General features: G+C 33.4%; 1 protein-coding gene across 1 annotated transcript; it reads right to left on the reverse strand.

Annotated features, from left to right (window-relative positions):
* Positions 1-25,035: 25,035 nt before the first annotated feature.
* Positions 25,036-26,772, reverse strand: LOC126004027 (14-3-3 protein zeta/delta-like). The gene is given in 2 exon segments (XM_049770415.1): positions 25,036-26,579; positions 26,582-26,772. Coding segments are annotated over 2 exon segments (726 nt in total). The 5' UTR covers positions 26,739-26,772; the 3' UTR covers positions 25,036-26,010.
* Positions 26,773-72,089: the final 45,317 nt, after the last annotated feature.

Here is a 72,089-nt window from a genome sequence, read left to right on the forward strand (position 1 = left end):
AAAATTAAGAAAAACTTACTTTAATGTATAATGTTAGAATTCTGTAATTTATGTTGCAAGGATATATGTATTTCTCTTTATAAATGAAGGAAAACTTCTTTGAAATGAGTATAATCTTAGAAGTGGTAGATAAACTATAATATGAAAAAAAATTAATGGTTTACATTACACATAAATGATGTTAAAATAAAGCACACAATTCATAGAATAGACCATTCATAATATGCCTCTCTCAAGTAAAAACATTGTCATAAATTTAGAGATATAAATTGAGGGAAAAAAAGAAATAATGTCTGTGACTGTTATAATAGAGTCCAATTTTATCCTATCATCTGGATGATGGTTTAAGCAGAACAAAATGACAGTGATTTGAAAATGAAAAAATAAATCTTAGAAAAAGTGTGTGTAAGAAAAATAACCAGACACCAATAGTACTTTACATAAAACTTGTTTATACAAGTGATGAATAAATGCAATTCTTAGACACCAGTGTATTATTTCCCTAAAATTAGGTAGAAAGAAGAAAATTACAGGCTATACTTGTTTTAAAATTGGAGGAACTTCTAAATCAATTGGATATCTAGATAAATTAACAGACTAATTAGTATGTATATGCAGACCTTCAACTTCCATTTTTGTGTATGATTTATTAAACAATATTGTCCAATGAAATGGGATAGCAAACTTTGCCTCAGAATCTTAATATATGAAAACCTTCAATTACATTTTATGAGAGAAATTTATATTCTTAAATCTTTCTTGCAAAATCCTTCCAATAGAGAGATCAGAGGAGCATGTTAAACCAATTATTCGTTGGTTACAGTTATGTGAGTGCCACCTGCTGTCAGAAATAAAAATAATTGCAAACATACCCTTTTTCGTATGGACTTATCAGTTAAAAACAGTAACAAGAGTCTTTTTTGTTGTTGTTGTTTTGTTTTGTGGGGACCACACACGGGGACGCTCAGAAGTTACTCCTGGTTATGCGCTTAGATATCGCTCCTGCCTTGGGGGACCATATGGGACACCAGGGGATGGAACGTTGTCTGCCCTAGGCTAGCGCCTGTCCTAGGCTAGCGCGGGGAAGGCAGATGCCTTACTTCTCTGCACCACTGCTCCAGCCCCACCGGTCATTTTTTACATTGAATCACTTTATAGATAACATTACCATTTGGCTTATACCTTTGTGCACAACACTTAAAAAGTTTAGTTGTTGAATAATGAGTTTCCAGTGACTCATTTAATTATTTCATAAAAGATTTTCATGTTTTAACTTAAGAATCAAGTCAGCTTTCTAGTCTATTCTGCTTAAATAAAGCTTTTCCCAAATATTAAAATTGGGGCTGAGCAATAGCACAACAGATATGGGATTTGCCTTGCACTTGGCTGACCCAGGTTGATCTCTGGTGTCTCATATGGTCCCCCAAGACTTCCAGGAGCAATTTCTGAGGGCAGAGCCTGGAGTAAACCCTGAACAGCACTGGGTGTGGACTCTTAACAACAACAACAACAAAAAAATAGTAAAAGTATCTCTATACCTTAATTGCAAAGTTTCTTTAAAAACATAGAAGTAGATGGTGTATATTTTCTTTTATTGTAATCACCTTAATTTATAATTTTACAATACCATAGATACTAGAGTCTTATAACACATTCCAACTCTATACTCCCACCAGAGTGTCCATTTCCTTCCAACACTGTCTCAAAATGTAACCTTTGCCCCTCTCAATAGACCTCATACTTATATCCCTCTATTACGCTAATGTCCATCTCTTTTTTTTGTTTGTTTTGTTTTGTTTTGATTTTTTTTTTTGCGGGGGGAAGCTCAGAGGTTACTCCTGACTAAGAGCTCAGAAATCACCCCTGGCTTGGGGGGACCATATGGGACACCGGGAGATCACGGTACTTCCTTGGCTAGCGCTTGCAAGGCAGACACCTTACTTCTAGTACCACCTCACCGGCCCCACTAATGTCCATCTCTATACCTTTATTGCAAAGTTTCTTTAGAAACATAGGAGAAGCAGATGGAGAGCTTATCTTTAAGTAATAAACTTTGAAATGTATAATGTTAATGTGCTAACTTTAGCTACATATTTTTAGAAAACATACATTGTGGTATTTAACTGCTGAATTTTTACTCAGATCTATTATATAGAGTTTGAAAAATGCACCAGTTTCATTTTTTTCCGATTGATTTTTACTATACCTCTACTTCATATGACAATGCATCCTGGTCCTGATATTTGTCATATACTCTGAACTAAAGAAGTTTTCTGTCAAAATCAAATAACAGCTTTATCCTAACAATACATGCTACCTGAAAATTTTAGGCCCTAGACATCCAGTCTCTCATTATGCTGCTACTTAGCTGCATTAATTAATGATTGATAAATAATATCTATGTTTTTAGTAATGTGTTGAATAAAATTTTATTTATGTTCTTTCTCTACTTCTGGCTAAATATAAATCATAAGTTATAAAGTAAAAGAAAATATCTCTTATCAAGTAGAATAAAGACCTCCAAAATATAATTTCTCGATATATTAAAATGTGGATATTACTTAAAAGATAGAAGTATTTAAGTGATGAAGCAACTGAGTCACTAAAATCACCTGTTTTTGTTATTTTATAACATAACATATCTTTGCTTCCACATAAAATTCACAAGACTTGAACTATATGCTGGCACCTAATTTTTAAGCTATGGTGAATTTTATGTTTTTCACCTACAGCCCCAAGCAATTATCTAATCCAAAAAGAGTAAAACCAAGAGACACTAGAAGAGCTAGCCATGCATGATTTTCTCGTTTCCCACAGGAGAACTGATGGATGAGGCCAAGGAGAGGAATGACTGCTGAAACTGGAGAGTCTTTGCACTTGGCAAGGTAATCTGACCTCAGGGCTATGACTGGCTGGAAGCAGCTAAAAGTAGGAGAAGGCCTGACTATGATACAGGCATCCAAATATCAAAGAAATTTCTCTACTGATACAATGTTATAAAGTTCAAAAGTTGCTTGCAGGATTTTGACTTGAAATCAGAGCAATAATTCAGTACTACTTTTCCTAGGATCTTGAGAACAATTTTATATATATATATATATATATATATATATATAATATGCACTAAATGTCTACTGAGATTGAGGAAGTGCTCAGAATGAAAAAAAAATGTTGCTTGCATAGAATCTAAAATCACTTCATTCAAGATTAATTTACTCATTGTCTTAACCATATAAGTAGGATAAATATCTTCTTGGAGCATATAAATTTGCAAGAAGTGTTTATTTTGTATTGAAACATAGTTATTGCACAATAAAATTTTATATACATGTTTTGCTTTTTATTTTCCCATGCTATAAAAATTCTTTATGCTCTAATACAAAAAATTAGATGGCTCAGAGACACTTCATGACAACATTAATTTCACACTCATATATAAAACAATTTTTTCATTTCTTTAGGCCTATCTCTCTGTGATCTGTGCTTTATTATAGGTTGAAATTTCAAACTTATAGGTATGAGCTTTATACCTCTTTTACTTTGTTCTTTTTAAAATTTTTCTAGCATTTTGCTAACATTCAAGAAAATCTTTTGTCTTAACAAATGTTTAATACTTAGCATTTAAGAAGAATATCATAACATTGATATTTTGACTTATGCTAATTTGGTATTTATCTAAATATATTTTTCTTTAATTTCTAAATACATTTTATCCATCCCAAAATACTAACAATAGATCATTTTGACAGCACCAATAAAAATTCTTTTGTGATTCATGAATATCTGATGGAAAGTCTATCAAGAGACTATTCACCTTCAGATGAAAGCTGAAACAAAACAAATGGAGATTTCTCATGTCTTCTCTGCTATGTGGTTTATTAGCCTTTCTCCTTAAACTATTCTTTCTCTTTCTGTCCTTGATCTTAAAAATTGGTCTGTATGTACAGATTTGAAAAAATTTATGGTTAAGAATATCTATGCTGCATGTATGCTTAAGCCTTGCTAAAACTGCAGGATTCAATTTTAGGTGGCACTGAAGCCACCTAGTATTTAGGTGGTTTTGCAGAAGCACAAGATGAATCTTATAAATATGTACACTATTCATTAAACTTATATCTAAATTTTTTTTTGGTTTTTGGGTCACACCCGGCGGTGCTCAGAGGTCACTCCTGGCTGTCTGCTCAGAGCTAGCTCCTGGCAAGCACGGGGGACCATATGGGACACCGGGATTCGAACCAACCACTTTGGTCCTGGATCAGCTGCTTGTAAGGCAAACGCCACTGTGCTACCTCTCCGGGCCCAAAATCTTAAGTGTTTTGCTTATTGCCTTTACTCAGCATTAATGTATGAAAGCCACGTTCAAATTACACCTAGAAAGCTCTCAAGTTAACAACTCAATTATCTGGATCTGTTTAATTAGTTGTTAATTTAGTTTTGGGGGCCACACCTGGTGATGTTCGGGAGTTGTTCCTGGCTCTGCATTTGGGAGTTATTACTGACAGGCTCTGGGGACTATAGCTATGTCTGGGGATGAACCATACATACAAGATTGGCAAGGCACTAATCATTGAGCTTATTCTTATTTGATGGATTAGTAAACTAAAACTCAATGTTTAAATGGTACCTGCAAGTTAAATAAATAGTTGATAACTGACAGATCTGAAGCCAAAGTGATAGTCCATTGAGTATGGTATTTTGCCTTGCACTCTGCTGACCCAAATTAGATCCTGCCATCCTATATAGTTTCCCAAGTCAATCAGGAGTGATCTTGCGCTCGTAGTCAAGAGTAAACACTGAGCACTGCCAGGTATGGCCCAAAATAAATTACTAATATATCTGGCATTCCAGAATTAATTCTAACATCCTATATTATTTCTCTATATTTATTACTTTACAATGCTTTTTATTTATTTACTTATTCATTTATATATAAATTTGGAGCAACATTTGTCAGTGTCGATGCTTTTTCCTGGCTTTACACTTAAAAATTATAGTAGAGCTATAGCATAGCAGTCGGGCATTTACCTTGCATGCAGCTGAACCATGTCAGGCCCATATGGTCCCCCAAGTCAGGAGCGATTTCTGAGCTCATAGTCCTGACCATCACTGGGTATAACCCAAAAACCAAAATAAAAAAAAAAAATCACTCCTAGTAGAGTTCGGCCAATCAAAGAATAGTGGAGATTAAACTGAGTGGGCCATGTGCAGGGAAAGCAGGTATTCACTGTACTATATCCTCAGCTCTAACACTGATTTTAAACCTATTTTAGACCATTCTTAGTATGATTTATTTAAGTCTAAGCTATTTATTATCAAAGAAATAATATAAGCATCAGAAAAGCTTATAAATACACAAAAACAAAATTTAGTTTTGAATATGAAATATTTTAATAAAAAGATGATGTCAACTAATAGAAGTTAATCTGTTAAAGATTCCCTTATACCTGTATAATGAAAAACAACTTAAATTTACTTTATGATGCATAGAAATAAATGATTTATTATTATTTTATGTAAGGTTATATAGAAGTACCAAATACACAATCAATTTAGTGTTGAGTTTGGGATACTTTTTTTAAAAGTCCCAAATTAAAATATTTGTGAAAAAATACTTAGACAGCCAAGAAGAAATTGTGCAGGTGAAGAGAACAGGGTATTAAAATCACTTAAACAGAATAAATAATATAAGAATTTTGTAATGAAAAAGCAGAGGTTCAGTAGTTTAAATGAAATTTAGTCCATGATAACTGCTCTTGAATATATATTAAGTGTTATAAGAAATGAAACAAAAGATAGAAGCAGGTAGAAGTCATGTAAGTTATGAATATATAGAAGTATGACATGTTTTAAACCTGTAACTGATAAAAATTTGTCAGAAATGTAGAAACAGATCAGAGAGCTTCCCTATCAAACTCTAAATAAAAATAAAGCTACCCACTCTTCCCAAGTAATCTATTCCAAGCTAATATATCTGGGACAGTCTCAGAATGGATATGGGTAGATCCCATTTTGTCCCCCAAAGTCCAATATTATTTTGAAGTCTTTTTTCTCTATTTTCATCAAAACAAACAGTAGATAAACACCACAGTTTACTTATGCAAATTTTTAAGGTTGAAAGAAAAGGCTGAGGTCAAACAGAAAATTAATTTTTCAAAGGCTATGTTTTAGTTTTACAACATTGCACCTTTTTTAGTCATATACCCATAAAAAGAGCACAATATTATCTTATAATGTTTTTGAACTGACTAAAAGAAACATAATTTGTAAAGTTCTGGAAAAATATCTCGCACTGTTATGTAATGTAAATAGTATCTACAGTTACACAATGAAGTCTATTAGATTAAAGATATGAAGATAGTGTAGGGATAGTGGCTAGCAAAATGCCTGACTTATAATGGATTTGAATATTACTTATTATCTTGTTTATATATTAGTATATGTATGTTTAAATTTAAAAAAATCTAAATAAATATTTTGTTCAGTTCACTTTAAAATTGTTAAAACTTTGCCAAAGCAGATACCATAATAGACTCTAACTGATTTAAGTTAATCTTTCTGTAAAAGACTGAATTACCATCTTCATTGATTGTGCTGATGTTGCAGTCATTATGCCTTCATAAATGAGAACATAAAAAAAAAAACTCAATGACTAGTACCTAATGAGAGCACTAAAGTAGAATACTAAAATAGTATTAGCAATTTGAACAAATTCTGTCCTTTGAATAAGTGATCATTGTAAAACAGTGCCATATTGCCAAGGGCAATTACCATCCTTGAAGACCTTCGCTTTGTTTTGCTGAAGATAGTTTTATACTACAACATTGTTCAATCATTCAATAAACCTGCCAACTTAGTAGAACTCTAAAACTTATACATACCCAAAAAATGTTCATTGACTTGTATTTTCATGTGCATATTTTCAAACTTCACTATAACTACCAAAAGAAAAACAAACATTGGTAATAATAGGTATATACTTTTATATCAAAAGCTATTAGAGAAATCAGTGTTCTTGTACTTTGCAAAGAATAAAATACTCCTATATGAAAATGTAATTTCAATATATTTTTGACCATTCAGATAGTAATCTTGGACCTTAGTTTGTATATGCTAGGCTTTTATATAACATATAATGCTAGCACTTCAAAAGTATGAGATTTGGGAGGGGCACAATGGCTATACTCCTGCCTATGTGACTGTACTGAAGGGTCACATATGAAGGTACTTCTTTTAGAGTACCTTATGTGATACTGGTAATAGAACCTTAGTTGGCTACATAAAAGGAAAACATCTTACCTACTATTTTTATCATTCTAGCCCCAAAGTGTGTCATTTTAAAACTTAGTGCATATTACTGCCTCATATCAATTCTAATTTGTAAGTAGAAGCTGTATTTCAGATTTGATAGAATTATGTATTCTTAATATTTTCTGTTTATTAAACATTTTGTCTTTAATAAGGAGAATGTAATGTATTTTTAGAAACTCCCAATTATCTGCACAAACATATTGATTGAACAATTTTTAACTTCTGGCAAATATGAGTAACTTTATTGCATTGTGGAAAAACAGAATAAAGTTGACTTCTTTTCCTCCTTTTTTTAGTATTAACACAGTCCATATAAGAATATAGTCCAATATTATCCTAAAAACTATCTTTCAAAATAAGAAGATTAATGGTCTCACAAGTAATCTGTAATTTTTACCCATTTCTCAATTACAAATACTAATTTTATATTTCAAAACTTTCTGGTATTTTTAAAATGTTAAATATTTTAAAACACACTGTTACATTTTTTGTGTTTTTTTCTATTAATACTAATGCAGACCACTTTTACTGTGCATTCACATTGCAGGTGACAGGAACAGTTACATAAATTACCTTATGAAGAAATTTAGGGGCCAGAGCGATAGCACAGCTGTAGGGCTTCTGCCTAGTTTGCTTCCAACCCCAAACAGATGACAGTTTGATTCCCAGCATCCCATATGATTCCCCAAGTCTTCAGGAATGATTTCTGAGCACAGATCCAGGAGTAACCTCTGAACACAGCTGGGTGTGACTCCCAAACTAAGAAAAAATTAAATGTTTAATAATGGTTTAAAATAAGTAATTAGAGGGAGATTTGGGACATTGGTGGTGTGAATGTTGCACTGGTGAAAGGGGGTGTTTTTTACATGACTGAAACCTAATCACAATCATATTTGTAATCAAGATGCTTAAAGATATATATAAAAAAGAAATATTTTAATTCATCATTAATAAATTGAGGTGAACAGCCACTGAATACCAAAAAAATAAGTAATAACTCTAAAGTCCAGTGAGTTTATATATACATATAAATAACAAAGTGGTTTTAACAAGTTGTTAACAAAAGTATTTACATATGTAATTGTTTCAATTGAGATACAAATATAGATGTAAAAATAAGATTTGCTTGTATGTTTTTGCAAACCAGATCTAGCAGTACACATTATCACTTGGGATTTGCAAAAAAATTAAAAGGTTGTTCAAGATAATGTAATATCCCACATCATTTCAAAACAGGATGTTATCAAAGCTTGAGGCATCATAAGGGTTAAGTTACAGGTAAATGGATGATACGATAAGCAAATGGGACTATGTTAAATTAAAAAGCTTCTAAACAACACAAAAAATTGAAGAGAATACAAACACAATCCCCACTATTTTTCCCATCACTTATTTGATCAAGTGTTAAAAATCAAATATATAAAGCAATGGTTAAATTCTATAAGGAAAAATATCTAATCGTATCAAAGAATGGGGAGATGAGCAGAAACTTTGTAAAAGAAGATAGTATACAGGTCATAGGATGGAGCCTAGGATTGGGTCTTTCTTTATGGTTCTATAAATACTGTTCCAATACTGTTGTTTTAATCAGTCTTCTGTAATTGGTGGTCTTACCATTTGTACCAATACTAGGATGAAGCCTAGGATAGAGTCTTTAATTATGTTTCCAGAATTTCTGCTCAATTACAGTTGTCTCAGTCAGACCTCTGGAATTTGAGATCTTCGTTGTTGTACAGATCTTAGGCCATAGCCTAGGATAGGGTCTTTCTTATTGGTCCCAGGATAAGTTCTGCCTAAACATGGTTGTCACAGTCAGTCTTCTATAGTCAGAAATCCTGGTTTTTGCACAGATCAAAGGATTATGTGTCTTCTGATTTCATCTTATCATTAGGTGATAAGATAAGACAACCTGCTCTTAGATCAAGTTGTAGCCATTTTCTCATTGTCAGGATGTCATATCAAAGATGGCTCATGTTGGTGTCAGAGCAGTGTTAAGAATGTCCCTGAGGGAGTTTGTTTCCTGGAGTTGTTGAGGCGAACTGAGTCGGTTCTATGTCTGAGATCTAGGGATTGGGGTTGGTCGGTCGCAGTCTAAGTTGGGTCCACATGATATATGTTCAAGGTGGGAGGCAACCTCTATTGTAAAATGTATGTGTTCTTATCCCTAGTAGATAAAAGCTTGTTTCTATACATAAAATGTCCCCTTATAGTATGCCTTTGCAGAAATAAATGGTGTCATATTATATTGCTGGTGCATTTGGGGGTGAGAGTGAACAGAACAGAACTTCTAGAACCGTAAAGAAAGACTCTATACTGGACCTGTGAAAATAGCAAGATCTTTAGTTATAAAGGCCAGATTTTATGATCCACGACTAAGCAGAAAATTTCTAGACACATCAAAAAAGACCTAAAGGAAAGTAAAAGAGCATGTATTAAGCCTGTAGTTATTCCCATGACAACATGCTTCAAAGGAAAAGAAAACCTCTTAGGCCAAGGGAATTTCCTTTCTAATCTTCCCAATATTTACTGTGCCTTTGCAAAAGAAGGAGAAAAAAAGGAAGCAGAATTATTTTTCTTTTTCTTTTATCCTTTTAATTTTGGGCTCATGATTACTGCTTGGTTGTTGTCTGTATTGTGGTGTTCTTTTTGTTTTTTATTTTTTTTTAATTTTTATTTATCTTTTGGCTTTTTGTGATGGTTTTCTTCCTTTTTCTCTTTCTTCTCGTAAATTGATATTTATAACCCTCTAGATGAACTCCTCCCGGTTCTTTTTGTTTGTTTTTTGCTTTTTTTTTTGGTTTTGTTGTTTATTGTTGTTTATCTTTTTCTTTCCTTTCAAACAGAACCACATAATATGAATCATCTTGTTCTGCCTCATAAATTTAATGGAAAAAATGGATGGTACCAAGACCAAACAGTTGTATGAGCATTAAGTAGAAATAAAAAAAAATGATAAGTCTTAAACATCAAATCCAAAACCAACAATCAGAGAATCGATACCCATTCTACAACAAGCCAGATACAGAGGGGACCAATTTTACTAGAGCACCTAGGGCTAAGGAGGGGGATATGTGATGCATGCTGGGAACTAGGTTGGAGGGAGGACAACACTGGTGGTGGGAATGCTTTGGGTTCAATACCGCTATGTACCTAAAATATTACTGTGAGAGATCTGTAATCCATTTTGGTAACAACAAATATTATTAATAAAAAGAAGATATAAAAATGGTTAAAAGGCATATGAATAAATATTCTATATCAATAATTACCAGGAAAATGGAAACCAAAACACCACCTCAAAAAGACTGGGATTCATCAAAAATAATAACAATAATGTGTGTTGGCAAAGATGTGGGGGGTTACTCTCATTCACTCGGCATGAATGTCAACTGAACTAGTCTTTTTGGAGGTCAATATGGTTACTCAACAACTAGAAACTGAACTTCCATATAACCCAGCAATTTCACTACTTAGAGTATAATATAGGGTCCACATCACAACCCAGAAAATATAACTACACTTTTACATTCATTAGAGCACCATTCGCAAAAGTCAAAATCTGGAAACATGTGCTGAAGTATACAGATGACTGGATAAGAAACCATGTTACCTACACACAATGAAATACAACTTGACAGTAATTAAAGATAGAGTCATGAAGTCTAGAGCAATAAATAGTACAGCAGGTAGGACGTTTGCCTTACATGCAGTGAAGGTTTAATCTTCTGCAGCCCTTATGATCCCAAGAGGCTGCTATAAATGTTTCCTGAGTAGTATCTGGTAGTATCCCTTGAGCACCACAGGTAATAGCCCTAAACAAAAAATAAATAAACAAAAATAAATTTATGTAATTGCAAGTTTGTGGATAGAACTGGAAATTACCATATTAAATAAAGTTAGTCAGAGTGAGAGGGAGAGGGATAGACACAAACTAATCTCTCATATAGGGAATATAAAGAATTTTTGTAAGGGAATCAAATCTCCAAAGGAAGTAGAAAAGAAGAGTAATGAAACTGTTCTTCAGTAGAAAAATTACCTCTGAATTGGAGGTGGGAGGGATAAATTAGAGAAGGGAACACTAGAATAATCGTGGAGGCAAAAAGTTCCTGCTTTAGATGTAGGTTGGGTGAGGGAAGAAAACCTGGGGCCATTTATAGTGGGAAGTGGACACTAGTGAAGGGATTGGTGTGGAGCATTGTATGCCTTATAATGAACAACTTTGTAACTCTGGACTTCAGTGATTAAAGTATATATTTAAAAAAATGAAAAAAGCAAGTTGAAAATTAAATGGTCATGTAAATATCTGCAAATATATTTTTGCTATCTATTAATAATAAAGATTAATACATAGGAAACAACATATATACATGATAAATATATGACAAAGTTAATACAGAACAAACCCATAGCTAAAATAAATTATGGCAAAAAATGAATATTTTTCACTTCAGATGTGAACAAAAATATTACTACATCATTTATTAAACATTTATTTATTTATGTATGTATTATCTATTTATTTATTTAGATTTTTGATCCACATCTGGCTGAAGTTCAAGGGTTGCTCCTGTCTCTGTGCTCAGAAATCTCTCTTGGCAGGCTCCTGGCAGGGGATCACATGGGATGCTGGGAATAGAACCTGGATCTATCCCATGTCGGTCACATGCAAGGCAGACACCCTATTGCTGTGCTATAGCTTCGGTCCCTGAATTATAATTATAAATATTACTATTTATTTTAGCTGAATTTTGAGAGCATAAACAGATTAATTAGGCCAAAAGCGATAATCCAAATTGTATTACACATAAAACTATTATTATTTGTGTGATAATATACACTAAAAATCTAAAAATAAAGAAAAATCTACCATAAATAATAAGTTTACTAATGTTTCAGAATACAAAATAAATCTAAAAAAATATGTTGTATTTTTTTCAAAATAAATTTGAGAAAATAATTTCATTTACAATTATATCAAAAGGATAAAATATCTTTAACTAAAAGCCTAACACAAAAGGTAAAAGCCATATATACAAAAAGCTGTAAAATTACTAAAATAAATAGAATACAAAAGAAATGGAAAGTTATTGGTTGAATAAAATGAACATTTAAAAATAACACTTTACATAAAATAATTTACAGTGCAATGAAATTATTATCAAAATATAAAAAAACAGAGTGAAAGTACATTGTATAGGGCACTTGCCTTGCATACAACTGGCATCGTTTTGATTCCCAGCATCCATTTATTCCTAAACCCCACAAGAAGTAATTCTTGAATTCAGAGCATGAAGTAACCCCTGAATACCTCTAGATGTTGCCCATAGTACAAAATAATAATAATAGAATCAACTATCAATAACAGAGGTTACCAATAACATCCATTTAAGGAAATAGGGGAGAAAAATGACAATCTTTTTTTTATCTTTTAATTTAATTTTATTATTATTTTTAATTTAATTTTTATTTTGATCATAGTGGCTTACATATTGTTGACAATAATATTTTAGGTACATATTTACATAAAATCAGGGGGGATTTCCATCACTAATTTGTCCTCCCTACAGCTCCATTTTTGTCCTACCTCCCATATGCTCTTCCCTCACCCCTAGGGCTGCCAGAATATGTTGTTCCCTCTGTATCTAGCCTAATACTTAGTAGTCTTGCACCTGTTTGGTCCTGGTGCCTCCCTTATTTTCCCCCTCTAACTGGGGGACAGGACTAGCTAGTTCAAGTTACGTGGTTTTGTTTGAAGAAGGGAATAGTAGTAAACTGGGGTAAAGGTCTAATACACAGAAAATAAGCGGAATTTTCTAGAGGGTCTCATCCTCAGTTAGAGAGACGAAGGAGAAAACGGTGAAACACTCCACCAGTACAAAAAGAAGTGTCAAATATCCAGTGAGGACTCCAACAATAACACTAAGCACCACCACCACCATCACCACCACTACCACCACCACCACAACAACAATAAAAAACACCATGGTCTTGAGATAAGAAACATGGCAGAGCATATAAAGAAAGAAAAGAAAAGAAAAAAAAAGTGTAAATGGGGGCAACAGCTTCAATAACCACACCAAAACAAAGAAATCAACCAAAAATAGATAGGTAAATATAATAATAATGATAATAAATGAAGATAAAAATATATATATATAAAAAGATAAACAATATTTTGTGTTTTGTTTCTTTCCCTCCTGCCCTGGCACAATAAATATTGGGGTCATTCCAAAAGGAATTCACTTGGCCTAAGAGATATGGGGTTTCTCCGCCCTTGAAGTATATTGTCACGGGATCAACTATAGACTCTGTTCAGGATCCTTTACTCTCACGGTGGTGCTTTTGTGAAAAATGACAATCTTAAAAGTAAAGAGGAAAATTAGAGGCATAATACTACCAACTATATTGCAAAGCAATAGTAATTTAAATTATAGGGAATTAGAACAAAGCAGATTAACAAGGATTCAAGAAATAAACCATATGAATATTAATAACTTACCAGTGACAAAGGATACAAAGCATATAATGGAAAAAAAGTTTCCTTAACAAAAGTTGCTGGAAAAACTGGACAGCAACACTGTAAAAGTAAATACATAAGTAAATATGTAGATAAATATTCTATAGCACTATTAACACAAAAAATTAAGACAGAATCTATTTAATATCTGAAAATTAGAATCAAACTATCAAAGGTATATATTAGAAGAATAGAAGCCAGGGAGAAAACACCAAAGGCTAGTATACATGTTTTGCACATGGGAGGAATCCAACTGAGAGGATTTTATTCCAGTCCTTCACAATGCTCAGGGCACTGAGCCCAGAGTATCTCAAAAAAATATAATGTGTGTGCCCCAAAGCTTTTCCCATAAAAAAAGAAAGTGACAGAATGTATGTGTTCTGATTCAGACCCTCAACATCAGGTGTCTTTGAAGATCAATACTTCTCTGTTCTGTTTTTTATAATGGAGAGTATAAACAAAATTTTTTTGAGTTTCCTAGACATTTGGTGGATGCTGAGAACTATGTTAAAGGACTAAAGAAGCCCTTGATACTTAAAGTCATCAGGGACATGGGAGTATTTGGGAGAATTAATGTAGCAGAATAAAGATAGGTTAGCAGGGTTTCTGCCATTTAAAAGTTATAAGGCAGAATAAAACCTAATTTCTTTACTCCCTTAAGAGATCTGAGTGAGCAAAGCAAACTATAATCATCTGTCCATAAGAAACCATCATACTGTTCATTCTTTAAAACATGAACTTCAAGCATGTAATCAGTTTGTAGAGTTTTTCTTTTCCTTCAGTCATTTAATTGCCATGCACATTGAAGGAAATCCTATCTTAAGCTAGGCTCTTTAGTTTGAGACTAAAATGCTGACCTTGCATTCTCACAAGAAAAATAATCAAAACATAATATAAAAAGAAACATCAAATATCCTGCAAAATATTAGAATTCAAAATTATATAAGTGATAGGAAAATGAACTAGTAAATATCTGAATTCTATTCTCAATTTTACGTTACTTTGAGGTTTTTATGGAGGAAACAAATTCAACATTTCTATGTGAGTGTGAACACCATTTCACTGGGCAGTTTCAGAATTTGTTAATGATTACCAGCATTGACTAATGTTGAAATTCTCTACTCTCTCTCTTTGTTATAATAACTGATGTGACTACTACTATGCAATGTAAACAGTGAGGTTAGCTATCAGGAAGTCAGATAAGCAAATCTTTCTGAATGAAGCATCTGAGGAAAGACAGGCAATACACATGTACAAAAAGATTTCAATACATCACAGGAATAAAATAATAGGCACTTTGCCATGAATTACTTGATGCGTAGAAAAATATGAAAAGAATACAATTCAATATTTACTTACATTAAAAACTGAGGATCGGAGAGAGAGAGAAAACAGCAACTAAGACACTTATATTGCATATGGCAAACCAAAGTTCATCCCTGGCAACACATAGGATATCCTGAACCCACCAGGCGTAATCCCTGAGCAGAGCTAGGAATCAGCCCTGAGAATAGCTGGATGTGGCCAAAAAGGTAATAAATTAGCATAATATTTTACTAATGGTGATATAATTATATTAATATGATGATTAAAATATATGTGTTATTAAAATATTAAATTATTTTTGTTGACTACAGGCAGTGTTCCTTAAATATTTTATCTTTACATTTTATATTATGGAATGACAATCATTACTCATTAATTAATGAAAGAAAAAATAGATTTCAGAAGCCTTACATAATCCAAATGAAATATTTGGGAGAGCTATGTGATATTGAATTTGATAATATTTTATACAGTATTATATTTAAAGTCCTTATGTCCTTGAGAAGGAATAAGTGATAAAATGAGTTTCTTCTAAACAAGAAATTATATCCTTTAAATGATCTGTATCCAGGTTAAGGGTGAATTTTTAGATGAGTTTTTGGAATATGTAGGTACCTATAAGGAATGAGAAATAAAGGTGAGAAAAACAGCCTAATGAAAAAATTGAGAAATAAAACTTAGGTACCTTTATAGAAGAAATTATTAAAAATTGAACTTTAATCCAATAACAAGAAAAATAGAGAAATTTATCAGAAATTCAAAGTTAAATTCTAGAAGATATATTTAGGTTGTAAGATGTATTATACATGTAAAGAAGGCAAATTTTAAAATGAAATAGAATAAAATATCAATGTCTTTAAAAGAAATGTAGTGCTTCATTCTTAGATTCTTGGAATATTTAATATAAGGTATTTTTTCAATGGAATATTTGAACAACTCTACCTTATGAGTTAAATTAATCAAGAATAATAATATAACATTCAAGAATTTCTTTACATCAGTTTATTCTGTGACAGTACTTTTTTAAACATTGGTATGTGTAAATATGTTTTATATCCCAAGGTTATTTACCCTAACAGATCCCAGTTTTCAATGTATTTAATCATTCTTAAAATTTTACTTTCTATTTTGCCAAATGATTTAATTAATTTCCCACTTAATTCTACTATAGGACATTTACTTATGTATTATAGTGAAAAAATATGCCACAAACATATATATCAATATATTCATACTAAGTACACACACTATATATGTATATCATATGTGAAATATATAGCAATTAAATAACTTAAGACTACTATAAGCAAACTATACCCTCCAGCATCATTCTTTTTCACACTGCAGATTCAATCATATGTTCACTTAACTTGCTTCTCATATTAGTAAAGGCTGTTTTATAAGAAGCCTGTCAACTAGAAATATCTATTTATAGCTCCTATTGCTCATTTGCAGTGCTCAGTCACTCTCTAAGTTACAAAATGTGAATATCCTATCTATACAAATAACCATTTTCACAGTGCTTGCTCCTCTTCCCACTCATATAAGATTGCTCCATCACAGCCAAAACTCATAAACCATCCCAATGTGAAAACAACTCTGAGAGAATTCACTGCCTTGTACTGCTGCATCAATCTAAAATGCCAATATCCACTGAGCATATGTTAAATGCCAGACTCTATTTTTGTATAATGAAGCATTACTAATTTCAAAATGCACAAAAGAATATGAGGTATATACATACTATTTTTAGTGAACCAAAACAAAGTGAGAGAAAAAAATGTAAATAGTCCCAGGTCATATATCTGTAGGTGTGTCTCTTAAATAGGAGAATATGAGTTGTACTTGCTTAATATTCAAAGGCGTTTTTACTGATTAGACTGTAAAAATAAGAGATCTCAAAAAATTCATGTAAAAATAGAACCTCTATTGACTAATACTGTCATTTTTTGAAAATAATATATTCTAATCAATGGGTTAAATGTGTAAGATTCCCAGAAAAGTATTTAGTTACATGAAAATATTTTATATATATAATTTTATATAATCAATATTATTTTCTATAATTTATTCTCTTTTTTCTTCAAGAAATTTTCATTTCACATATGTATGCACTTAATATTTTAATTTTATGTCTCTAACTGGAAAGTTCTATCAAAATCAAAATCTTCTGTGAACATGGTTTATTGTTATTCAGATGTCACTGATAATCAGATTATCTGGTGTTCTCATTGGTCTTGCTTAAATATTTGTCATAAATCTATAAGAAAAACTAAAATAAGTTTTCAAATAAATTTACGTCATTTTATATTTATTAAGGTTATTGAGAAGCATATTTTGCCAAAGAGTTATGAAAATAAATTAAGTGAACAAATAAGCACTGTTTATAAGGCTTTGAGGCATTTTTCATCAAAGAAATGACTGTCATAATTTATTCATTAAAAGTTTCCTTTAGCAAGGAATATTTAAAAGTAGCTCTTCGGTGACTCTTAAGATTCAAATGCAGAAACAAAAGTCTGTAAGAATGTGAAGTAAATTATAACAAAAAATCTTGGAAAGTGAGTGCACAAAAAAATTACATCTTGTTTAATAGCAATGAAAGTTGTATTTTATATTTAGTTTACAAAATTGCATTTCTTCCAAACACCTTAAAATTTAATTTATATTTTGGGGAAAGTTGATTGAAAAACTTCTCTTCTCAAGGTATGAAATAGAAAAAAAACTGTGGAAATGGTGGAGAGATCTTGAAACACTAGTGTAATGGATTGATCTAGTACCTCGGCAACTGCAAAATAACTTCAAAATATGTAACCTGTAATTCCCACATAAAAGTATTGAATACAAATATATATACAATATACATTGTATATATATTCTTCCTTTCTGACTTTTATGTTGATCAATATAGCATTTCTTTTTTTAACCACATGGGGATCTTTTAGGTGATTTTTTTTTATTTAAACAACTTTATTACATACATGATTGTGTTTGGGTTTCAGTCATGTAAGTGGTGGTGCCTAAATACAAACTGAAAAAATGAATATTGTTAGAGGATTCTTCATTTTTCCTCTTCATTTTCTGAAATATAACATAGTGTTAATAATAGTTTCAAGTTTACTCTATTCTAAATTTACTAAGTTTACTCTATTTAAAATTACTAGCATAATATTCCATTGTGTATATGTACCACAGTTTCTTTAGCCATTTATCTGTTGAAGGGCATCTTGGTTGTTTCCAGAGTCTTGCTATGGTAAATAGTGCTGCAATAAATATAGGTGTAAGGAAGGGATTTTTGTATTCCTAGGGTATATTCTTAGGAGTGGTATAGCTGGATCATATGGGAGCTCAATTTTCAGTTTTTGGAGGAATCTCCATATCACTCTCCAGAAATGTTGAACTAGTTGGCATTCCCACCAGCAGTGGATAAGAGTTTCTTTTTCTTTGCATCCCCGCCAACACTGCTTGTTCTCATTCTTTGTGGTGTGTGCCAATCTCTGTGGTGTGAGGTGGTACCTCATAGTTGTTTTGATTTGCATCTCCCTGATGATTAGTGATGTGGAGCATTTTTTCATGTGTCTTTTAGCCATTCGTATTTCTTCTTTATCAAAGTGTTTGTCCGTTTTTTCTCCCCATTTTTTGATGGGATTAGATGTTTTTTTTCTTGTAGAGTTCTGTCAGTGCCCTGTGGAATATTATGCAGCCATCAGTGGAGATGAAGTCATGAAATTTTTCTATACATGGATGTACATGGAATCTATTATGCTGAGTGAAATAAGTCAGAGAGAGAGCGAGAGAGAGAGAGAGAGAGCGAGAGAGAGAGAGCGAGAGAGAGAGAGAGGGAGAGAGAGAGAAAGATGCAGAATGTTCTCACTCATCTATGGGTTTTAAGAAAAATGAAAGACATTTTTCAATGATTTTCAGAGACAAAAGAGAGGAGGGCTAGACATTACAGTTACCACATGAACCTCACCACAAAGAGTGATGAGTTTATTTAGAGAAATAACTACATTGCGAACTATCCTAACAATGAAAATGTATGGAGGAAATAGAAAGCCTGTCTAGAATACAGGTTGGGGAGGGGAGGAGGAATATTTGGGACATTGGTGGTGGGTATATTGCACTGGTGATGGGGGGTGTCATCTTATATGACTGAAACCCAACCACAATCATGTTTGTAACCAAGGTGTTTAAATAAAAAATATAAAAAAAAATTACTAGCAGTGTCAGCATCCCTCCACCAGTTTCAAGATTCTCTTCCTACTCCACATTCTGTGTGCTTAGATACACATAAAAAAAACTTTAATTACTACAATGTTTAAAATACTCAACCAAGATCCTTATGTATTTTCCAGTCTTTCTCCATAATCTCCATTTTCTTGACTATAATCTATGACTAAGTATCGTCATCATTGGTACCTTACATTCCCATCTCATTTTTCTATAGGCCACAAATGTATAAACCTTCTATTACTTTCCTTCTATCTCAGGTGATTTTGATTAATATGAAATCTTCTATATCAATCCAAATTTCCGTGAATTTCGCGATTTAGTCTTATCAATAGCAGCACAGAACTTCATTTTTTACACATTGTAACTCTTTTATATGCTCCTCTGTGGTTGAACATGGTTGCTTCTTTATCCCTAGATTTATACTCAGTTTAAAATAAACATTGGAATCAATGGCCAATCTACAACAAGCTATACACAGAGGGGACCAGTTACACTAGCAGTCCAGAGGGCTACGGGGGGAGATATGGGATGTATGCTGGGAATAGGGGTGAAGGGAGGACAATACTGGTGGTGGGAATGACCCTGATTCATTGTCATTATGTACCTTATATATTGCTATGAAAGATTTGTAATTCACTTTGGTCACAATAAAATTATAAAATGTTACTTTTATAAATTTATAAACATAAGTATGGAAATAAATTTTGGAATTTGGGAAGGGAGGATAGATAAGTAGAAATATGGTTTTTGGGTTGAATGGAAACTCCATTAAAATTTTGCTTTTAAGAAATATCTATACTAATTTTCACAAAAACTGAATCAATTGACATTCTCAACAGTGAATGAGAGTCCCTTTTTCCCCACATCCCTGCAGACATAGTTTGTTTCAATCTTTTTAATATATGCCATTCAGTGGAATGAAATGATCTAATTTTTTACCTAAATGCCTCCAATAATGAGTGATGCTTGCCTTTTTATATATGCAGTGGCTGCCCACAAATATGGATATGATTTCATCTCCCCTTTTATAATGAAGTCTTCTATATCCTCTTTATGTGTCTCTAATCTCATCTTCCTTTTATTAATCAATTTTTATTGCTGAACTTTTTATCTATATATTTAGATATTAGTTCTTTATCTGTTGTATTATATACAAGTGATTTGTCCCACTTTTAAATTATGTCTATTTATTTACAGAAAACCTCATATACTAAGTTTTTCTCTGCTACCCTTAAATGCAGTTTCTCTGATATGTGAAACAGTTTCCAAGTGAAACTTTGTCCATTTGCTCTGCAATCAGCACAAACTGAGTCAAAAAACTCCTTTCCTCTCATTTCTCACTCTCTACCTCCATCCATTAATTTCTCCCTCTAAGGTGCTTTATAAACCCTCTCATTTGGACACATAATTTTGATGGTACTGAAGTATAGGTTATAGTGTGATGATGACACTTGAACAAAGGAAACTAATGTAGTAAATGAACCATGAAGGGTTTTGTAAAGTATCTTTGAAGTTCAAATGTGAATTCATTTTGAACTTAAATATGAGCTAAAAACTAACATTAAAGACAATGAAGAGGTAATAATGACTAGGGAGGGTGAGCTTGTTGTTGACTGATCACATTACACTTTTAAAAATATTTCTTTCATCACAATGACAAAAAACTAATTATGAAAACCTCGAGACATCCAGGTGAGAAATTACGGATCTGAACCAAATGAATGACAACACTAATATGTAAAAATATACTTGAAAGAAATAAAAAAACACATGTACTAGTTGTTATATGTGAAAGAATAGTCCATAAAGTGTGTATTATTAAGCTCATCTCCCAAATATGATAGCATTATAAAGTACTAAGGTCTTTGGGCAGCAATTTATTCACAAAGGTGGAGTAAACAAATTGTTTTCCTTTTGAAAGAGATCTCTGAGAAATTTTTGGTCCTTGCTATGATAAAAATACACAGAGAAAGAAATATTTGTCAAGCATGCATTTCCCACCAGAACCTGATCATGCAAGAGTCCTGATTAGGATTTCTCTTGCCAGCACATTGAGTTATGAATTCAGACTGTTTCACTTCCTTGTATTTGCTTAAGCTAGCCCAGACAACAGTAAAAAGGAAAATATTTCTTCTTAATCAAACATGAATAGTGGAACAATTAACTAAAATAAAGACCATAGAAAATTAGTGAAAGCAAATTAGTTTAATTAAGGCTAAAAAGAGTTCACATTTTTGTGTGAAACATATTTGGGAGGTTAATTTATTAATTGAATAAATTTAGTGAATTTAATAACTTGCTGAACCTCATTGAGATACATTTTTATAAATATAAATGACAACTTTTCTTTCATGCACCAAAATTAATAATAATCACTTTTTTCGTTTCCTTTACACTAATGAGATGCAATCAAGATGACAGACAGCCTAATGACTTCTTGATGAGACCTCGTGTTTCTGGGTATTTTCAATATTTTCCCCATTTGAGCTTCAGACTTCTCTGTATAATTAAATATCTGTCCTCAGTTTAGGTATGTATTTGAAGTATATTATAGTCCAACCTGATACTGCTCATATGCCATCTCTTTCCAAATCTGGTGGTTCTTTACCTGGCAATATAAAGAATATTTCTTAAACCTCAAAATATGAAACACATAATACATTTAGTTTCAGCTGTGAATTATCTTAATGGAAACCTTATACATAAAGGTCTTAGAAGGCATAACTGGCTTTTATTTAAAATTCTAAGATTAGAACCTGAGTAATAGCATAGTGGATAGAGTATTTGCCTTGCACACAGCTGACTCGGGTTTGATCCCTGGCATCCTAGATAGTCCCCAAACCTGCCAGGAGTAATTTCTGAGCACAGAACTAGGAGTAACCACTAAACTCCATTGATGTGATCCAAAAACCAATAAATAAATAAAATTATAAGATTAAGCAATAATATAGATAGGTAGTTAACAATCTCCAAAATGTGACTTAGCTATTTTTTTATTTAAACCATTATGATTTACAAAGTTATTCATAGTTGGGATTTTAGACATACGTTTCAGGACCAATAAGTATCATCACCAGTGAGTTAGCTATTTTTTAATTAAAAACATTGTGCTTTACAAAGTTATTCATAGTTGGAGTTTAGATATAAAATTTTTCAGGAACAATAAGTGTCATCAACTGTGTTCACCTCCCTCTACTAAAATTCTCAGAGTCCATCCCATGCCACCACCACTAATCCCAGCCTGCCATCATAACAGGTAACGCTTTCTAAATTCGGTTGTTGAAGTTTGAGCCTAATGACTTCATAGTTGTTGACTATGGCATAAATTCAATTTTCAATTTTTATCTTCTTTTTGATGTTTTGAGTCATATTCATCTCCTTTCATGGCATACTCATGGCTTAATCATGGTTCTACATTCAGAAATCTCTCGATGTTGTTGGGGACTATATGCAGTGCCAGGGATTAAACCAGGATTGTCTGAGTGCACAGCAAGTACTCTACTCACTGTACTACTGCTCTAGAGCAGATATTCCCATATTTAAAACACTTTTAAAGTAGTGTGCCATTTTATTTCCACAGCAGCCCACATAGACAATTCAGAAACACTATATCCTCACCTTAAAGGTATAAAAACATGAATGTATAGTCAAACCAATTTCTCTATACAAATGTGTAAAAATTTAGTGTGTATTTTATCACTTTTTGAAGGTTGAGTTACAATTGGCACAAAATTTGAATCACAGCTATTTCAAAGAAATATATTTAAAATGTTTGCATGTAAAAGACGTCTTGAGTGAACTTGTATCTTACCCACGAATAATATATGTATGTGTACATATATGTATATATATGTGTGTGTAATAGTTTAAGTTACTTGGTTCAATACTGTTGGTATTTAAATTTTGATGTGCAAAATTATTGTAATTCAGCATCACCAGAGTTCACAACATAGGCCACCATTGCCTTTATGCTATTTCTTTTTTTTTCCCATCATCAATATTTGTTGAGCATTTACAGTGTACTAGGGCACAAAAGAACATACAGAAAACAATGTCCCTGCTTGAGGAGCTTACATTCTAAACGAAAAAAAAAAATACACCTCTTTAAAATGTATTTTTGTTTGGTGTTTTCTGCAAGGTACTGAGGAAACAGTCAGTAGGGTGAGGTTTGGGAATAATTTAGCCCCATCATTATTTAAAGTGGAGGGGGGAGGGGGAGTTGAAGGCAGACAATGACAGACCATCCAGGATAGGGTGAGTTTACAGGGAGATAAACACGATCTCGTCAACTAAGGAGAGATCTGCTGCGGTAATAGGAAGAGGGAAATAGTTTGTGGGATGCAAGCAAAGGAAAGCAGGGTATCCTTAGAGACTGAGTGGAGCCAGAAAGATCATGCGGCCTTTTCTCCAAGTACATGGCCACCAAATAGGTATGGTTGGTGACAAGACAAAGGCTCAAAAAGGTAATCCTGTGCACCCCAAAACAGAGGGAATAAAGGATCAAGATTGAAGGCAGGCTTGGAAGAGTTATCAAGAAATTCTTAAGGGGCCGGGCGGTGGCGCTGGAGGTAAGGTGCCTGCCTTGCCTGCGCTAGCCTAGGACGGACCGCGGTTCGATCCCCCGGCGTCCCATATGGTCCCCCAAGAAGCCAGGAGCAACTTCTGAGCGCATAGCCAGGAGTAACCCTGAGCGTCACAGGTGTGGCCCAAAAAACAAAAAAAAAAAAAAAAAAAAAAAAAAAAAAGAAATTCTTAAAACAAAAGTGACCTGGAAGCACAAGACTTAGCTGATGCTACCCATTGTCATGATGGGCCAGAATATTGTGGCCTCCTAGGTTAGAAAATCTCACACCAAAAACTGTAAATGAAACACATTACTTTTTCCAATCAGTCCCCTCTGTCCCTGAAAACAAAACAAAACAAGTCTCTTTTTCCTCAAGAGGGGTAGAATTATTATGGGACGTGGTTGGGAACTGTTGAATTAAATAAATAACGATGGGGCTGGATGGTGAATGATGCCATCCAGCCCACGTGGCTCTGCAACCTCCATGCAGCCGGCGAGTTCCAGGCCCAGGTGAAATCACTCACTCACACGCAGCCTTCAGGAAGAATCATCTTTATTTATGCCCTAGCCACCACAGGTGTGTGGCCTATGTCAACCTTTTAAGCATTCAGCTATATTTTGCTAGCCCTGCATCTTATCTCCTGTTAGCCATCTTCCCTTTGGGCTCCATGCGGCCCAAAGATCCAAAAGCCAGGAAGCCAAGCCGGGCCAAGAGAGAAACGGCAAAAGGGCCGAATCCCCTGGCTCAGAGGTTTATCTATCCTTTTCCAGACCCCTCCCAGAAATGGGAGGTCTTGCAGGTAGTTACACCTATTATCCGGTTCCCAAGACCCCTCCCAGATATGGGTGGGTCTTAGGGTCTTTGCACCCAACTTCAGGGTTTTAGCTAGGTACACCAACAGGGAACAGTAGTAATATTAGTATTAGTAGTATTTTGTTATGATAAACTTTGTATTGAAACTTGGTAAAATCCCATTAGCTGCCAAAAGGGAATAGAAAATAATTTCCAAAAATGCACAATTTCCTTTAGAGAAGTTTCAGAACCGAGACTAATTTACATGAAAAGCTTGTAGAGAAAGTAGTTGAAAAGTCCATTCATAAAACTTTTATTCCACTTACATGAACTTAATACACGTGTTCTTAACAATTATGCTTGGATTGTTCATGAAAATTTCATAAGACATTAAACAAAGCTAGCCGTCATCTCAAGTTATTTCCCTGTTAACTATTTTTACAGCACATGCATGTTAGGCAAGTATCAAAAAAAAAAAAAATCACAAAAGCAAAAAAAAAAAAAAAAACCCTACAAAAGTTAAATACATTGAGTTTTGTTTGCTATGCTTGACATACATGAAGCCATGGATATCAAGCAATTCATTTTTACTGCATCTTTACTTGTACATTTGTTCTTAGGTTGCCTAAAACATTTAAATACAAATAAAATGTGTGTAGCAAAAATAATGAGAGCAAACAGCAGGTAACTTTACAAATAATGGAATGCGAACCGTTTCTGCCCTTATCCAGAGTAAATTGGGTCACAACTTTGTCTAGAGACACTTCTGCAGCTGGAGCAAGGGTGCGTGCGCACAGAGGTTCAGCCACCCATAGACACACATGGTCCCACATGCAATATCCATGAGAGAATCGCGTTTTACTGCAGCTCCAAACCTTAAAGTACCCATACGAACTACACTTGTGACTAGAACCAATTCTCCCTTTTAAACCAATATGAAGGCAGTTTTCTTTGCTTACACATGGAAGCAGTTTTAACTCTGGCTCCCGTGAAGCCACAATGTACCAAAAGTACTATGCCAAACATTTATAACTTGTATAAAAATTCCACATCCCCATATTGGCCACCTTAAGATGAAAAACAGAGAACTCCCTAAATGTTAACTGGCTCTACTCCCCTAATAATAAACATAAAAACCACATGTGAAATATAGAAATTCAAATAGAAGTAACATAAACCTGTCATAAATCGTAAACAAAAAACTATTTGTGGGACAGCATGGATGACAAATTGTAAATTTTAGAATGAGGCAGACAAAAGTTGGAAGGCCGGTTAATTTTCCCCTCCTTCTCCTGCTTCAGCTTCATCGCCTTGGGTATCCGATGTCCACAATGTCAAGTTGTCTCTCAGTAACTGCATTATTAGCGTGCTGTCTTTGTAGGATTCTTCACTTAATGTATCAAGCTCAGCAATGGCTTCATCAAAAGCTGTCTTTGCAAGAGAGCAGGCTTTCTCCGGGGAGTTCAGAATCTCGTAATAGAACACAGAGAAGTTAAGGGCCAGACCCAATCTGATGGGATGTGTTGGCTGCATTTCCTTTTTACTGATTTCAAAAGCTTCTTGGTACGCTTGTTGTGACTGATCCACAATCCCTTTCTTGTCGTCACCAGCAGCAACTTCCGCCAAGTAACGGTAGTAGTCTCCTTTCATTTTCAAATAGAAGACTTTGCTCTCAGGTTGTGAAGCATTGGGAATCAAAAACTTTTCCAAAAGAGACAGTACATCATTGCAGATATCTCTCAGCTCAGTCTCAATTTTCTCTCTGTATTCACGAGCCATCTGCTGCTTTTTCTCAGCACCTTCCGTCTTTTGCTCAATGCTTGAAACGACCCTCCAAGATGACCTACCACATTTTTATAAGCAACCGAGAGAAGATTCCTCTCCTCATTGGATAGCTCAGCTCCTTGTTCAGTTACAGACTTCATGCAAGATGCCATGTCATCATATCGCTCAGCCTACTCGGCCAGTTTGGCCTTCGGCACCAGCTCATTTTTATCCATGACTGGATGTTGTTCTGGGCGCGGGCGGGCGGCGGCAGAGGCGTGCGGTGCGGTGCGGTGCGGTGCGGTGCGGTGCGGTGCGGCGGCTCTGGCTGCGGCTCTCGCTCTCACTGTCGCTCTCACTCTCCCTTTATGCTATTTCTAATCCTCCTTATCACCCCAAATCTCTCCCCTATACTCTTTCATCCAAATGCTTAAATACAAGCTCAAGGTTTGTCTTTATTAAATACTGTTTTCTTATTTTGTTTTTCTCTATACTACAGACTAATGAGTTCACCTGTATTTGTCCTGATCCTTCTATTACGTCACGTTACATGGAATAAAAATTTCTTAATACTCTTCTTAATTCGTTTTAAACTCCTACTCTGTCGCAAACATCTATATATATATGATTTGTTCTTTCTCTACTTTAGTTTGCATTTCATAAAAGTTGTGCCTAAATTTTAATCTAGAGCATAGATGCTCTCTTGCCAGTATCTTCTCAGAATAAATATCACTTGATTCATGTGAGACTTTGTATAAATTAACCACTATTTTTAATTGAAGAATAGTTTCTTAATCAGAAAAATAAAGATACTGCAGCAAATGTATCTATTTGCCTGATTATGTACACCTGCATTGTTTTGTTATAGATTTATTACACAATTGTAGTGATTATTCATAAGAATTTTTCTATAAATATATATTTTTATCTTGATTATATACTTACAAACAGAATGTATTATTATAAATTATATAATGCTTAAATTTGTAAATATTGTTTTGGGAGCTAAAGTGATAGTACAACAGGTAGAACTATACCTTTCATAAGGTACACCACACACAATTTTATCCCTGGCACCCTACATGTCTTCCAAGACTCACTAGGTATGATCTCTGAGCACAGAGCCAGGAGCAAGACCTCCACACTGCTGGATGTCGAACAAAATAAAGAAAAAATTGCTTACTTTTCAAAGTATTATATCACTTGGGAGGGTGAGCCAAAAGTGATCACCTATTGATGAGTAGAGAATTATATGACTCAAGAAATAAAACCTGGTCTGCCATATGAAGGCTTACACCATATGTGCTATTGTATCTCTGCAGACCCTTTAACAGTTTTATGCATTACTTTTAGTGTCACTATTTTTACATATCCAAAATGTTGTATAATGAACCTTTAAAGTATTATGTGCCATTAAGTGTTCAGAAGAGTGCTGTTATAATTTAATAATCAGCAACTAATGTTGATGGGCAACTTTTCAGGGTTTATCTTCTATAGTATATATGAGGCTAAAGGTTTTTTGTGGTCTGTTTTCTATTAAAATTTAGTTTAATCAGGGACCAGAGAGATAGCATAGACATAGGGCACTAGCCTTGCATGCAAAAGGACAGTGGTTTGAATCCTGGCATCCTATATGGCCCCCGAGTCTGCCAGGAGCAATTTCTGAGTGTAGAGTCAGGAGTAACCACTGAACGCTGCCAGATATGACCCAAAATACCAAAAAATAATTTAGTTTCATCATAGATATATGAATAAATGTTGATCTATATTTTTATTGAAAACTAGCCATATGTTGTCAGAACTCTAATCATCTAAACATTTAAAAATAATTTTAAGTAATATAGAAGTATTAAAAATAAATAAACTAGAGTAGAAATACAGATTATAAAAATTATAAAAAACAAAATTTTGTAAAGTAAATAAAATTTAAAATAAGCTTTATAAAAATCATCTACTTTTCAAAATTTAAGTCTTACATTTATCAGGAAAATAAAAGAACAAAATTACTATTTTTAGAAGAAAAAAAAACAAAAGAAAAAAACACCAATAAAACAATAGAGATGGAATAAATAAGAAAATAAGAAAAAATGCATGTCAGTCAGGCTTATAAATTATTTAAATTAACATTTAAAAATAGACTAATCTTAATATTGATATTTTATAACACAAATAATATACAATTTAAAATTATGTTCTTAGTTAAATCTTTTCATAAAACATATTTAAATTCAGAAGGTTACATTGGTAATTTTGACTTAAAGAAATAGAAAAATATATCAGCTGTGCATAAACCCTTTCAGCCAAGAAAAATATGATTAAAAGCTTCTCAATTTATATCATGATGACCATTTTATTCTGATTCTAAAGCTACAAAATCTTTAAAATAGAAGATTCTTTTAGACTATATTGTTCCCTAGTAACAGACACCAATGATCAAAAAGTACATTATTTAAAGAGTACATCACATAGTTGACCAACAGCTGATTATAATACTTTTATTTCCAGGTTAGTGTAGAAGCAAAGTTATTAAAAATATATAAAAGAAACATAAAGAGAAGAAAAGTAAGAGTACAGCAAGGAAATTTGTGAATATAATTATATCTCTCAATGAGGTCATTTATTTATTGTCAGAAGATTTACCAAATTCTTGTTGCTAACTGATCACTGTTACCTCTTTTGTTTCTGAACATTAGGTCGCTCAGAAAGCATTGGCATCTAAACAATAGGTGTATCCTATAGAAATGATAATATTTATAAAAATATATGGAGTTTGTCCAGGAATTTCAAAGTATATTGCTGATGTGTTTGCTTTTGTGGGATTCCAGAGCTTTCATGGAATATTGCACCTACTTGACATAATAGGTCTTTATTTTTTATACATAATTACCTTATTTAAGCTGTATGGTTACGAAATTGTTCATGATTGAGTTTCAGTCATTGAATGTACTCTTGCCTCTCCAGTGCAGATTTCCCCTCACCAATGTTTCTAATTTCCTTCCTATCAACTCATTTCTGCCTGCCTCTTATGTAGGAATTTTACTTCTCTCTCTCCTCTTTTTCCTCTCTCCTCTCTCTCACCTCTCTCCTCTATCTCTCCTCTCTTTCACCTCCTCACTCCTCTTATCTCTCATCTCTCTCCAATCTCTCCTCTCTCCCCACTCTCCTCTCTCCACTGTCTCCTCTCCTCTCTTTCTTTTCTCTCTCCTCTCTCCTCTATCTCCTCTCTCGTCCATCTTTCCTCTCTCAACTTTCTCCTTTCTCTCTCCTCTCTTTATTTGTTTTACACTGTGGCTTGTATTATTACTAATGAAGGGGTAACATACATAATCACTTTATCCCCCTGTCAGCCCCTAGTTCTTGTCCAGAGTGATCATTTCCAATTATTGTCACATTGGACCATTTCACTTACCATATCTGCATTTACCACTCTTAGTGACAAGCTTCCTACTATGGACTCTGATCCTTACTTTATTGTCTCTGTACATTATCACCAAAATATTTTATTTTTTAATATTCCATAAATGAGTGATATTATTCTGTCTATCCCTCTGACTTATTTCACACAGCATAATGATATCCATATCACATTCATGTATAAGCAAATTTTATGACTTTATTTTTCCTAACAAATACAAAGTATTCCATTATATAAATTGCAGTTTCTTTAGCCACTCATCTGTTCTCCAGCACTTGGATTGTTACCAAATTCTGGCTATAGTAAGCAGTGCTGTAAAGAACATAGGGATGAGTGGATGTACATGAAATCTATTATGCTGAATGAAATATGTCAGAGGGAGAGATATAGACACAGAATAATATTACTCATCTATGGGTTTTAGAAAAAATTAAAGACATTATTGTAATAAGGCCGAGAAACAATAGAGTTAAGGGTTGGAAGGGCTGGAAGGACTGGACTGACTCAATTTGAAGCTCAACACGAAGAGTGGTGAAAGCTGTTAGGGAAAAAATTACAATAAACAACTAGGATGACAATGTTAAGAATGCGAGAAAAAGAATGCCTGTCTTGAACACAGGCAGGGAGAGGGGAGGATAGGGTAGGAATGTTGTACTGGTGAAGAGGGGTATTCTGCTTATGACTGAAAACCAACTACAATCATGCTTGAAATCATGGTGCTTAAAGATTTTATATATATTTAAAAAAGAACTAGGGATGCAGCATAAGTCTTTTTAACACAGGATAATATATTAAGTTCAGATCTGACTTATATTTTCATAGAATTTGCTATCTTGTAAATTCTTCATGAAATATTATTATATTTATATTTCTTTGCTAACTCATATACAGCATTTTGACTACTTGTCCAACTGGTAGGGATTTTTCTCCTATATGCCAACATGGGTAAACAGACTCATGATTTGTTTCTCTGAATATTTATGAATGTTACATATAAAAATCTTTTTGTCATTGTTATTTTTGAAGAAACAATAGGCTCTTATGTAGTTTCAACCTAGTGCAAATAGTTCTTAGTACAAAATCGCAGTGATTTCTTTCTTAAATTTCTAATGATCAAATAAGGACCACTTATATGTAAACATGCATTCAAACCTTTGAAAAATATCCCAGGAATCCATATAAAAGTTTAAAGTAACAATAAAAACAAAACTTCAAATAATGTAAATTAATTTGGTAAAACTGTTAAAAGTTGATTATTAGAAACAAGAAGCATTCTATTTTTACCATTGTCATTAATAGGAAAGTAAAAAATCATAACATAATGTTTGTGTACATAATCCAAATGTGATCAGAAACTTATTGAAGATTTATCAGTGATGCACTGCCACATGGATTAGAACATTTGTTTCTTATTATGCTATGGAAATTTTTTTTTAAAATTACTTATTTTCACTAACTTTTCTTTGTTATTTTTAAACAATAATGCTATCTATATATTTTTAGTGGTACAATGATACCAGGCCAAACTGACCACAAGTGCAATTTTCTTCACCACAGTTCATTGTATCATTTCACCCTTTTAACATACTCTCCCAATTTTCAAAACTTCTTTTTTTCATCAAGAGTCTAAATGGTTTATTTCCTTGGAATTTATTTATTGCCTAATATTTTTTAAAAGAAGCACAGGTGAGTCAGATCATCCAGAAACTGCCCTTATTCATATATTTCACTTTGTGTGACTCTACATTTCCATTCAATTTGTAGCAAACGACAAGATTTTATATTTCCTGCAGCAAAGTAGAATTTATATCTTTATCAAATCATCTGTTTTTGAACATGGGTTTCATCCAGATCTTAGCTATCATAAATATTATGACAATGACTTTTTGTGCATATATTTTCAAAGTGGTTTTCTTGTATTCTTGAAATAGGTACCTAGGAATATAACTTCAGTAAACAATTAAATGATTTTTATAAATTTTTAATTATTCATTATTTTTTCTATAAATCCTTGTATAATTTAGAATTATCAAATGTATGGGAGGATTCCTTTCCTTCACCCCTACCAGTATTTATCATTTCTAGCATCCTTTAGGCTATCCTCACCAGCATGAGGTAACAGCTCACTATCACTTTGACTTACTTTTCCATGGTTAGTAAGAATGAGCACTGTTTTTTATAAATTACTTTATTTAAACATCATATTTACAAAGTTGTTTATGAATGAGTGAGTATTTTCTTATATGTCTGTAGTACATCTCTACTTCTGCCTTGATAAAGTGTGCACAAAATACTTTTCTCCATTATCCCCATTTTTTGTTGTAGTTTGGTTTTTGGTTGCATAGTTTTATAAAAGTTTATATATATATATTAGCTATATGCCCTTTGTTAGATGCATGGTATGTGAATATTTTCTTCCATTTTTATTTAAAATTGTGCATCTTTACTTAAAGAATTATTTGGTTTAGATGAAAGAAAGATTAGGAGTCACAAAAGAAATCAAATCAATACTAAAATAGTTTTTTTAAGAGCTCAACAAAAAATATTATTTGTGGTGGACTTTGCTGATGTATTTATTGAGACAGAAATCTCAAAATGCTTTTGAAATTTCTTACTTTATAATTTTCTTAAAAGTCCAAAATCACAGAATAAAAAATTTGTCTTTTTAGGATTTAATTTGTATGTGTTTCTAGGGGGAATAAAAAGAGTTTTTGAAGGTTTCCTTTTCTCAAGGGGTAATCTAACGAAAGAAACTAACAATTTTTTATCCCACATATTTATCTAGATTCCTTTAGCTGAAAAGATTCCATCTTAATGCAGTAACATAAACAGAAACTCGTTTTTTGTACCCATTTGTGATCCAAACTCAGACTGACATTGGTACTCTTTATATAAAGACTAATCTGAAATTAGATTATAAAATTCTTAGAGAAATAATGTGAAATAGTTACAGCAAAATCTCTTCTGAAATACTCTAGGCTGTTTCTCTATAATAAATAGGAATTATTGAGTCAAGAGGTTGAACCTGATGACATTGCAACCAACAGTGAATATTGCTTTTCCATGGTCCAACCTGAATTGTTGTGAAGGAATTTTTTTCCTGTCCAACCTTAATTTTCCTAAAGGTCTTTTAGAAATATGTTCCTCACTGATGTGAGATTTGTTTTGATTTGTATTTCCCGGATATTTTTATCTTTATTTTGTTTCTTTATTTTTTATTTAAATTATTTATTAAAAAAATGTATCACTTTGTTGACATAACTGATCATAATAATTTGTTTCGGTATGACAGAAAGCAAAGTAATTAAGAAATAGAAAGAGAACAGAGAATTTAAAAAACTGGAAGAAGGGGAGAGAGTTCATTAGCAGTTATATTTGTGAAACGTATTGTATCAGCTATAAAGTCATTAATGCAATAGCCGAAGATTTTTATGTTCCCATTTTTTTCTACAGATATGGGAAATACAGAAAAAAATGTGTGTGGCAATTGTCATTTGTGTAGGCACAGCAAAATATGGAAGAAATTGGAAATAAATACCTTTGGCCTAAAAAACAGGGATATCTTACCCCAGAAGCACTTTGGCATGAGACCAACTCAAGACTTCAGGCATACTAGGTTGTCCAACTCCCTGGTCGTTTTCAGTGGTCAACTCTTCAGTCTAACAGTTGTTGCTATCAGGTTTCTAAAGTTATAGATTCTGATTTCTGTACAGGTTCTGTGTCAAAGACCAATTGGTGTGTTGTGTCTTCTGGTTCCGCCTCTCCATCAGTTAGCATTGCAAAGAATCCTGACTTAACTGCAGACTAGTGCTGTTGCCTATTGGTGTGTTGTGTCTTCTGGTTCCGCCTCTCCATCAGTTAGCATTGCAAAGAATCCTGACTTAACTGCAGACTAGTGCTGTTGCCTGGTTGTCAGGGTGATATAAGAACTGTTTTTAGAATAAGTCAGTGCCATGGCGATAGTAGGGTCTTCCTTGGTAGAATTTATATTCCTGGTCCTGGTGTGGGAAACCTGATATTAAATGATAATAAGTACTTTATATACCTAATAGTCCTCCGTGTGTTTCTTTCAAATCATAGCTTTTTATTTTTATTCTATGTATTCATTGGTTATTGGTTACACCTGGAAGTGCTCAGGTTCCACTGGCTATGCATTCAAAAATTGCATTGGTAGACTCAGTGAACCATATGGGATTTCAGGAATGAAAGGTCTGCTATGTGCAAGGCAATATTCTTACAAACTGTACTGCCACAGCCTGTTTGTATTTTTTTCTAAATTTCTTTTACCATGCAAAAACTTTTTAATATATGCAGTTACATTTGTTTGTTTTTGTTATGGTTGTCTTTGCCAATGGAATTTAAGCATTACAGATACTTCTGAGACCCTGAATAATTATGTTTACATCAATGTTCATTATGGATTCAGGTCTTAAATCTACTTTGAAGAAACATTTGTATTTTCTATGAAATATAGGTACAGTTTTACTTTTATCTATGTAGATATCAAGTTTTCTTAAGATATTTTTCTGAAATGACTTTCTGTGCTATCTTCATAAAATAACTGTCTTAGAAGTCATAAAAATATATTGGGCTCTCAATTCTGTACTAGTTGTCTATCTGTATTCTAGAATTATGTAATGTCAGTTGCTATAGTTATATATTATAATGTAACATAAGGAAATGTAATGTCTTTGATGTTTCCCCCATAATCTCTTAGGGTATTTAGGTATGATTAGAGCTTTTAAAATAAAGATACCAAGGAGGTTTTATGGTGGGATTATTAGGATAATGGTTATATTACTAGCCTTATTCTGAATTCAAAACATTAATACAAAGGGAAAAAGACCTAACAAAACTGCAACAGCTGAAAAAATATGATTAATTAAAAGTACTTGTTCTATGTGTCTAGAATTCCAATGGATTTGTATCGGTCCTATATAGCGCTTTGGAAGAAAGGTAATTTTAACTGTTTTTATCCTTCCAATCCATAAACAGAAAAAGTGTTTCTATTTTCTTGTGTATATTTTATGTATTTTATTAGTTATTAATGGCTTTCCTTTTGGAAATGTGGGAGGATTTAGGTCATACCTGATTTGCTTCTGCAGATTCCTGGAAGACTATAAGGTAATTGGAAGATCATAAGCAGTAAAATGATTAAACCAGGGGTGGCTTTGTGTAAGGTAAGGTCCCTATTCTTGTTCTCATCTTTCATATTAATGTTAAATTGTCTCACATCTATGTCTATTACAATGCTATTCAAAGATCTGAAAACAACCCAAGTCTTAAAGATTAGATAAAGAAATTGTTGGTTAAAAACCAAAATCGCTAACTACAGAAGATTGGCCTTGACATACTTGAACTGGGCAGAATTTAATGACCCAATTTACAACAGGCTGTACAAGTGAACAGTTACACTAGCATTATGGGGAGCAAATGAGGAAGATATGGGATCATGCTGGGAAGAGGGGTGGAGGAAAACAATACTAGTGGTGGGAATGCACCTCATTCATTGTCAATATGTGCTTTAAAGAAATCTGTGAAATAATTGTAATTGACTTTGAACACAATAAAAATTTAAAAAAAACCCAGAAATCAAAACAAAATAGTCAAATGAAAAAAATAAAAACACAATGTAACGCTATTAGCTTTAAGACAAAATGAAATATTCCATATTGTTACAATGTGGATAGAAGTAAAAGGCTATCATGCTAAGTAAAATATTTAGATAAAGAGAGACAGATTCAGAATGATCACTTGTGTGAAATATGAAGAATAATAACAGACACTGAGAAAAGAAGTTGGCAAAGATTATGAGGTGTAAGTGGATGTTAGAGGGAAGTTTCAGCCACTGAAAGAGGGATTCTGACACTACTGTGTTGGTAATGAAACTTGTTGGCAGTCCCAGGTAAAATGAAATTACTGATTAGAATAATTGGTCAATGATTCATCCAACACTTTTTGAAATCTATGATTAATTCCAGATACTGCTTCAATATTTTGTTTTGTAACGAGCCAATGATATGACAAAATAAACTAGAGTACTTTCACCTTAAGAGACTGGTAGGCAGATAGATAGGGAACCCTGTTAATGAACTTTAGGTAAAAATAGCATTGAAGAAGAGATTAGTTAGCTTTGAAGTGTCCTTAAGACTAAAGACCTTACCTCAAAGAAAAAATCTTGAGTTATTTGGAAACAAGAAGCATACTCCACCCCATGAAGAAATTCTAGGTATTGCTTAAAAACATATCAGTAAAAAAGAAGCTACAGAAAAATCCATGATATTATAGAAAGACAATCAACAGTACGAGGGAAGAAATTATGAGAACAGTGAAAGGCTTTCTTGTTGACAATACCAAGATTATTTTCTATGTAGGCAGAAAGGTTTTAACCAAATCCCATTTGGAGGTATTGTATAAAACCTCCTACCTAAAAAAAATCACGGGCTTGTTCTTTAAGCCTATGCTTTCCTTTGAACACTTAATGCTTGTCCATGTTTCTCTGCATTTTTTTCAGTTCTCTGTTGAATCCTTATTTTCCTCTTCTCTCCCATCCTATCTTTATAAATAAGTTCTGTTCAATAAAAACTATCTTGCTTTCAAAAGAGAGATTTTTCCCCTTTTCTTCTTTTAAACTGAAATTCATAGCTCCTAAATGGTTTCCTCGCAGAACTTGAATCATCTTGTCCACCTCATAAATTAAGGGGGAAGGAAAAAAGAAAGTGGATGGTACCAGGAGCAAACAGTCACATAAACATTGAGTGGAAATAAATAATGGTCAGGCCTAAATATGAAACCCAAAGTCAATGACAACATAATCATGATCTACACCAAGTTATATACAAAGGGGACCAGTTACACTAGAAGTCCAGGGGGCAACGGGGGGAGGGGGGGAGTAGTTTGTGATGCAGGCTGGGAACAGGGGCAAAGGAAGGTCAACACTGGTGGTGGGAATTACTCTAATTCACTGTCACTATGTACCTTAAATATAACTGTAAAAGACTTGTAATTCACAAGGGTTTCAATAAAAATTATTTAAAAAGATATATAGAGGGGCCGGAGAGATAGCTGGAGTAATGCAAGTTTGCCTTGCATGCAGAAGGACAGTGATTCGAATCCTGGCATCCCATATGGTCCCCCCGAGCCTGCCAGGGGCGATTTCTGAGCGTAGAGCCAGAAGTAACCCCTGAGCACTGTGAGTGTGACCCCCCCCAAAAAAAAAGATGTATAGAGAGAAAGATACAGAAATAGAGATGGAGAGACAGAAAAAGAGACAGAGACATTGCTGAAAATATTCCAAATGTAAACAGATATTCCAGTGTGGGAAACTTTCTATCAGGGGAAATAAATTCTTCTAGAAAGCATTGTGTCAGCTAAGATGAACTTGGGTATGGAACATAAGCAAATCAGAATTTTATTAGAGGATAATTTCAGAGAAAACAGAATAACATTTTTTTCTAGTATAATTCAGGACAAGTTCTTTATCATTTAATGGAAATTTCTAGTTAGGATTAAGGGAGATAGAATTGTTAATAAAATATCTATCTCAGCATTTTCCCAAGAAGGCAAAGTATTTTACCTGTGATTTTTTAGAAAGTATCCTGAATTAATTTGACATTAATTATTTATTTGGTAGTCCAAATTACACATTATTGTTGTATAAGAAGCAGGTGTGCTCCAATCACCCAAAGCATCTGCTATCTCTTGCACAAAAGTCAAAGGGGGATAACACTATAAACAAGAGCAGTGCAACAAGATGGCTCTAGTTTTACTTCTAGTGTATTTTAAAATGTGATAACTGGAAATGTATATAAATACACACAAAGTCTCTTTTTTTCTTTTGAAATGGGAAATGTACTCTTGGTACTGATACAAATCACACAAAATATAATTAAAAATGTATAAATAGTAAATTAATAAAAGAATATTCTTGGATTTATTCATGTACATATTCAAAAAATGCTAGGTTTAACTCTGTTTCCTTTCCATTGACTATTAAAAATGATATGTTCCTAAGTGTCTAAACCTCAAGAGGATTACTGTCCTTTTGGAAAGAAATACAAATTTATAACCATTAAAAGATGTAAGATCTAGGTATTATCTAAATTTGAATGATTAATCAGCAAAGTTATCCAAAATGTCAACTTTGCAGCAGAAAGCAGTATGGTTTTAAAGACTAATGTCTAGAACTATTTCTTTTAAGTAGGAACATCCATAAATAGCATGTATGCTCTATTGAAGAGCTTTTCCCATATATTTTTGCAAGGAAGAAAATTATATGTAATTGTTCTTCTATTATCACTAAAGGAATCACAAATTTTCTCCAATGTGGCTATTGAGTAGTGTATGTTCAACACTATTCTTCATACCAGATATTATAAACATCTTTTAAATTTCTATAAGATCAAGTTAATTATTATTATTGATTCTTTTTGAGGTAGCATTGATAAATAAAGCCATATGCTCTAGGGATACAATCTCACACCTCATTATTTTATATGTCACATTATAACCATCAGAAAAATAACATTATCCTTTTACCCTTTACCATAGTCTATTGGATTGTCTTTCATTTTTCTCCACCTTTCTGGTAATTTTACACTGATGTAGGAGTTGTTTTAGTTTGCTTTGTTTTTATTTTTGAATTTGTTGTTGCTGTTCTCTTGCTTTGCTTACCCCCCTCATATGAATGAGTGCATTAGAAATTTTTAAGATAAAAATTTCACTAAGAAAATTAAATAGTTAATTTATTTTCAAGACTGTTGAAGTCTTAGCATGACTCATGCCCAGCATTTAAACCATCTATCAGAATGCTATCAATAAAATGCAATGATGGGGGCCAAGTGATATCACAGTGGGTAGGGCTCTTGCCATGCATGTGGCCACTGATTCATGTTCAATCCTTGGCATCCCATGTGAACATCCCATCCTGAGCCCACCAGGAGTGATTCCTGTGGACAGAACCTAAAGTGACCCTTGGGCATTGTCAGGTGTGACTCCAAACCAACCAACCTAACAAAAAATAATAATAAATAATAATAAAATGACTTTAGAAACAGCTTGCCTGAAATAACATAGAGGCAAGCATACATACCCATATAGACCTTATCATCTCATTTATAATTGTTAAAACAATTAAACAATTAGATCAAGCTGTACACAAATACCTTTGGTTTTCTTTATTTTATTTTTTAGCTTTTCTATACAATTTCTTTTTTATTTGAATAATATCTTTATTTAAGCACCATGCTTACAGACATGATTGTATTTGGGTTTCAGTCATAAAACCTTTGTTTTTCTAGGACAGGAAAAATAGTACAGAGGTAGGGCGTTTGCCTTGCATGTGGCCACCCAAAGACGGATGGTGGTTAGAATCCTGACATCCCATATGCTCCCCTGAGCCTTTCTTCCAAGAGTGCTTTCTGAGCACAGAGCTAGGAGTAACCCCTGAAGGCCACTGTATATGACCAAAACAAATAAACAAAACCCTAAAAAATAAAATTAAAATTAAATGAAACCTTTGGTTTTCTTATGCAAGTATCTGTCATAGATCTGACTTTTCCATCTCTGTATAGCAAAAAAACACCCTTGTTTCCTTATACTAATATCTGACTTTAACACTTTACAGCAGGCAAATATCCTTAGCTTTGTTCCCATTCTTTTAGATTTGTTTCCCCATATTTTTAAGCCCTCATGATTAACTGCCTTCATTAATAGTCACCTGGACATAAACATATATATGGTTTTGGGGTCACACTTGGCAGTGCTCAGGAGTTACTCCTAACTCTATACTCAGAAATTGCTCCTGGCAGACTCGGGGACTATATGAAATGCCGGGATTAGAACCACCGTCCTTCTGCATGCAACACAAATGCCCTACCTCCATGCTCCGGCCCTGACATAAACATATTGATCAGAAAATAGGATAGAATATAAAAAGCAGGAGTACTTATAAAGGTGTTATTGGACATTAGTCATTAGTCTGTCTCATTTTCCGGCTCTGCACATCAGGCATCTCATATCTCTGGATGATATATACAAAGATAAACTCTTTCTGTTCAAACAGGAGTAGGAAAAATAATTGATCTTTCTTTCAAAATTAAAAAAAATTTAAATAATCAAGAAAAATATATTTGCCTGCCAAAAGAACTAAAAAAATATCTGGTAGAGGATATAGACATAGCTTTAGTGACAACATATTCTTAGCATATGGGAGACCATGAATTTGGTCCTCAGAATTTCATGGTCCTTGAGAACTTTTGGGGTTGCCCTGGTGGAACCTGAACTCTCCAGCAAAGCACTGAATTATTACAAAATGACTCTAGTTGAGATTAGTGACTAATGGACACAGGTTCTCAAGCTCTACTGGGTAAGACCATTATAAAATATAAATTAAATTATCATAGGCAACAGCTTCTTTTATATTTTAATGAACTATTAGACTCATCATAAATATATTTTGATGATAAATTTTGTCCATTTTATTTTATATATTTTTCATTTTTAAGCTTTGTGCAACAGAAAAAAATATGAACGTGATGTATGATTATGGACATCTAGAGAGAGGAAAACATTTTAAATTCACAATATTTTATTACTTATGTTATAAAACTAAATGAATGTTTCTTATACAGGCACATAAAATAGAAAAAAATTCTAAGTATAGGCCAATGATTGGCACTGAAGTGGTAGAGCACATGTCTAGCAAATGTGAAGGCTGAATATAATACTCACTATTGTATTCAATTTCCCACTCCACCTCACTCTCCCAGCAAATTCTTCCAATAAGAAGCCACATTTTAAAAAAAGACAGTTGCAGGGCCCGAGTAATAGTACAGCAAGAGGGTGTTTGCTTGCATGCAGCTGACCCAGGATAGATGCAGATTGAATTTCGGCATCTCATATGGTCCCCTAAACCAGGAGAGATTTCTGAGTACAGACCCAGAATTAACCAAAAAAATTAAAAAAAAGACAGTTCCATACATACTATAGTGTTAAGGTGCATGCCTTGCCTGTGACTGACACCATTTTAATCCACAACATCATATTAAAGTATTATTCTTACTTTGTTAGTGGATAAGGCACTTGCTTTTCACATTGTTGATTTTGGTTTGATCCCTGGCACCCACAAATATTTCCTGGTAGTACCTTCAAGAGGAATCCTCAAGTAGAGTAATATCTGATACACTGGACAAATATAAGTCAACTCATCCCCAAATGAATGCATTAAAAATAATTAACTGATTTATTCTGAATATTAAAAAAATTGATATCTGAATAAAAGTATGCCAACTCCTAATAGTTTATCTAACATTTCTTTCTACTTGTGAAATCTTTCCCCTTTTTTATACAACACGGGATTTCATGTTTTGGTTGTTTCTACTCATTTGTTTGTTTGAGGTTACTCTTGTTTTTGCATTTAGGAATCACTCCTAGAGTTACCAGAATAGATTCTGAGTTGACCTTTTACAAAGCAGTTGCCATAGTAAGGATTTTATTTTTATTTTTTTCAGACTTTTCTTATTCTCTATCATTTTTATTCAGTCTTGGTTTTTGTTTCTTCTATCTACTAATACCTTCTGTTTGTTGTTTGATTTTTTTGGAGAACACAGCAATGGTTCTCGGGCCTTATTCCTGACTCTGTGCTCAGGGACCACTTTTAACAGGCTCTGGGAACCATATGCAAGTGCAGGGGATTGAACACAGGTGGACTACATGCAAAACTACATGCAAAAGTAACTTTCCAGCTGACCTGTTGCTCTGGCCCCTGATTTACTAATACTTTCAAGAAAAGTATTAAAAGAGATTCCTTCATTATATCTTATCCTATTCCCTGTTTGTTGAGAGATGGCATTTTTATTATATATATTTCTCCCAATTTTACAGTAGCTTTTATTTTCACTAAAGCACTAAATAAATTAAAAATAAAATTGACTACATATACTTATAAATAGTTTAATAGTTGAAAAAAGGCAGTACATGGTAGCAGGATGCAGTGATTACACATTTTTCCAAAGACATAAAATAAGCTTATGGCAAGAAACAATTCCAGGAACTTTTTCCTTTAAACTATAACATATCCAACAATAATTTTTAATGCCAGAAATGTTCCTTTTACCTGAATTATATTATTAATTGTTGAAAGGCTTCACTTGGAGTGATGTCACTGCATGCAAGCTGGCAATTATTTTGAGGAGTTATTTCAATGACTGCACAGCTTTTTGTATGATTATGAATATGCCAATAGATTTACAGTTTCTGTTACAGAAATGTATCACTGGAGACTTCTGAATAGTATGTAATAAATTCCAGATACCTGAGATATTATGACAGAATTTGATTAGAATGGCTACTTCTATCTTTCCTTTTTTTTCCATTAAATTCACTTTTTATTAACTGCTGCTACCACTGTCTGCTCTGAGGAAAAAAAAAACAGACTTAGTGACAATGGGCTTGGTTTGTTAAAACTATTTTCTCTCACTACCATCTAAATTTCCATATAGACACTATTTAAGCATTCATAGTAAATAAGAATAAAGTCCAGATAAGAAAGTCTTCTTAAATTCCACAATGCTTTAGTTACTGTAGAAGCAGCTCCATAAAGATTAAGAAACAGGGAATTAAAATTAGCAAATATAAATCATGAACTAAATCCCTTATGCATCATTAGGAGAGAGGCCTAAGGCTGAGTGACATTAAATATACAAAGTATGACTAATTGTTCCATAACTCAAACCTCAAGATATGCAGATACACCTATAAAAGTATAAATCTGTAATACAAATCTGTAATGCAACAAATTTGTTTTTTTTAAATGGATAGCTATTTTTAAAATGAGTATAAAACCAGTTGCCTACTATCACTAATTTGTTTCCAATTTTATTTTTATTGGTATAATAAAATGGTGATAGTGGAAGAAAACACCCATAAGCTGAAAATTTTTCTGAACTCTCATATATATCCTTATATATATATAAAATATAAAACAAAAAGCCATCAATTTGATATTCATTACTAAAATATGCTATCAATTTGAATTAGCCTTTATTTCTAAACATAAAATATATTTTATATTAAAAGAAGTATGTTATCACTACTAATTAGTAATAAAGTATTAGGAATCCAAATTGAATTGTTGCAAAGTCAATAAAAACTAACGTGTTTAGGGCAAGAGAGGGAAGGGCATTTGCCTTCACTGCCAACCCAAGTTTCATCTTAGGCATCCCATACATAAGATTCTCCAGCACCAACATATGATTCCTGATTGCAAAGCTGGGAGTAAGCCTGAGTATCACTAAGTGTTGTCACATCCCAGAGAAGAAAAGAAACTTTTCAAGAAATAGATAAATAGAAAGGAAGAAAAAAATTGAACTAATCCTTTTTCATAGAAATGGAAGCAGAGTATCCTAAGACTAAATAGTTTCTTTAAATTAAAATGTGAACAAATCTAAGAAGCTCCCGGAAATTAATTCCTTAAATACTCCAAAAAGATGACCTCTAAAACCTGTTATGAAATCTAAAATGTACAGTCTACTGAGCATCAGCAATATCTTTGAAAAATGCAAGAAACATAGCATAGAATCAATGACTCATGTGCACTAAAATATACCACTCAAAGCTTTCAGTTGAATATGGAAATTGAATTCCAGTTGAATCTGGATGTCTCTTAGACCAGGATAAGAAATCGACCTTTTACAGAATTACAGCTGGTCCAGACCTCCCTTCTGGGGTTTACTAATTTTGCTAGAGCTTTTCTCCATACTGTCCTCCTCTCTCTATAGATCAGGATCCATGAGGAGGAGCCCCAAATAGTGCAGAATTTGAGGTTCATTCTACAAAGACCACAGGTGAAGATCATCACTGCATTAAGGCATGGGGGTTTATTTATCAACATGCTGGGGTCACTCTTCTAAGTCAATGACGACCCCTGACTGAATTCTCAGACTTCTTTTATTTGGTTACAGAGGCTTCAAACCATTACAGTTACCTTTTAAGTTGGTTTGGTTATTGTCTAGGCGGGCAAGGGTTGGCAACCCACTGCTCCAGAGCCACATACAGCTCTTTTGAAGCTTTGCCATGGCTCTGACAGCAGGGCGAATAGCAGGGGGGCGGGGAGCAGTATTACATAAATATTTTAATTTGCTATTAATTTTCACAAATATATGTTTTACATTGTTAATTGGAAAAGTTCTTTTTTTTCTTCTTCAGGTCGACAGCTAACTGCACAATAAGATAAGAAACTATGTATGCAGTGCTATATTTGTTTTAAATGTCGGGATGGTTTTGCGGCTCCCAGGTTTTTTTCCCCCTTTTCGGAAAAGAGACCAAGTGGTTCTTTATGTCTTAAAGTTGCTGACCTCTGGTAGGGTGTTTCCTTTTATGGGCTAGATACATAGAGAAGAATATTGTGGTATATGGGGCTTCTGGGTATATAGTATATATATATATATACTATATATATATATATACTATAGTAGTAGAAGAGGGAATCAGGTGCCCACTGGGACCTTGTCCACCCACAGGCTTCCAGGTGTTGCTAGTTTACCGTATTTTCCGGCTTATAAGATGACTTTTGAAACAAAAAAAAGTCAACCGAAAATCGGGGGTCCGTCTTACAAGTATATCCAGAAAAATGTTTCAATATGCCACTAAACAAACTGTCTGAATATTGCCACAAAACGAATTTTCCAACTCGATCCTGCACCAATCACTGCAAGGCTGCTCGGACCACCTCTCTAACTCAACCAATCCAAGCAGGGTTTTTATGCATGCAAATTAGACAATGTTCTGGACCCGAATCTACACTGTAAAAAGCCTGCTCAGATTGACCAGAGTCAGAGAGGAAGTCTATTACAGTATAATAACCTTTGAGCCTTTGCTTGTTGTGATTGGCTCACCGTGGTACATGAGCACAGGAACACACGCAGCACATGCAGCACAGGAACGTTCTGTCTGATACAGCGAATATAGGCCTACACCTATGTTTTAACTGCAAAATTAGGGGGTCGTCTTATACGCCCGGTCGTCTTATACGCCGGAAAATACGGTATCTAGCTGAAGTAGTAGAGGAAGGGATCAGGTGCCCAGTGGGTGTCCACCCACAGGCTCCCTGGTGTTGATAGTTCATTTGTTCAGGTACAAGCTCTCGAAATTCCTGAATTTGCCTCTTCTGGCCTAGTGTTACTTGAAATTCGAGCCTGTCATGGCTAAATCAAACTTTAGATTCTAACAGTATTAATAGCTAAAATACAAATATCATGTTAAATATCCTTCTGCCACTTAATCCACCAATCTACCTAAATATTATAACAATTTTACAAATAAACCATGAGTAAACAGTCATTTCTTCATATGTTGAAGAAACTGAGAAAGTTGATATTGCATGGAGCAAAGACTTAAAATCTAGCAACCTTGTTTCAGTCTATATACTTTTTCACTGACCCAAAAATACTTCAATATCATCATTCCTCATTATTCTGGTGCTAATGCCATAAGTGAATAATGTATCTTAGCTGAATCTCTTCCAACATGCAATCTATTTGTTATAGTTATATTAACTAATATACTAATATACTAATGCTCTAGGGCAAATTTCTTTCTTTTCCACTTCTCTACCTCATACTACTTTTTATTTACCAATATTTTAAAAATAAAATTTAAAACAAATCTACTTTGTAGGTTGAAATATTATTTTCCTTTCAATTTAGAAATATACCAAATATAAAAATCATTTTGTGATGTATTTTTTGTGGCAGAACTATTTGAATAACATTCTTTAGCCATATCCCTAAATAGAAATAGACATTGACTTATAAAGAAATAAACTGGTGATATAGAATTTTTATATTTATAAAGTAAAAGAGTAAATAAAATTGAAATGACATCTATGGCTTTGTAATAATATTTACTGAATATGTACAGAAATTTCAAGGAAACAACAAATACATTCTTTTTCATTCTATAAGGAATCATATAGAACTCAAGAACTGGAATAGTAGTACAATGAAGGGGGGATTTGCCATGAAAGTAATCCAGAAAAATTTCAGTCTCTGGTATGATAGCCTGTGCACTCTCAGGAGTGCTCACTGAGCACTGTCACATATGTGCCACCTTCTATAAAATTAGAGTGAACATTGCATCCCATATGGTCTCTAAGCATTGCCAGAAATTATTTCTGACCATAGATCCAAGATAACTGCTCAGTTTCTGCTGAAAACCAAAATATATTAAATAAATATAGAAATAAATTACCACCAAATAAATGGAAAATCAGATAAGCATATAAATTTGTTAATATTTTAGATTTGATAAAATTTTAGTTTCTTAATATGGTTAACAAATATAATAATTAAAATGTAATATGTATATTCATAATACTAAAATTGTATTTTAATAATAAATTTAATATATTTAAATATGTTCAGCAATAAGGTAATTTTATTTTTTTTTGGAAAAGACAATTTAAAGGTTACTTGGGATACATCTCCATTCTTTTATTTCTGAGTTCTATAGAGAAAGCTTAAGAGAAGGACCTATGAGATAGCATAATGATAGGGCATTTGACTTGCATGCAGCCAACCCTAGACTGTCTCTGGTTCAATCTCCAGCATCCTATGTGATTCCCCTAGCCTGCATGCAAAAACAGGGGTAAATCTGAGCACTGCAGAGTGTGACCCCCCAAAAAAGTAAAAGTAAAAAAAGAGGATAATGAAATAATAAATGTCCTTGTACACTAAAGATGACAAATACTTTCTAATGAACACAGGACAAAAAAAAATGTCATCAACTTAATCATCTTAATAACTATAGACCTATAATGTAAAAAAGAGCTCTAAAAAGAGTCAGCATTAAAAAACAAAATTTCTGTTAGACTCAAAACTCTGATAAGAAAGAATTCTTTTCATCAAGGAGACAGGTTTACATTTAGACTTGTGTGGGATTGAAAGAAGAATAATACAAACTAGCCCAACTTCCTAAGTAGTCATCATCAGTCATTAAATAAAATTTAAGTGTTTATAAAGACAAAATGAGGATAATAACATTTCTCATAAAGACCTAACAATTTGTAAGGATAAGATCTAATGTTCATAGCCCATTGTCCATGCAATAAACTTATTGCACATTACTATCAAGGTTCTTTCAAGACTAAAGAACCACTTTCTGACTTGCTCTTCAAGCCCCAGTTCTCCTTGAACATCTTTCTTTATACCTATTTGATTTCTTGTTTCCTTTTTCAAACTCTCTGGAAAATGGATTCCTTTTCCTATCAGCCCCTCACCTCTTTCTATGTAAGCATCATTCAATAAAAAATATATATTGCTTCAAGCACACATGCACACACAGGTCCATTTACCCATTCTGAGAGGATACAGAAAGAAATTGCTTCTTTCACCAATACTAGAGAAATAAATTTGAAGTGGTAGCCCCTTTCCACAGTTCAAAGCTTACAAAAGAACTGCATTTCCAGAAGGAAGAAACATAATAAAAGGAAATAATGGGATTCTTGCGTGGTGCTAGGCAATGCAATCAACTGCCAAAGACAATCTGAGAATGATTTGCATAGTGGTGGAGGAATGAAACAATCAGAACAATCTAACTCAAATTGACCTATGACTTTGGCAGTTATTCTTTAAGAACCCAAAGTTGAAGCAGATCCTAACGCTACTACATTTTCATTGACTTTTATAAGCACAAAAGTTCCAGATTAAGTAAGCAAAAGACCTCACTTCACATAAATCACCCAATGACCCCCACTGGAAGCACAGCTATATCACAACTAGGAACAAATTGTCTCTTTATATAGCACAGGATCTAGGGCATTTTTTTTTGTCATCCCTTATCAACTTAAATGGTTGTAAATCCCAAGATGTGTTAGGGATTCACCCTAAGGTGCTTTCTTAAGGGAGTTACACATTGAGCATAAATGGTGCTCTTAAATTTTTAGGTTCTGATTCTTGCTTTTGGTTCTTTCTTGATCTAATGATATGTGGATGATGTTTTCTGTTAAACTAGATAATATAACCACAGATTATATCAAATAGCTAAATTGTATAACAATTATAATAAATTTAGTACATAACATTGCAAAGGCACCTACAACTCTTTACCACGGTAATCATGCACATGGAAAAGGGAAAATAATCATATACTTCAAGAAATATAAAATAAGGACTCTGAACTACACTAATTTCAAGGTCAGATTCAATCATCATTGTTATCTATCACTCAGAGTCAAAATTTGGTGATCATTGAGATTTTAGTACCATTCTTTTCACTTGAAAAACTAGAATGTATGAACTTATACTGCACGTGTTTTCCCATCTTCTGGGATTTCAACAGATATTCCCAAAAGCTGTCAGAATCTCCATGATCTGTCAAATAGGTTCTATTAATTTGAGGAATGTAAACTAGAATGAATATTAAATTAGAACTATATTTACCTCAGAAATATAAGACCAAAAGCAATGAGATATATATATATATAATGAAAGATATATCTTTATTCAAAACATTCTTTTAGTGCATGCTCCAGTGTATCTTTTTTTTTTTTTTTTTTTTGGTTTTTGGGCCACACCCGGTGACGCTCAGGGGTTACTCCTGGCTATGCGCTCAGAAGTCGCTCCTGGCTTGGGGGACCATATGGGACGCCGGGGGATCGAACCGCGGTCCGTCTCCTAGGCTAGCGCAGGCAAGGCAGGCACCTTACCTCGAGCGCCACCGCCCGGCCCCGCTCCAGTGTATCTTAGAAAAATTTTATTTTCTAAATTTTAGATATGACCCAAAAATGAAAGCAAACACAGTATTATTTCATTGTTTGAAAAAAATCACTTGCCCTGGTACCTGGTGAGAAATTATCACCCAACAAAACACTCTTGTCTGTTACCAGCTATGTTGTGACTTTTAGGTAAAAGACTCAACAATTTGAGGCTGAAACAGTGGTGCAAGCGGCCAGTGTTTGCCTTGCATGTGGCTAACCTAGGACGGATCATGGTTCAATCCCCCAGTGTCCCATGTGGTCCCCCAAGCAAGGAGCGATTTCTGAGTGCATAGCCAGGACTAACCCCTGAGCATCACAGGGTGTGGCCCACTAAAAAGGCTCAACAATTCAACAACTGGAAAGACAAGAGAAGTCACCTGACTTCAGGAGACTCTTCACTTAAGTGGCTTACTGTCTAGAGATTTCCATTTCAGCAATTGTATATTTAAGAAGAAAAACATTTTCATAACAAATGAAAAATGCATCCATTCTCTGATTTTTCAAAACTCCCCCCTATGTTGTGGCCATGAAGAATGCACCTTGGAAATGCCACTTGTCGTGTTACTGAATCATGATTTTTTTGTTGAGTAGACTCCTCCTACTATGTCACAGTCTGATTGTTTTTCCCCCTGAAAATATTACTGAATCATAATTTTTATTTTTAAATAGATACATTCTTTTGAGAAACAGCTCTTTACTGGCTATGGGGCCTTAATTAAGATAGAATGATTGACCAGGAACTATCAAATTATTGTAAAATTAAATTCCCATTATGAATATGTGTATCTACAATAAGAAGCCATACAAGTGACATGCAGCATTTTATTATCAAATAAAAGTGATGCATAACATGATCAAAACACTTAGTAATCATTGTACGTTACAAGAATTAAGTTAGATTTACATGGTGACCTCCCCAGCTACACTGCCATCTCTCTATGGATTTCAGTAGAGTTCCCTAAGAAAACATACAAAAGTGAAAGAATATTGTCATTGCTTTACAGATAGGTTTTTGCATGATATGCAGGCATAATCTGCATGAATTGTTTGCCATGAAGATAATAATAATACCATATCAAAAAATTTGTGTTAACCTTTGTTATTTTGTGTTCAATAGTGGTTCTGACCAGGAAAACTCAGATGAGTATAAGTTAATGTTTCTGACCAATTTATAACTTCTATTTCACATTAGCCTTTATTCATGAGTCCATTGGGTCATTATGGAGTGGTGAAAGAAATAATAATTAGTTTAGACAAAAATGGTCATCTTATTCATGTGACTATAAAAATCTGCTGTTGCTGTGAATCAAAAATTAAAGTGTTTTCTTGTTTGTTTGTTTTTGCCTGGGACATAATTCTCTTAATGCTTTTGTTCCTTTTCAGTGAAGTTGTGCATATTTTTTTCTTTAATGTCTTTGTCACCAATATTTTAATATGTTTTCTATCAACATATGGCAATCAGTTCATCATTGAACACAGTGCATTAATCAGTATGTAATTACACATTTATACATTTTTATTTCCAAGAAAATTTAAAAAAATAGTACTATTTTGAAAACTCTACATGCGAGGAATTGCTGTCAATACTGTCCTTATCATGTCCTTCTGATTTTTCCTAAGAAGGATTGTATTTTACATATATTTTAGGTGATACCTGCATATCATGATTCCACAGGATTGCTTACATCATAGAAAACACAATACTTTGGTACTTTGTTTTTACTTTAGTCTTCACTCTGCATGCAGTGATTTGCCTTCCTGTGTGCAATGCTTCTACAAAGATATTATTTGTGAACCTACAGAATGTCTTATCTACCATTACATTATTTAATATAATAGTCTTTCTAATCAAGAAACAGACTTCTTGAAGAGGGAAGTACAGCAATGGGCTCATGCTCAAGAAATTTATAGATCTTTTATTTACTATCCTCCTGAATGAATGAATGAATAAATGAATGGCTAGCATGATAGAACAGGGGAATGAATCTTTAGAAATTCAGTCACAAACCTAAATGAGTAGTAATGCCTTGCAGGATAAAGGTAAAGTTATCTATAGTGGTTTATATGTTCTGGTACAACACTAAAAATATGTCATATCATCTTTAGTCAAATTTCATAACATAGAACCAATGAGTAGAGTTAGATATATTGCTTAGTGGTAGGGTACAAATTTTGCCTGTTTGGTACCTAAGTAAAATCAAAAGGTAGAAAATAAGAATTACAGCTCTAATAATTATCTCTCATTCATCACTGGCAAAATTGTTGCTCCCTATGATTGACTTTAATATCTAATGTCAATTGCAGGGCCAAAAGTAGTAATGCTTTCATCAGGAAACACAACTATTTCTTTCAAATGTAAATCTGACTAATAAGGATGTCTTAGGTTCTAGATTCACTGCAAATGAGAAAGATTCTATGTTTGCTGTTTCACTGTAAATAAGGACCTCTCTTTGTATCTTCATGTTCTGTGAATAGTGAATGTCAATAGAAATCCCAGGTAGGATGGATAGTGACCCTAATTCTACAAAAACAAAGGTTTGGGCAACTCCACCAGCAAAAGAACTATGACCAGCTTAGGAATTCTCAAAGGATAAAAAAAGTTTTCAGAAAGCAAAATCCATAACTGGTAATGAGAGAAAATCATAACAAAAATATATGACACGGCCAGTTACAACATTAAGTATTGTCAATAACAATACTCTTTGTGATATAAATATGTGTATTTTCCTCCTCTTATCCCTATTCGGTGAGATTTATTAATTTAGATCATATTTATTGTTTCCTACTAATTAAATATTGCATGTTATTTAGTTAGAGAATATCAACTTTAACAAAAACATTCCTTCTCTAAAAAGCTACTGCCTGAGTACAGAAAATTATTATGATCTTTTATTTTCCTTATTTTTATTAGGTACACTTCAAGGATACGTCAAGTTGATATGAAATAGATGTGTGATAATTTTGTGTGTCAATTCGATGTCAGGGCATGTAATTAAATAGTCTCTCTGTGTATGTCTCTAAGCATATTTCTAAAATTGTATGACATGTCAATGATTATACTTACTAGAGAACTATTGTTACCCAATTGGGTGGTTATTCTTCAATCCACTGAAAGCCTGAATGAAGGATGGAGGAATGCTAGGTTCATATTGTGGCTGACTGTTTAATGTTCATCTCCTCTGCATTAGATTCCTTTAGATTACAAACCCTCAGTCTAAAGTTTGAATCAACCCTATTCCTTGCTAGCTCTCAATCTTTTGGAATATGCCACTAGCTATCCAGAATTTACAGTTTGCAGGCAACATATTGTGAAATTTCTCATCTTCCATAATAATTTTAACCAATATCTCATTATAAACCTTAGTGTTGATTTATCTCCTGTTACTAGAGAATTTACACATTTCAATGTAATCTTTTAAGAATCAAACTGGTTATATATTATCAGATGCATTTAAATGCTACTTTCTGTTATAACCGAGAATTTCTAATCAAATAAAAATATTGGGAAAATGGAATCTAGTCTTTGTTTTAATTTTCATCTATATCGAATAATTTAAACTATTTTAAATTATTATAGTGACTTTAGTAAAGCCACTGAATGCTTAAAATCTCTTACTTTTATCTTACAAGTTGATATATATTTAGAAAAGTTTTAGAATATCATGTCACATCTTTAAACCACATCTATGGGTTGTAAAACTAGAAATTATTACATCAAATTTTAATGGATTCTTTTCAGGTAAGGATAAGTTGTGACCTAATAAAGAATCTTCAGTGTGGGGAATAGGAAAGCAGCTATGCTAACCACTATACCACCAATGAGCTGATCAGAGTGGGAAATAGGTACTATCTTATGCAAGAATTTGAAATAGTCCTTTAAATAATGAACCCATAGTCCAGTGTAAAAGATAATCCTGAACTCTCTTTTTAAACAGTTCTTAAATTCTTAAGTGATTTCTCACTTCATGCTTCATTCCCTTTGATTACTTCTATAAGACATTGACCGAGCGATGAGAACTATTCTCACTTCACATGACCTAGAAAGCAACTCTCTTCTTTGAATCACGAATACTAATTGTTTGAAGTGCATGAAAGACACGTGAGGATGAAATTGTTTTAAAAGATAATCTATTACCCATCTGTTTTTGTTCTAATGAAAACATGAAATGTCTAAATTGAAAATGGTCTATACATAATCAATTTTTGTTCCTTTTCTAAAACTTTCTTCTGTGTCTCTTCATTAATGCAGTTTATTTATTTTGTTCTTCAAATCTCAAATCAAACACTACATCCTCAGAGGTCATACACAATGTCCCAAACAGGTAAATATTAATATAATTCCCTCTAAACCAAACATTTTTATAGCATTAACATCTACATGATTGAAATCTTTGAAAATATTCTCGTATTTATGGTATACTGATATAAAGCTATAATATGGATAAGTAATGAAATCATGGATAAAGAGTGATTTGTGATCTCCAAATATAGTTTATTGAATCTTATTTTAGTTGTTCTGGACACTTGGGATGCTAACCTTAATTCCAATGCTATTTCATTTTTTGAGATTATAAACTCACATGATATATGCAAGATAAATATGTCTCAAGGAACTGTTTCACTCTTATTTTTTTCTGCATATCCAGTGGTACTATTCAGGGTAGTATATGGGGTTTGCTCCAGATGGTGCTTGGGAGACTATGTAGTGCCAAAAATAGAATCTGACTCTCACATATGCTATTTTTGTGTGCAAGCCTTTAAGATATTTTATAAGAGGTTTTATTATATTTTAAAAGTTACATAGTCAGAGATAGGTTGAAGATATGATTAAACTGTGTGCTCATTATTAGTACATAAGATTTTATCATTTAGAGTGGAGTTTGGGGCACACTACTGTTCAGAGGTTATTCCTTGATCTGTGTGAAGGCAAAAACTCGGTAGTGCTTAAGGTACCATATAGGGTTATGGGGATTCAAACTAGGATGAACTGAATTTAGAAAAAAAATTTTAGGTCCTACAATATCTCTAACTAGTCTATTAAATTATTTATTTTTGGGGGGTCACACTAGATGAAAGACAAATGCGCTACCCACTGTATTATTACTCCAGCCTCTCAGATCTAATTTTATTAAATGTTCTAAACCCAATTAAGTCTCATATAAGGCAAGTATCCTATCCACTCTACTCTTGTTCCAGTACCATAGAGCTCAATTTTTAGATTAAATTTTCTTCAGAATTGTTGAATATTAGTTTTACTTTTTAAATTTTGTTTTAAATTATCTAATTTCATTACATATGTATCTCTTTATAAATTATATATACATATATTTTATTGGCCATTTGTAGGACCTAGAAAAAAATATAAAAAAGTAAGGACTTCACTAATGTAAGCCAATGATCTGTCTCATTTAAAAAAACTATATTTTTCATTATCACTGGCAGAATCTGAGGTAAATTTGCAGCCTATGAACATCTTTGATTAAAATGTTGGCAATAGTTAGAGCTTGGTGAATCATAAGATGATTGATTCAGGCAAGAAGTTCTAAGAAGCATTTAAAGCAAGCCTTAGGTGTCTTTGTCAGGGACCCAGAGAGAACTCGGGCCTCAGTTGGTTGCCACGGGGGAAGCGGCTGGTCTGAGTCTTTGTCAGGGACCCAGATGGAACTCAAGCCTCAGTCAGTTGCCCCAGTAGGCACCAGAGGAAGTGGGTAACCTGCCTCTTTGTTGGGGACCTGGAGGGAACTCAGGCTGCAATCTATAGCCACAAACAACAAGTGTGGCAATTGAGGAAGTGGGTTGCCCCTGTCTTTGTCAGCTACTTGGAGGGAGCTGAACGGGCATAATGAATGAAGACATAAAAGTGGCATTGCCCGTATCATCATGATTGGCACGCTGACTGCCCTTCAGTGGTTCATCTATGACTCTGTGAAGGTCTACTTCAGGCTCCCCCGCCCTCCTCCTCCTGAGATGCCAGAATCTTTGAAGAAGAAACTTGGGTTGACTCAGTAGATTGATCAAACTAAATGTGGACTGAATCTGTCTGTTGATCAGTGTTGAGGAAAGTGCAAAAGGAACTTTTATATATTTGAGAGTGTAGAAAATTGTCTTCCTGAGAAAAATTACTGTAGTACTCTTGCATAAGGCAAGGGTTTCAAACTTAACTATATTGAAATAAATTCATCTGCTCATAAAAAAAAAAAGTGGCATTGAAAGCCATGGCAACAGAATAGGTCAACCAACTCATAAATGGACTTCTACAGCAAATGAGAGATACCATACATATAGAATTAAAGGAAATAATAAATTTCCTAGCAAGCCAGAATAGCAGAATTACTCAGTTGGAGAATCGCATAGAAGAACTCGAAGAAAACATCCAAAAGAAAAATGAAAAAGAAGCCAATAAGAAAAAAAGAGGCAAAGAATTGGAAGAAATGTAAGGCATTTAATCAACAAAGACAAAAAAAATATTCTACAAATAGTAGGAATACCAGAAAGAGAGGAAATAGGGAAAAGGTAAGAACAAGTGGTGAGATAAATAATAGCAGAAAACTTTCCAACCCTCTAGAATGAGGCTCTGGTGTAAATTCAAGAGGCAAAAAGAGTCCCTAATAAAATAGACCTTAATAAACCAACACCAAGACATATAGTAATGCAAATGAAAAAAAAAACAGAGAGTTTTGTCAATGGTCTATTAATTTTGTTTATTTTTTCAAATAACCAACTTCTGCTTTTGTTGATCTTTCAGATTGCTTTTGGGGTTTCCACTTCATTGTTCTATGTTCAAAGCTTTGTTATTTCCTTCTGTCCCCTTATTTTTGGTTCCTTTTGCTGATCATTTTCTAATTTTATAAGCTGTGTTAGTAAGCTATTCATGTATGTTCCATCTTCCTTCCTGATGTGTGTTTGCAAAGCTATAAATTTTCCTTTCAATACCACTTATGCTGTGTTCCATAGATTCTGATAGTTTGTGTCTTCATTGTCATTTGTTTTTCAGAAAAGTTTTGATTTCCTCTTTGATTTCATCTTGGACCCACTGGTTGTTCAGTAGCAGGCTGTTTAATTTTCAGTTGTCAAAGTTCTTCTCTTCCCCTTTGTAGTTTACATCTAATTTCATAGCCTTGTGATCAGTGATGGTAACTGCAAAATTTCTATCCTCTTAAATTTATGGAGATATGTTTGATGTGCCAGCATGTGGTCTATCCTGGAGAATGACCCATGTACATTGGAGAAGAATGTGTATCCAGGTCTGGGGATGGAGTGTCCCATATATATCTACTAGTACTCTTTCTTCCATTTCTCTTTTCAGGGCTAGTATATTTTTTTTGTTTGATTTCAGTCTGGTTGACCTATCAAGTGTTGACAGGATCATGTTGAAGTCTCCCACAATTATTGTGTTATTATTGATGTCCTCTTTCAAATTTGTCAATAATTATATAAGTTATTTTTCTGGTCTCTCATTGGGTGTGTGTATGTTTAGTAGTGCGATTTCATCCTGTTGCACATATCCCTTCATTAGTATGAAGTGTCCATATTTGTCCCTTACAACTTTTCTTAGTTTAAAGTTTGTGTCGTCTGATATTAATATGGCAATTTTTTGGGGGGGTCATCAGAGCTATCATCTTCATTCTCTGCATGGTGTTTGCCTGCAAGGTTTCCCCATTGTTAAGCTTGTACTGTGATTTTTTTTCTGTGTGTTATGGTGGGGTTCAATAGTTAGAAAGTGAGAATGGCTGTGAAGTGAAGCAGAGCAGCCATGCTCTTCTGGAGCCTCTATGAGACAGTTTTTGCCGGGCCTTTCTTGGCCTTCTCAGGAGATTTTTCAGAAGACAGAAGAAAAGAGAAGAGAAACACACAAAGGTAATAGGTCCCCTCAGTCTCTCCCAGTTGATAATCTCACAGCAGGGGCAGAACATACCTCACTTGCCTTTACAGATAAAGAAGGTACTTTTTAGCCTGGGTGCCTCTGGTAGCCAGTTTTTCTGTCTTTCTTGACTTTTCTGATTAGGTGCCTCTAGGAGACAGTTTTTGCTAGGCCCTTCTTGGCCTTCTCAGGAGAGTTTCAGGAGACAGAAGAGAAGAGAAACATGCAAAGGCAACAAGTCCCCACAGTCTCTTCCAGTTGCTAATCTCAGAGCAGGGGTAGACCTCTCCCCTTTGCCTTCAGAAACAAATGAGATAGCTTTCTGCCTGGGAGCCTCTGGTAGCTGGTTTTTCTCATGCTATTTTTAGTGTGAGATTACAATCTGTAATATACTTAGAAACCATAGATAACATAAATTAACTTAGAAAATCAAGTTCTTAGAAACACACTATTATTAATAGAAATAACTGTTAGAAGATTAAAATATTCATTCAAATCAGCTGTGTGACTTGAGATACTAGTTGTAAAATTTATCTGCCAGAAACAATTCCAATGAATTAATGATATAACTTGAATATTAGATATACAGCTTAAAATGTCACTGCATGTTTTATTTAAATTTTTATATACTGTGAAAATAAATCTTTAAAATATATTCCTAAATCAAACAGTAAATAAAAATAAAAAAGAATAGTTGTCTGCAAAAGAGAGAAGAGAAAATTATTAAATCACCAGGATATTCTACTTGTACAGATAAAAGAGGAAACTTGAAATGAGGGCAGAGTAGACTAACAAGAGGTTAAGTATAAAGGGAGATTTTATAGCCTCATGTCACTAACCAATATTTATTGTACTTGTCTACTCTGAATTTTGCATTATACTATAAACTATGAGAGACAATTCTATCAATACTGGCGTTGCTGAATCATCTGGAGCTGGAAGTAGGCAGAGACCTTGCTTGTTTAAAAACTTATTTTGGCTACTTTAATGAAATAGGAAATGAAAACTGATTTGTGCTAGATATAACTGCAAAGCAAAAAAACTGAACTTTTTATGATTTAGACATTTCAAATAAATAATTAAGAAATATTGTTTTTTTATAATTCTTCAATACCCATATATTTTCCACACATTATTATTATGGATATAATCACAAACTCTTAAATATGAGTGCCTTTGGAGGAAAATTACAACATTCTAAACTTAAAATTCATTTTTTCTTCTGTATATTCATCCTCCTTAATCACAATTTCATTCTGTTTCTGTCCAGCTTTCATTCTTCTAGTCCTTCAATATTTTACATTTTCTTGCTTAAGCACATCAGCAAAAATCCCTGATTCAACATATCTTCAGTTTTTCAGGTATTTAACATATACTGTGATGTTTTAACTTAATTACAAATGCCAAGACGAACCTTAATGAATTATAATAAAAGACTTTGTTCCTTTATTTTTCTGTTCCTTCTTTAACCTAGTTTACACTTCACTTATTTACTCTGAGAATAAAGTAATATATGTATAATTTAATTTCATAAAACAATTTACCTCTTTTCTTTTTGGCAACATCTATTAACTAATATTTTTGAACACAAAAGCAAATATTTTAACTAATTAAAAGTACTGGCTTCCATTTTTTACTGTTCAAGAACATAGACTTGTTTTTAACATTGTTATTCTTATTTTTGTTAAATTTTAATTGAACTACTATTAGATATATATTTAAAATGTTCATAATTGAGTTTCATCATACAATGTTCAACACTTTTTTCTTCACCAGTACATATGCATAACCACCTCAAATCTTATGTGCTGGATATGAAGCTCACAACAAAGAGTGGTAAGTGCAATTAGAGAAATAAATACACTAACAACTATCATGACAATTTTATTAGTGAGAGAAGTAGAATGCCTGTCTCAAATACAGGCAGGGTTGGGAGAGAGGAGCATAGGAGGTATTGGTGATGCGAATGTTGCACTTGTGAAAGGGGGTGTTCATTTTATGGCTGTAACCCAACTACAAATACATTTGTAATCATGGTGCTTAACTAAATATATTATTAAAAATACTTATGTGGGGCCGGGCGGTGGCGCTGGAGGTAAGGTGCCTGCCTTGCCTGCGCTAGCCTAGGACGGACCGAGGTTCGATTCCCCGGCGTCCCATATGGTCCCCCAAGAAGCCAGGAGCAACTTCTGAGCGCATAGCCAGGAGTAACCCCTGAGCGTCACAGGGTGTGGCCCAAAAACCAAAAAAAAAAAAAAATACTTATGTGCATCTAAGCAAGATTAAGAAGTTCAACAAAGTATTCTCTTATCATGTATAATCAGACCATTTAGTCAATATCTTTCATTGATTAAATATCCTCAAATCACACATATTTTATTTAACTAGTTTAAATAAATAATATAAAATTCAAATTCTTTATATTTCAAAGTCTTTTCCTCCTTTATCTTATTGTATAAATTACTGTTATACTGACTGTACATACCACTTATCTATTGAGTGCAAAATGACTTACTCTTGCCATATGCTTTCCTTTTAAAAATTTCTCACATTTGTATTACCTCTCTTGTTATATATTAAATATGATTTTAGTAGTCAAATTGTAAAGTGTATTCTAGTAGGTATCTTGCCAACAATTTATAACTCCTAAAAAAACATAGCAAAGAATTATGACCCTAGTTGAAAGTCAAAGAATTAAAATTTTAATATCTTAGTTACAAATACATTTGGATCATAATATATATTTTTCAAACTGGCTTCTCATAGACTAGTATATTCCATCCTTGAAACAATTCTTAAGTAAATTGGTAGTCATATATTTGCTATAATAAATTCATACCAGAACAGGTATGCTATATAATAAGTTAAAAGACAAATGCAAATGAAAGTTATAAAGCTCTAATAGCTGTGAACTTCTTTGATTATTGAAGGGAGTACAGAAGGACACATAGCTTTATTACTGGGGTGGAATGTGAAAGTAACTGCATTGTAATAAAGATCAGCCAACAATGCACAGGATGTATATCCCATGAGGAGATAAAAATAGCACAAACAGAAAAGGGGAAGCAGCTGTGCCTCTATTATGCATCACCTTGCAAGTTATACTTACATCTGTGCTAGCTTTAAGGAGGTTTTATTAATATTTGATGATATGTATGTAATGGAATAAACAAAAAATACAAAAAGCTAAACTACAACAGTATGCTGATATTTATGATGCATGTATACAAATTCACAAAAGCAATATTGATTATCTTCCATGTATATCTTCTAAATAGCTATGAAGACAGATATACTTCATATAAGAAAAGCTGCTAGTACATTTGGAAATGGGAAAGTATGGCAGGCACATAAAGCTACATGATTTATAAAGATGAAAATCTCATTTTTCACTGATATATTTTCCATGATTGAATGGTCACCTCTGTCTTTTTTGTGTGGTAAATGCTAATACTACTCTCTTCATCTAACAGACAAAAAATTGTTATGCATTGGGTGATAAACAAAACTATTACACAAGTAGAAAGAAATCTGAACTACTTAACTGCCAGTTGTCTGTTTATACTAGAAATACAATTCCATTTTTAAGAGTATTATCCTAACAAAGGCATTTATATATATACACATATATAATAGTTTATATATATACATATATGTGTTTTATACAAATTAAATGTCATTTAGTCAAGCAAGTAACTAAAAAAAATACTGCATTTTGTGTCTTGGTTAATAAAATGTCATTTTACTAAGGTTAGCAGTTTCTTTTTGTTTTCCAGGATCCAGCAATATTTGACTGAATAAAATAAATGCATTTATGCTATATGTGTTAAACAATAATAATTTTAAGCTTCCTTGGTAAGCCTTCCCAAATGAGAGCTCAGAAAATTTTCTTTCAAAATATCTTTGCTTTGGAAGGAGCCAATCTTGATTCTATCCTCTGTATCAAATTTGATTCTCCCCAAGCAATCAAGAGTAATGCCTGAGCAGAGAAGAGTGAGTCCTGAGTACTGTGAATACTGTGATGTGTGGCCAAAAATACAATTAAAAAGTCTTGATTAAAGCTAATGCATAATGATAAATGGATGTTAAACTTCTACTAAATGTTTCATTAACTTTAGATTGCAATTTAGCTAATGCCAGCAATCAAATAAAGTTCTGTTTAATTGTCTATCAAAATACTGTATATGAGATCTATGTCATTTAACCTCAGAACTATTCTTTACTAGGCTCATTACAAAGTTCTGTATTCCATTGTTGCCTTTTATCTGAAAAGCAATTAATTTTAGTTGTAGTTTTATTTAATGTCCTGTATATTCAATTTATTTTTTTGTTTTAGGCTTTTGGGCCATACCTGGGTTATTCCTCACTGTGCTCAGAAATTACTCAAAGTAAACTCTGGGGATTATATAAACTACAGGGGATTGAGTCTGGATCTGCCATGTACAGGCTATCTTTCTGGCCCTTACTTCATTTTTATCTGTAAATTTCAAACATCAAATTGAATTTAACTTCATGTCCATATTTTATCTCTATTATCACATTTGATATTCAATAAAAATAACTTCTAAGAGTTAAAGTCAATGTCAAATGACTTAGCATAAGTACATCAATTTCTTGTACTAACAGATTAAATTTAAGCCAAGATATTTTAAGTATGTATAATTCACAAAACTAGACAATACTAAGGAAAATGCCACATATGCTAGTTATAAATAGCAATATTTTAGAAAATTAAAATTTTATTATAATTGAATTTTTACATAATTGTTAATATCTATATCTCTTTGCATTAATAAATAACACATATATGTTACAAATCTCTTTTTGTTTTTTTTTTAATTTTTGCTACACCAGGCAACATTCAGTGATTACTACTGGTTATGCACTCAGAAATTGCTCCTGGCTCAGGGGACCATATGGGATACAGGGATTGAACCTAGGTCTGTCCTGGATCAGCCACATGCAAGGCAAAGGCCCTACCACTGTGCCATTGCTCTGGCCCCTTCAATATCAGACTTTTGATATTACCAATCATTTAGCTTGGAATCTGTTTCCCACAAATATTACCAGCCCATACTCATACGGTCTTTTTTAAATATTATTTCATAATAAAACTTTCCTGAAGAATTTTATATAACATTGACAATTAATGCTATCCATTATCATTATATTCTTCATTGTAACAAAAAAATAAAGTAACCTGACATCATATATCAAGCATTTTATCACATACCATATATTCTATAGACTTAGTATTGACTCTCATCATAATCTTAGATATATGAAGTCATAGGCTTTTAAACAGCTTAGCAGAGCAGGAATGATAGAATATTGATAGGGCACATACATTCCTTGCACATGGCTGGCCCAGGTTTGAACTTTCAATTCTATAAGGAGTGATTCTTGAGCACAGAGCCATAAAAACAGCTGGTTGTAGTCTACAAAATAACATATGTATTTAAAAACCTAACAAAATAAAATTTGAAATTCAAATATCATTTTACACATACTTTAATTGGTTTAAATATCCCAACATATTAGCTTTCTGTAACTTTTTTCTAAATTATCTTTGTAAATAATAAGAAAAACTATTAAATTCAGGTAGCAAACATTATTCCCTCCTTAAAAGTCTGTAAATACTACATTATGAACAAATAAAGGAATTAAGAGTACTTATCACAGACAACAAAGTTTTGAGAGGTGTTTTTGAATGTTAATTTTCTTTGATAACTTGTTAGAAGAGTGTTTTGGTTTGGTTTCGACTTTTGTTTTATTTTGATTATTTTGTCTAGAAAAGTGGTACCAAGTCACAGGCTTTCAAAGTTTAAAGATCAGAAGCAGGGGTAAAAAAAGTATATTTGATTTTTTCCCCAGTTTATTACTTTTCTCTTCTTCAAACAAAACCACATAACTTGAACTATCTAGTCCCGTCTCCCAATTAGAGCAGAAAATAAGGGACGTACCAAGACCAAACAGGTGTAGGACCACTAAGTAGTTAGCTAGGCACAGTGGGGACCACTTATTCTGGCAGCCCCAGGTGTGAGGGAGGAGGATATGGGAGGTAGGATGAAAACAGAGGTGGAGGGAGGACAATTTGGTGATGGGAATTCCCCTGATTTTATGTTAATATGTAGCAAAAACATTATTGTCAATGATATGTAGGCCACTATGATTAAAATACAGATTATATTAAAAAAAAGAAAATATAAGAGAAGAGATGAGTACACATGCTAAGAGAAGATAATTAAAAAGTAGAAAACAGAATACAAGGAAGGGAAAGGGTAGAGAAAACTAAAAGATGAGAAAAGAAGAGTGGAGAAGACAGAAGAGGGACTTGTCTTGCACACAACCCACCTGGACTCAATCCCTGATATTCACATGATTCCCCAAGTCCAGCCAGGAGTAATTTCTGAGCATTGTGTCTCCAAAACAAAACAAAACAAGACAAACAACAGGAACAACAAACCTTTAAAATGTTTAAATATTACTGTACTAGAGCAGCTTTACTCACTATGGGGGGTGGCTGAAGAGTAAGAGGATGGGATACATACATCCTCTATTGTTTTCCAGGATTTTTAAAGTACAGGTGAAAATTATAAATAGGGGACATGGCACAAGGCAGGGAACAAATTTGTAGCACATGGCCAATCTTTAGGGCAGTGTGGCCAAAGAAAGGAAACAAGGTTGAAAATGGCTTATGGTTGAAAAAGAGTTTGAAAAAATACTGTTTTAGAGAATAAACATTAAGTTTATTTTTCAAGCACATTTGTAGTTGTTACATGCAGCAAAAACATTTTGCTTTATTTAATTATTATAGTTTTAGGTCACACATTTAAAGTAATGTAAACCGTAAATTATGGTTAATGTACATAATTTCCTCATATCACCACCATCAAAGTTCTAAAATTCTTTCATCAACTTTCCTATGCCACACCAGTTTATCTCATCATCTCTACCACTACTTCTTCTCTTGCTTGGTATTTTCAGTTTCATATTCCAAGACAAATAGTTGTCTTAATTTTTGAAAGAAATATTAAATACAAAATATTATAGTTTTATTATATATTTAATTTATATTTTGTCCTTCTCTTTAATAATTACAAAATTGCAGCAGTATAAAACTCCCAAGAAATATTTGTGATTTCATAAACAGTGGGTTTCAATAACAAAATAGTAGTAGAATAAGGAAAACAGAGTATTTTAGCAGAATATTTTAGAAGTTTAACTTAAATTGCAATAAATATCTTGCTAATATGTTTCTTTTTATAATTTACCATGATATTTAATTAATCAAGAAATTCTTCAAATATAAAAATGCAAATTAACATTTTATAACTATTAAATAAGGATATGAGCAGTATCCTTAAAATACAAATATTGGGTAGCCTTTATACTATAACCTCAAGGATTCTTGAGCAGAGGGTTCAAATCTATATTTTTATTGTGTATTTTATCAAATAATCTTATTTTGGGGGGGGGTTGGGCCACTCCCGCAGTGCTCAGGGGTCACTCCTGGCTATCTGCTCAGAAATCACTCTTGGCAGGCACGGGGGACCATATGGGACAGCGGGATTCGAACCAACCACCTTAGGTTTTGGATCGGCTGCTTGCAAGGCAAATGCCCCTGTGCTATCTCTCCGGGCCCAAATAATCTTATTTTTAATTTAACATCAGTCAAGCTGCTGTCATCCATAGATGGAAATTTTATCATTTATAAAATGAAAAATTTAATAATATCTTTGCTATTTCATTATTGTTAAAAAATAATTGAAATACTGGGACCGGAGCGGTGATGCAATGGTAGGGTGTTTGCCTTGCATGCACTAACATAGAACAGACCTTGGTTTGATCCCCCGGCGTTCCATATGGTCCCCTAAGCCAGGAGCAATTTCTGAGCTCATGTGTGGCCCAAAAGAGCAAAAAAAGATAAAATAAAAATAATTAAAATACTTAACTATATTGCTAGAGTTATATTACAGTGGGTAGGGCATTTGCCTTGACACAGCCAACTCAAATTTCAATCTCTAGCACTACATTTGATCTCCTGAGTCTTTCACATATGATCCCTGGGCATTATTCAAATCTAAAGCAATTCCAATAAAAATTGCAATGATATTTTTAAGGAAATAGAACATTTTAATAATTTGCATGTGCCCATAAAATCTTCCTTAATACCTAAGTTATTTTGATGAAACAAGATGATATGAAACACTGAATTATATAAATTTATATTATAATGCGATAATAATCAAAACAATGTGACAGTGTAATAAAATTACTCTTTAATATTGGTAGAATGGAACTGAGAGTCCAAAAGTAAACCCTCTAATATAGACAATAATTTATGACAAAGCATTTATGTATAGTAAGTGGTGAAATGAACAAATCATGTTAAGAAAAGTGACTAGTCAAAAGCCTCTCCCCTCAAAAACATAAAAAGCTTCATAAATTTGTATTCCCTTGTGAAAGTAGTATTTTTTTTTATTTTAAGCTGTGATATACAATAGAGATGCTGACAGTTTCTTACAATATTCCACTAGATCACAACATGACTGAATAGCTTGATTCATGGAATGCAAGGATGATTCAATATATGTAGGTCAATCAGTGTAATATACCACTGCAATACAAGGAAAAGTAAAGGTCTTATGATTATGTTAATAGATGCAGAAACAGAATTTTACAGTATACCCACTAATAATAATGTCTAATGAAATGGGAATTGGAAAATGTTTTCTCGATGCAGTTTAAATTATTTATCACTTGAAACCACAGCTAATGTCATATTTACTTGTGTTATACTCAGCCTTTCTGAGTTTAGGCACAAGATGAAACCTCCCACTCACACTACAATTATTAAGTATAGTATTCAGTATAGCAAGAAAGTTCTTGATATAACAATGAGTAAAAATAGCTATTAAAAGCATCCAGATTGGAAAAGAATTCAAAATTAAATTACTTTCTCAGAGGATACAATACATACTTAGAAAACCCTCAAGATCTTGCACAATGAAACTTTGAAATGATGAAATTTCCAATAACAGTCTACAAAGTAAATATAATAAATCCAAGGCATTCCTATGTTCAAACAATTGAACAGAAGAGAGGAAAAAAATAGCATTTTCAACACCACCTCTGAAAATCACAAAGTCAACAGTTTAACAAAACAGTCAAAAGACCATATGAAGTGAAATCAATATTTGGATGATATACATGTAACACAATAGTATTTTTCTTCTGAAATTCATGATACCACAAGTTACTGACAGTCACCTGACCACACCTGAGCCCAGTTATTGCCAATAATAAAGGTCAATTTTTGATGTTATGTGTTTTATTAATTTTATGACTAATAAATATATTATTTTAAATATTAGCTTACATTGTTTTTTTTCTGTAATTTCATGCCTCCTTTGTTTTTCAATTCTTGTTCTTTCTTGTTCTTGTTTAGCTGACAAACTAGGCAGCTAAAATAAGGGATAAAATGTTCAACACCTTTTAAATTAGTAGCACAAAATTCCAGAAAATTCCTCTGTGTCATATTTGGGAAGAGTTTTGAGAGACCAGCTCAAGACATTAATATACTCTTGCATATTATTCTGTCAGTGTTTTTCTGGCAATGTGTTGAAAACCTAATTCATCAACAAGGAGTAAATTGTGTCACAGACTTGAAAACTCCCTTGTGAAATGAAAACAGAATGATTATAAGTAGACTATGCATTGGAGAAAGAAGACATCTAGGGATATCATTTATTAAACATGAAAGTACTCCTGGAGAGTAATTCTCCTAAGAAAGGAAATAAGACTAATGAATTTAAGGAGGAAAATGGCTAAAATATTCATGGATACTAAAGCCTGATTCCAACTCTGTTGTATTTTATTATAATATATTGACTAAAAACAGTGACAAGGCCATTGTTAATTATTATATTGAAAACTGAAGCTCCATTTAGAGACCAGAGAAGGGAATCCTAGACAGAAATCTTTTGCAAAAAAATCCACTAAACTTATTTAATGTGTTTTTAAAATAAAATATATGCAAATAGCATATAAAATGTGATAAAAAAGTAATTAATAATTAATAAAAGTGAAGAAAATTATCTGAGCATCAGCAATCATGTTAATTTTTCATAGGCAATTACATGTTTACTGAGACTTATTATATTTTTTTGTGTAACTGGGTGTGTGTAAATGATATTTTAGTATATTTCCAGTTTGGATAAGAAATATTCAGTAGTATCTGAACATATCAGTTCTGTTAATAGGATAGTTACTTCAGGTATATCTGTTTTCTTTCAAAGTATCCTTTGTAAAGAACAAAATATAAGACAAAACAAACTTTACGGTTTTAAAAATATTAGGAAAATTCTGTGGTGTTAAATAGTAATATCTGTTTCCTATTAAACCAACATTTGTCTCCTCTTTTACTTCAATATACAGTAAGAATCTATAAATCAAGCAAGCAAAAACAATAACCTCAAAAAAACTAAACTCCTAAAACTATATGAAAACAAATATTTCTAGATAGATACACATAAGAATGTATCAACCTAGCATATTACAAAGGGAGAAATATATTTTACCTTGTTTCGCTTCGTAAAACTTTCATGCTGAAGATTTTCATACCAAGGATTAGTGAGTCACCAAACAGAAGAGAATTTCATAAAAGAATAAAAGACATTACAAAGAAGTTTCAAATTATTGGTCAATGACTGTGAAATACATACTAGTTTATATACATGAAAATATACATATATATGTATACTCACATGTGTTAGTGACTAACTTGGCTGAAGGTCATGTTAAAAGTATATATAATTTTATCTATCTTGTAATTGTTAATATATTTACTACACATGTTGAATATTTATTTCCATATAACTTGAAATGCCAAGGCGTTTTCTATATTCTCTCATCTGAAGAAAATACAGTCAAGGGGCTGGAGAGATAGCATGGAGGTAAGGCATTTGCCTTTCATACAGAAGGTTATTGGTTCAAATCCCAGAGTCCCATATGGTTCCCAAAGCCTGCCAGGAGTGATTTCTGAGCTTGGAGCCAAGAGTAACCCCTGAACGCTGCTGGTTGTGACCAAAAAAAATAAATACAGTCAAACACCACTAAAGACATTTGATTTGATATTGAGAAATGAGAATTAGAAATTAATGAAAATACTTTAATAAAATACAGTGTATAGGATTTTATTTATCACAGAAAGATCTTATGATCTTTCAGCATGACAAAGTGTTCATTCTGGTAAACTCTAGTTATGCCAAATATAGACTTCTAATATCTTCTGAACAGAATAGAATAGTCCTGTAGCAAAGCTGGCAATCTATATCATGAAACTAAGGGTTAACAGGCATTTTTTTTTTTGTAAAACACCATGTAGTAAATTTTTGGTATTTGATATAGTGTGATCCATATGGTTTTTAAATATTTGTATTGAGGCACATTAATTTACAATACTGTTTAGAGAGTCTTATATAAGTGATATTCCAAGTCCATTTTCACCACCAGTGTCAGCATACCGCCACCAATATCTAAAGTTCTCTCCACATAATCATATTTTAGCAAACCCAGTTCTGTAGACCAACTCTCAGTTTCTGTTACATTTAGCCATTTATTATTTCCTTATTATATCTCTTAAAAACCTACATATGAGAAGGGTTATTTTTGTATCTGCTTTTCTCCTTCTGACTGATTCCATTCCATATGTGACACTCTAGGTTTTTTTTTTTAAAGAACAGCAAATTGAATGACTTTTATCATTTATTATAGCTGAGATGTTTCTTTGTGTTTATATGGCATGGTTTCTTACTCATTTATCTTAGAATCTTGAGTTGCTTTCAAATCTTAGCTATTGTAGATAGTGTTGAAATGAACATAGGAGCAAAAAGGTCTTTCCAAAACTGTTTTTGGATCCTTCTGGGTTGGTGCCAAAAAGTGGTCTTATGAAAGCACAATTCTTACATTTTTGAGAAGAAATATAAGGGATCCATATTAGAAATGAAGTTAAGCTATCACTATTTGCACATGACATGACACTATACTTATAAACACTCAATGACTCTATGAAAATAATTAGCAACAATGAATGAATACAGTTAAGTGTCAGGCTACACAATTAACACACACAAAAATACAGCATTTTTAAATTCAAAACAACAAAGTCGAAGAGACAGAAATTTTGTTTAAAAAGCAAACACTTTCAAAATTGTACCTCAAAAGCCTAAGTCTTCTGAAAACAACTTAACAGAACCTGTGAAAGACTCTTAAAAACCTTTTAAATAAAGGCTGGGAAAATCTACGTCTGCCCAGTGATTCCCGACTGTGAGTGTTGCCTGTGCGTGTTTTTCCACTGTCCTATCTCTGAAACCTTTGGGAGGGGGCCGAAAAGGGACCACAAAAATAGCTCTCCCAGAGGCTCCAGAAGAGCACGGCCACTCCCACTCTGTTTTGTTTTGTTTTGTTTTGTTTTGGTTTGGTTTTTCAGGCCACACCAATTTGATGCTCAGGGGTTACTCCTGGCTAAGCGCTCAGAAATTTGTCCCTGGCTTGGGGGGACCATATGGGACACCGGGGGATCAAACCGTGGTCTCAATCTTCCCTTGGCTAGCGCTTGCAAGGCAGACACCTTACCTCTAGCGCCACCTCGCCGGCCCCCGCTTTCTAACCACACTTTCTAACCAATGAAACCCACCACAACACACAGAAAAAAATCACACTGCAAGCATGACAATGGGGAAACCTCGCAGGCAAACACTATGCACAGAGAATGAAGACGATAGCTCAGATGACCTAAAAAATTCCAACCATCTGATTAACCTCTCAGATAAGGAGTTCGGAATAGCAATATGGAAGATGTTTATAGAACTCAAAGAAAGCATAGAATAATCGAACAGAACACAAAAAGAAATCAGAAAACTCCAAACTGAAATAACAGATCTGAAAAACACGGTAGCTTGCTGAAAAACTCAGTGGATGGCCTCGCCAGCAGGGTAACAGCAGCTGAGGACAGAATAGGCGTGCTGGAATATGAGATGCAGAAAAACTCAACACAACAGAAGAAATTGGAAAAGAACCTTAAGACAAACAAACAGGCAATGGAAAAAGTACTCAAGGAATGTGAACAGATGAAAATAGAAGTCTTTGATAAACTCAACAGAAACAGCATAAGCATCATTGGAATCCAGAGGCCCATGAAGGAGATCTCCAGGAAGAATCAACTGTCAAAGATATCATCAAAGAGATACTCCCAGAGTTAAAGACTACATGCAATAAAATACTGCATAATGATAATGAAGAAACAAACTGCCAGAATCTATGGGACACAGCAAAAGCAGTCCTGAGAGGAAAATTTATAGCTTTGCAAGCACACATCAGGAAAAAAGAAGGGGCCTACCTGAATACCTTAATGATGCAGCTCATAGAATTAGAAAGTGCTCAACAAAAGGTGCTCAAAAAATAGGGAGACCGAAGAAAATAACAAAGCTGAGAGCAGAAATCAACAAAGTATAACACCCCCCCCCCCAAATCCAATATATCAACGAAAGCAGAAGTTGGTTCTTTGAAAAAAGAAATCAAGATTGATAGACCATTGGCAAAACTCACAAAGAAAGAGAGAAACCTGATAACCCAAATTAGAAATGAAAAGTGGGGGGGGGGGGAGATCACGACAGATACTACTTTCAGAAACTTTATGCTACTAAACATGAGAACCTAGAAGAAATGGATAAATTCTTGGACACTTATAACCTTCCACAGTTAAGTAAGGAGGATATAGCCTATCTAAACACCCCCCATTACTATTGAGGAAATTGAAACTGTAATCAAACATCTGCCCACAAAGAAAAGCCCAGGCCCAGATGGATTTACTAATGAATTTTTCAAATCTTTCAAGAAGAGATACTACCAATCCTAGCCAGCCTCTTCCATGAAATTGAAAAAACAAGAACACTCCAAATCAGTTTTTATGAAGCCAACATCACCTTGACACCAAAACCAGACTGAGATGCTGCCAAAAAAGAAAATTACAGACCAATATCCATGATGAATACAGATGCAAAGATCTTCAACAAAATCCTGGCAAATAGGATCCAATACATCATCAAGAAGATCGTACACTACAACCAAGTAGGTTTCATCCCAGGAATGCAAGGATGGTTTAACATCCATAAATCTATCAAAATCATACACAACATCAACAACAAGAAAAATAAAAATCACATGATCATATCAATAGACGCAGAGAAAGCATTTGATAAGGTCCAACACCCATTCTTGATCAAAACTCTCAGCAAGATGGGAATGGAAAGAACCTTTCTCAATCTAGTTAAAGCCATCTACCAGAAGCCAATGGCAAATATTGTCCTCAATGGAGAAAAACTAAAAACCTTCCCTCTAAATTCTGTACAAGCAAGGCTGTCTACTCTCACCACTCCTCTTCAACATAGTACTGGAAGTGCTTGCTATAGTGATCAGACAAGACAAAGATATCAAGGGAATCCATATAGAAAAGGAAGAAGTCAAGCTCTCACTATTTGCAAATGACATGATACTCTACTTAGAAAACCCTAAAGACTCTTACCAAAAAGCTTCTAGAAACAATAGACTCTTATAGCAAGGTGGCAGGCCACAAAATAAACACACAGATATTAATGGCCTTTTTATACACCAATAATGATAGAGAAGAGATGGACATCAAAAAGACAATTCCATTTACATTAGTGCCACACAAACTCAAATATCTTGGAGTCAACTTGACCAAAGATGTGAAGGACCTATACAAAGAAAACTATAACGCTCTGCTCCAAGAAATAAGAGAGGACACATGAAAATGGAAGCACATACCCTGCTCATGGATTGGCAGGATTCACATCATTAAAATGGCAATACTCCCCAAAGCATTGTACAGATTTAATGTGATTCCTCTAAAGATATTCATGACATTATTCAAAGAAGTGGATCAAACACTTATGAAGTTCATCTGGAACTATAAACACCCTCGAATAGCTAAAGCACTCCAATGGGAGAAGAAAATGGGAGGCATTATTTTCCCCAACTTTAAACTGTACTACAAAGCAATAGTTATCAAGACAGCATGGTATTGGAATAAAGTTAGACCTTCAGATCAGTGGAATAGGCTTGAGTTCTCAGACAATGTTCCCCAGACATAAAATCACCTAATTTTTGACAAGGGAGCAAGAAATCCTAAGTGGGAAAATCTTTCAACAAGTGGTGCTGGCAGAACTGGTTAGCCACTTGCAAAAAAGCGAACATAGATGCCCAGTTAACATCATGTATGAAGGTAAAATCCAAATGGATTGAAGACCTTGATATCAGACCTGATACCATAAGGTATATAGAACAACACGTAGGTAAAACACTCCATGACATTGAGACTAAAGGCATCTTCAAGGAGGAAACTGCACTTTCCAAACATGTGGAAGCAGAGATAAACAGATGGGAATACAGTAAGCTGAGAAGCTTCTGCACCTCAAAGGAAATAGTGTCCAGGATACAAGAGCCACCCACCATGTGGGAGAAACTATTCACCC

The sequence above is a fragment of the Suncus etruscus genome, chromosome 1 (assembly GCF_024139225.1).
Source record: "Suncus etruscus isolate mSunEtr1 chromosome 1, mSunEtr1.pri.cur, whole genome shotgun sequence".
NCBI classification, from domain to species: Eukaryota; Metazoa; Chordata; class Mammalia; order Eulipotyphla; family Soricidae; genus Suncus; species Suncus etruscus.